The sequence below is a fragment of the Toxotes jaculatrix genome, chromosome 2, assembly GCF_017976425.1.
Source record: "Toxotes jaculatrix isolate fToxJac2 chromosome 2, fToxJac2.pri, whole genome shotgun sequence".
NCBI lineage: Eukaryota > Metazoa > Chordata > Actinopteri > Toxotidae > Toxotes > Toxotes jaculatrix.
The window spans coordinates 30,105,932-30,177,781 of record NC_054395.1 but is presented as its reverse complement, the minus strand read 5'-3'; the positions used below and the strand labels follow the sequence as shown (position 1 = coordinate 30,177,781).

General features: G+C 46.2%; 2 protein-coding genes across 2 annotated transcripts in view; both read left to right on the top strand.

Moving 5' to 3' along the window:
- Window positions 1–13,315: 13,315 nt before the first annotated feature.
- Window positions 13,316–51,110, top strand: kcnd1 (potassium voltage-gated channel, Shal-related subfamily, member 1). Its single transcript, XM_041065997.1, has 8 exons — window positions 13,316–14,023; window positions 15,617–15,862; window positions 17,679–18,391; window positions 42,430–42,592; window positions 43,588–43,671; window positions 46,913–47,008; window positions 47,727–47,977; window positions 49,581–51,110. The coding sequence occupies exons 1-8, from the start codon at window positions 13,868–13,870 to the stop codon at window positions 49,786–49,788; spliced, it is 1,917 nt and encodes a 638-aa protein (XP_040921931.1). The 5' UTR covers window positions 13,316–13,867; the 3' UTR covers window positions 49,789–51,110.
- Window positions 51,111–63,370: 12,260 nt separating this feature from the next.
- LOC121193782 (suppressor of tumorigenicity 14 protein-like) overlaps window positions 63,371–71,850 on the top strand; it is an 11,999-nt gene continuing 3,519 nt past the window's right edge. Inside the window, exons 1-13 of the mRNA XM_041056250.1 lie at window positions 63,371–63,753; window positions 64,783–64,945; window positions 65,425–65,555; window positions 65,730–65,800; window positions 66,161–66,351; window positions 66,666–66,701; window positions 66,843–67,071; window positions 69,201–69,337; window positions 69,605–69,702; window positions 70,322–70,422; window positions 71,030–71,163; window positions 71,342–71,446; window positions 71,702–71,809. Coding sequence (XP_040912184.1) covers window positions 63,712–63,753; window positions 64,783–64,945; window positions 65,425–65,555; window positions 65,730–65,800; window positions 66,161–66,351; window positions 66,666–66,701; window positions 66,843–67,071; window positions 69,201–69,337; window positions 69,605–69,702; window positions 70,322–70,422; window positions 71,030–71,163; window positions 71,342–71,446; window positions 71,702–71,809 — 1,546 coding nt within the window. The 5' untranslated portion in view covers window positions 63,371–63,711. The remainder of the gene's footprint in view (window positions 63,754–64,782; window positions 64,946–65,424; window positions 65,556–65,729; window positions 65,801–66,160; window positions 66,352–66,665; window positions 66,702–66,842; window positions 67,072–69,200; window positions 69,338–69,604; window positions 69,703–70,321; window positions 70,423–71,029; window positions 71,164–71,341; window positions 71,447–71,701; window positions 71,810–71,850) is intronic.

Here is a 71,850-nt window from a genome sequence, read left to right as displayed (position 1 = left end):
CCTGGTCTGTGTGTCTGCGTCCTGTGTCCTGTGTCCTGGTCTGTGTGTCTGAGTCCTGGTCTGTGTGTCTGCGTCCTGTGTCCTGTGTCCTGGTCTGTGTGTCTGTGTCCTGGTCTGTGTGTCTGAGTCCTGTGTCCTGTGTCCTGTGTCCTGTGTCCTGTGTCCTGGTCTGGCTCATCAGCTGGGTCTGACAGACCAGGATCTGGTCCTTAGCAGCAGCGTGCTATCTATGTTAGCATTTAGCTCAGAGTAGAGCTCTCGGGGCCGTTCTCAGGCCTGAGGACCTCGGATCCCGTCTCCTGACAGTCGTTGGATCATCCAGTCGGGTTCTCGGCTCTCAGCTCCGCACGGCGTGATATTTAGAGGAAGAGTCGGGGAACGAGAGAATTTTGTATAAACAGAGACGTTCAGTGACTCTGTGACCTGACGACCTCGCACTGCTCCTCAGCAGCATCTGTTTGTCAGTGTGTGGAGAAGAGGATGAAATCACTCCTCCTCCTCCTCCTCCTCACTCCTCCTCTGCACTCTCCTCCTTTTTACTCCTCCTCCACTCTGCACTGACGGGGTTTATGTTTCCTGCTCTCAGGGTGTGTTTGCTGTCTGCAGTCAGACTGTCCCAGAGGGGTGGAGACTTCCAGCAGTTGAATTTTAGCAGCTTCTGTTTTCACACAGTGTCAGCCTCGGAGGACTCCTCCTCCTTCTTCCTCCTCCTCCTCCTTCTTCCTCTTTCCTCTTCACTTCCTCTTGTTTATCCACTTCTCCTCTCTTCCTCCTCTCCTCCTCCTCTCCCTCACTCTCTCCTTCCTTCTATCGATCCAAACCTTTCATTCCTCTTCCTTTTCACTTCCTCTTGCCTTTCTCCATCTGTCTCCCTCTTTCCACTTCATTGTGTGCATCTCTCTTGGTTCCTCCATCCTACATCTTCCTCTTCCTTGCTCCCTCTTTCCTCCCCTCCTCCCTGCCTCCCCCTCTCCTTCACTCCCTCCTCCTTTTAAATGCATAAATATAGACCTACACATAGTAAAACTCCTCTTCCTCCTCCCCTGTTTCCACTTACTGTGTTTTTCTGCTTCTCTCAGTCAATATATTCTCTCTCTCTCTCTCTCTCTCTCTCTCTCTCTCTCTCTCTCTCTCTATCAATCCATATCTTCCGTCTCCACTCCCTCTTTCAGCTTTTAAATGCAGAACTTTGTGTCTGAGTTTGGCTCATTCTGTGTGAGTGTCTCATCCATCATGCATGAGTGTTAAATTATAAACTCTGGGTCACTGCGCCACCCTCAGCGAACATCCTCTGCTTCTGAGAGAGAGACACAGGCAGACAGAGAGAGAGAGGGAGAGAGAGTGAGCAGTAGATGGGTATCGGGTCTCGATGTTATCGGGGAACACTGAAGCTGTTCGTCCTCCGTCTCTCCGTCTCTCTGCAGCACAGTTCATTCTGTCGTCCTGCAGCTTCTCTCTGTCGTATCCTGAGCTCCACCTCACAGAGCTTCATCGTGGATGGAGTGCTGGGTTCAGTGTTGGATCTGATCCTACAGAGACCCTGAAGCTCAGAGAGTTCATATATTTTTTTATCTTGTTCTCACAAGTAGCAGATGAAAATGTAAATGTGTAGTTCAGGATCCAGCGTCTGATCAGAATCCTTTCAGATCCCTGAAATCATTTGTAAGAAACTAAAGTTTGTGGTCGGTTGAGGAAGCAGCGTGAGTTGATCTGTAAATATCACGTGATCGTCTCACTGTGTCCTGTGTCCTGTATGTGACGCATCAGTTCGACTTCAGAGAAGCAAATATTTGGTTTTTAGTTTTTCACTGGATGTTTTCCTTGTTTCTTTTCTCAGATCTTTGAGACTGAAACCGTCCTCAGACAGGACAGAGAGTTCGAACGCACAGAGACACAGAGACACATTAACCAGGTTCACTCTGACGTGTCTGCAGGATCAGAGGAAAAGCAGGACACTGAACCGACCTTTGGACACAGGTAGGTGTTGGTCCTCTGATCCGGTTCCTCTGAATGTGAAGCAGCACCTGGCACTCAGGTGTGGTCGGGCACCGCTAAGCTAATCCAGGCTAACCTCTGCAGAACTATTTACACCTCGGCATCAAACATTTATCAGGAGCGAACTTATAAATGAGACATGAAACAAACCCTTTACTGCTGGATACACGTTACGTTAAAACCAGTGTTCAGCGTTTATGGGTCCAGGTCCACAGCAGAGACCTCTGTCCAAAAGCTACGCTCTGATTGTCCTGTCTCCCGTCTGACCGGTCGGTGTTTGTCCTGTGGGCTGGACACAGGATGATGCTTTTCATACTCACTGCTGCTTTTTAATGTCCAGAGTAAAATAAGCTTCACTTCATACATCATCATTACTTTATATACTTCAGCACAGTCTGGGACGTTATTAGTTTTTCACTCTGGAGGCTCCAGACCAGACTATTGGACGGGGAGGACGAGGACGATATTAGAGATTGCGATTGAACAGGGATGACGGAGCGAAGCGGTGAAGTGTTTGTTGATGAGATGAGTTTTAAACTTGTGACTGATGACGGGTAGTGACTCGCAGGTGGTTTGATGAAAAAGCCAAATGTTCGTCTTCTATCTGACGGCGTTAAAACCTGCTGCTGTGAGGATCCAAACACCAGAGTCTCAGAGTCAGTGACGAGGTCACGGCTCTGGTTCTCTGGGGAATAAGAGTGGAGCTGCACAGGTTTGCTGTTCCACAGAGCCGGGACGTCCTGGACGTCTTGTTTAGGAACATTCAGGGACCGATTCACTGATTCAGGAGGGACAGTGATGGTGGGATGACGGCAGCAGCTGATAGGAAGGGACTGAGATGTCTGACTGGGGGGGGGGGGGGGGGGGGGGGGTTCAGAGCAGGGTGGAGGTGAAGGAGGTGAAGGATGCCAGAGAGGAGGGACAGAGGGCTGATGTCCCTGCAGGGATGGGACCAGCTCAGCCATCTATCCGTCAGAGCTCCCATCAGCTTCACGGCAGCTGTTCTGCTTCAGTTTTGTAAAAAGCGTCTGAGATGGAAACAAAAAATAAACAGCAGCTTCGTTCACTCGGAAAGTTTCCATCGAAATTTACAAACTGAATTTACAGAAAATGGACAAAAGAAAATGTGAATGAAGAAATCAAACTGTAAGTTTGTGAGAAACGTTTTGAAACGTGATGAGTAGTTGATGGTTAACCAGCAGTTAACCCACGGTCAGGTTAGTTTGACGGGTCAGTTACCAGGTCCTGAATCCTGCAGACTCGGTCTGACTCTGGTCTCCGCTCAGTGAACTCTGAGGACGTCTGGGAGTTCCCTGTTTGTCTGGGAAATGTCAGTCCACTCCACTGCTGTCTATATATAGACACTACACACTCACACACACACTCACACACTCACACACACACACACACACTCACACACTCACACACACACACACACACTCACACACACACTCACACACTCACACACACACACACACACACACACACACACTCGGGGGAATATCGTCGTTCATGTGTGTGTGTTCGTCTCTCCTCCCTTCTTCTTTCTCTGGATTCCTCCTGTTTTTCATTTTCTGTCCTTCCCTCCTTCCTCCCAGACTGCACTGGGCCGCTCTGAATTATTAATGAGGTCTCACACACCCTCACACACACACACACACACTCACACACACACACAGTCAGTGTGTCTCTTCTTACGATCAATACACCCACAAAAAGCCTTTCCTCTGACCCTCCCTCCACTTCTTCTTCTTCTTCTTTTACTTCTCTTCTTTCCTCCTGAAACATCATGGATGGAAAGACCTATTCTACTCTATTCTGTTCTATTCTATTCTATTCTATTCTATTCTGTTCTATTCTTCCTGTTCTGACTTGTATTTTGGTAAATGGTTGTTTCTACAGTACGTCTTTTATCCAAAGCACTTTGCCTCTGATTCCTCCCCTGTTCACACACACACACAGTCACACACAGACACACACACACACACAGTCACACACACACACACACACACAGTCACACACACACACACACAGTCACACACACACACACACACACACGGTCTGACCATCGGGGGTAATTTGGGGTGGGGGGGTGGGGGGGTTCCTCAGTGAGGGACTTTATTGCGTTTCACCTGTTTGGTCATGAGAAACACACGGAAACTCAAACTAATCTGATATTAATGGAAACCTCTAGTGTGTGTGTCTGTGTGTGTGTGTCTGTGTCTGTGTGTGTGTGTGTGTGTGTGACTGTGGTGTGTGTGTTACCTGGGGGAATGCAGGAGGAATGGGGAGACTTTTTTCCTTTGCTCTGTGTGTGTGTGTGTGTGTGTGTGTGTGTGTGTGTGTGTGTGTGTGTGTGTGTGTGTGTGTGTGTGTGTGTGTGTGTGTGTGTGTGTGTGTGTTGGTGTTTCCCGTATTCCCAATACCGTATAAATGAGTTAACACAATTACAGCTCAGTCTTCAGCACAAGACAAGAAAATACATTGAGAGACAGAGAGACAGAGACACAGAGACAGAGAGACAGAGACAGAGAGACAGAGACAGAGACAGAGAGACAGAGACACAGAGACAGAGAGACAGAGACAGAGAGACAGACAGAGAGACAGTTGACACATCTTTAAACAGGTTTTATTTCTAAATGTCTTCACTGAGGTGAAAACACAAACAGGTTCGTGTTCAAACTGTTTTCAAACTGATCTGATAAAGAGACTGGGATCAAAACATCATGTGATCATTTATTAATCATTTATTCATCATTTATTCATTATTTATTAATCATTTGGTTCAAAGTAAAACCACAAAGGTTTAAGATTTTGTTTTAGAAAAATCTTGTAGAGTCCGTGTCTCCTCTCTGTCTCCTCTCAGTGTCTCCTCTGTGTCTCCTCTCAGTGTCTCCTCTCAGTGTCTCCTCAGTGTCTCCTCAGTGTCTCCTCTCTGTCTCCTCTCAGTGTCTCCTCTCAGTGTCTCCTCAGTGTCTCCTCTCAGTGTCTCCTCAGTGTCTCCTCTCAGTGTCTCCTCTCAGTGTCTCCTCAGTGTCTCCTCTCTGTGTCTCCTCTCAGTGTCTCCTCTCTGTGTCTCCTCAGTGTCTTCTCCCTGTGTCTCCAACCAGAGCTGAAGCTTGACAGTAAAATATTTTCACCACTCACATTAAACATCAATTGTTCAGCTGTTGTTACACTGCTGTGTGTGTGTGTGTGTGTGTGTGTGTGTGTGTGTGTGTGTGTGTGTGTGTGTGTGTGTGTGTGTGTGTGTGTGTGTGTGTGTGTGTGTGTTTTGTCTGACTAAGTGGTTGAGCTGATTGTGTTTCTTTCACGTGTCTGAAGGAACAAATGAAACCTGACCTCTGACCTCTGACCTCTGACAGTGTGAGTTTCACACACAGAACTTTTGTGTTCAGACTCAAATTAAAACTTCCTCCATGTTGAAAATGACATGAATAAAATGCATCTGTCAGTTAAAACAGAACATTTTATGATAAAATCATCATCTTTCAGGGAAAAAAACTTTTAATGAGAAAATAGTTCAAATGAAAATAATCGGATAGTTTTATCAGGAAAAAATCGGTAGAATGCAAAATAAGGTTGTTTTAAAAATATATTTCTTTCTTTCTTCTTGATCTTTTGAGAAGAAATAAATCATTTCACATGGAAACAGTATTTTACAGTGTCTCTCAGTGGGGGGGGGGGGGGCTCCCTCACCCTCACCCTCACCCTCACCCTCACCCTCACCCTCGGGCAGAGAGAAACGTGTGTTGGTCGAACGTCTCACCGTGAGACGATTTGCTCAGCCAGGACAGTCTGACCCTCGTCTCTGTCACACACTCACAGGCGACGAGTCCGTCTTGATTCCTTGAAACTTTCCTGAACAGTGTCCCAGAAACAGGACACGTTATTCACCTGCTGCTTCACAGGAACGATCTCTGTCCATCAAAGATCGTTTTCTGAATCACGTTTATTAACGTTATCATGTGAAGATTCCTGCTCTCTCCACGTTTCCCTCTGTCTCTCTATCGCTCTCTCTCTTCTCCTAAAATGAAACTCCCATCAGTCTGTTTAATGTGGAGCAGTGTGTGTGTGTGTGTGTGTGTGTTGTGTGTGTGTGTGTGTGTGTGTGTACAGAGAGAAAAAGGAGGGACGAAGAAGAGAGCAAGAGGAGAGAGAGAAATGACAACGAACAGAGTGAGAGAGAGAGAGTCAGAAAAGGGAGAAGGAGGGGAGGGTTGAGCAAGCAAATGGGAAGAGGTGGAGCCGGAGAGAGAGAGAGAGCGAGTGAGCGAGCATGTGTGTGTGTGTGTGAGACAGAGTGAGAGAGGAGGGATGACAGGAGATGTGGTTGTTGCCGCGGCAGCAGTGCAGGACAGATCTGAGACAGTAAAACAACACTGTCCCTCCTCCTTCTTCTTCTTTTATTATTATTCCTGCATCACTCCTTCCTGTTTCCACCTGGCAAACCTGCCTCTGCTTCCTCACCTTCATCACCATCGCCATCCTCATCATCATCAGCTGTGGTAAGTAGGATGAAAACTGCTCCAGATACACGGCTACTGCTGAGAATAGAATGAGAAGGGGAGAGTGGTCCAGTGGAGAACGAGAGCAGGGGACGGGACGGAGGGGTGGAGAGAGGGGGAAGAGTTCGGAGAGAGGAGAAGAAAATAGAATCAGGGTAGAAAACTTGGAATAGAGACAAATCGAGAAAAGTCAGAAAGAAAGAAAGAAGAAAGAAGGATGACAATAGAAAAGGAAAGGGAAGAAAGGAAGAATTAGAACAGCAGCACAAGGAAAGCAGAAAGGAAGAGTAGAATAGAAAAGAGTAGAAGAGAAAAGAAGAATAAAAAAGAGTAGAACAGAAAAGAGTAAAATAGAAGAGAATAAAGAGCTGAGAGTGGACGCAGCAATTCAGGACAGAAAACCAGAAAAACAATAGAATAACAGGGAGAAGAGGAATAAACAAAAATAGATGATGAGTGTGCGTGTGAGTGTGTGTGTTTGTGTGTTTGTGTGTGTCTGTGTGCACGTGTGTGTGTGTGTGTGTGTGTGTGTGCATGAGTGTGTTGACGTTGACGTAATCCAGCTGTATGAATTAGTGATGAAGTTCTGTGTGTTTGCTATTAACGGTGGTTAGCATTCAGACACACACACACACACACACACACACACACACACACACACACACACACACACACACACACACACACACACAGTGTGCTCATTAATATTCACACACCTTCTGCTCTGTAGTTGTGTAAACGCAGCCAAACCTTATTCCATGTTCATGTCATTTACGTGTTAAAGTCGTGTTGAAGCATTCAGCTGATGCAGAGTCAGTAGTTTCCACGTCGTGTCGAGTCGTGTCGAGTCGTGACGGGTGTCGCATGATTGCATGACTTTTGTGTCCACCCTCTGCCGTCCGTCCATCCGTCCTCTGTCCTCTGGCTCTCAGCTCTGAGCCCTTTGGTTCCTCACACACATCAAACAGCTGCTCGCTGTGGTTTCTGTGACTTTGTTGGGGACTATTTTCAGCGGCGGATGAATCCATGTTTGGTTAGTGGCAGCAGGACGGTGTGTGTGTGTGTGTGTAGATGGTGATGAAGGATCATGTGACCCAGTGTAACAGTGTTTGGAAACAGTGGAGCTCTGTGGCTCAGAGGGATCAGAGACCTGTTAGCAGATGGTCTGTGATGGTTCGGGTCCGTACACAGGATCCAGGGACTGGAAGACAGGCTGCACTTTACATCACATGTCAAACAATACCAACCGAGCACAGCCAGCCACTGCCCAGGGGCCTTCGACCCTCAGGGGCCCCAAAAACCCCAGGTTCCCTCTGCTCTCACTCTGTCTGAGAAATCTGGAAAATCCAGGTTTATTTCAGCGTCTTCCGTCTGGTGTCATGACCTGATCGTCCATCATTGGTTTAAAGACCATTGTCAATGACGGATTGGTGACAGATACATTGCGTTTCCTGCGACTGCTTCACAATAAAAGTCCTCCTTTATTTGTCCAGTTGACATGTTTTAATGTAAAATTACTTTGATACATCACCACACTGTGTCCCCCGTCCCCACAGTCACAGAGTCACAGGCACACACAGCTCCAGGACCAGGACTTTCCCTGATCTGAACCAGATGACGTGAGAGTCTGAACAGAACCAGAATCAGTTTCAGTGAAGGTGGATGTTGAACTGAGAGATTTAGGAGGATGACTGAATGATTTCCTCATCGTGTTAAAATAATCCAGTCATTGTTAGTTTTATATAAATGATCAGATTTAACTTTATTTTCTGCTTCATTCTGTTTTTCTACTTTAATGTTTTCTATCATTTCCTGTTTGAATCGTGATCGTTTGTGTTTGTACTGAACTCTGGACTGTGTGTGTGTGTGTGTCTGTGTGTGTCTGTGTGTGTGTGTCTGTGTGTGTGTGTGTCTGCTTCAGTGAAGTGCTGCTCAGTGATGGTCGTCTAATGGTTTCACACAAACACTCAGACTGACCGCCCATGTGCTGCTCTTCATCACTGTGTGTGTGTGTGTGTGTGTGTGTCTGTGTGTGTGTGTGTGTCTGTGTGTCTGTCTGTGTGTGTGTGTCTGTGTGTCTGTGTGTGTGTCTGTGTGTGTGTGTGTGTGTCTGTCTGTGTGTGTGTGTGTGTGTCTGTGTGTCTGTGTGTGTGTGTGTGTGTGTGTGTCTACATCAGTTTCCACTCCAGCAGAAACTCCTGTTACTTACTTCAGCCTGAGCGACAGCGCTCATCCAGCACGTTTTTCAGTTTAAAGGAGCAGTCCAAGTTTTTGGAAGCCCTCTTGTCTCTGTCCTCAGAGGTTGGAGACAACTGTCTCCACACAGAGACCAGACCGGAGAGCAGAACACCAGTAGAATCCTGAGAAATAACAGATTTGATCCAGAATTTTTTAAACGTCAGAGTTCGTCAGCGTCTCTGAGGCCACACGCTGTTCTGCTGCCAGCAGGTGGCGCTTCGACTCAAATGACCTACGACCTCTGTATTAATACAGTGACAGACAGCGACATAGTAAAGGAAGAACCTGAATAAATGAGTGGAGAAACATAACGAACGCAGTCGGTGAACAGGGTCAGAGACCGAGATTCTCCCTGAGACACTGCAGGACGTGATCAGACTGTCAGCGGCAACAGTCCGTCCACAGAGGGACGTTACAGCCGGACAGCAGAGCAGAGGTCCTGCTCCACACAGATCAGTGAGTCGTCCCTCACCTTGTTGTCCCTGAGTGGACGAGTGCAGGCCTGAACCCTGGACCCTACATTGAGGGGATCCAAGGACTCTGTTAGACTGTGGGGGGACTTTGAGTCCACTCGTCCCCCAAGACTTAGTGATCACTGCAGATCAGTACAAAGCTGCTCTGAGTGGTCACCTTTGTCCCATCATGAACCATGTCTGTCCTGATGGGAGGGGACGAATGTGCCCCCCCACAGGGCAGGAGGAGGTCACTGACGCAGTGATTCGTGAAAAAAGTCTTAATCAATAAAATCAGCTGTGAGAAAAACCAGAGGAAAAGGAGAGAAACAATATAGAGAAACAGGACGAGCGTCTCTGTCCGACTTCCTGCGATCGAAGCGCCCCGCGTCCTCCTTATCGATCAGTAATCAGAAACATGTTTTCTGCTCCATTGATCAGTGATTGGAGACATGTTGTCCTGTTATTGACTGGATCACGTACAGTGGAGCGGAGACAGCGGGGCTTGATTTCATTTACAGAAACATCTGTCACATCAGCAGCAGATCAGGTTCAGTCCTTTATGAAGTGCAGTGTATCTGTCACGTTCAGAGCCACAGGATTCTGATGCTGATGATCATTGGATTTATCTGGACTATAATATATAATTACCAAAACCATGTCTGAGATAAATCCACTGACCAAAGAGGAACCTGACTAAATGTGGACGGACTGAGGGGAGATCTCAGCGTCCTCCATTTAAACATCTACGTCCAACACATTTCTCAGGATAAGCATCAACAGTGTGAGTGTAAAGTTACAGTTTGGATTAAAAAGTCAAAATTATGAGAATAAAATGATAAATGAGGAAAAGCCAGCATGAGCAGAACGCTGTAACGATTGCTGATTAACTGATCGGCAGAAGAATAATCTGTTGATTTTTCTGTTTTCTCAGTAAAGTGAATTTCTTTTGGACAGTGAACACAGATAAACAGCTTTTAATAAATAAATAACGTAGACGTGTTTGTTATGACAGTTAAGCCTTACACCCTGAAACGTTTCAGCACCGTTTCATTTCCTCCATAATATTTTAACAGAAACCACTTTAAAATATTTCTCAGTTGTCCACCTGAGGACAGCATGTTTGATTGGACAGCTGATCCTGATCCTCTAACAGAGACATGGGACACCCTGCCTATCACAGTATTCACTGAGGCTCCATCTGTTGACTCCAGCTCATTCATGTCATTGTCCCAGTCCAGGAATGAAGGCGGCTAACAGAACAGAGCTAACAGAGCTAACAGAGCTAACAGAACAGAGCTAACAGAGCTAACAGAGCTAACAGAACAGAGCTAACAGAGCTAACAGAGCTAACAGAACAGAGCTAACAGAGCTAACAGAACAGAACAGAACAGAACAGAGCTAACAGAACAGAACAGAACAGAAAAGAACAGAACAGAGCTAACAGAGCTAACAGAGCTAACAGAACAGAGCTAACAGAACAGAGCTAACAGAGCTAACAGAACAGAGCTAACAGAGCTAACAGAGCTAACAGAACAGAGCTAACAGAGCTAACAGAACAGAACAGAACAGAGCTAACAGAACAGAACAGAACAGAACAGAACAGTCCTTCAGATGGAGGAAAACTTCTGCCCGGTTAGTTTGAAGCTTTTCAGCAGAGCAGATGAAGCAGTGACTGATGGTGAAATGAAGACATGAGCAGAGTTTATTGTGCAGACTGGATGGAAAAGAAAGCTGCTGTGTGATGAGAGCAGGTTGTATGGAGACTGAACTGTGATGATTTTAATATTTAACCTTCAGCTTTGCTTCTGTCCGTTCAGCCGCTGAGGCTCTGGCTGCTGTTTGTTAAACACGTTGGTTCCTGAACAGGCTGAGGACAGGAAATCCACTGACTCAGGTTCAGCTCTCGTGCAGTAATAACCATAAAACCAGCAGCCGTCCCATTACCGGAAGCTTCCGGGGTCGAGGCCACAGAAGCCGCTGCTGAGCGAAATGCTGATCCCAGATCTGCGGCTGTGGATAAAAAGCATCGTGTGGACGCTGTAATCTACCTCATGTCTGTCAGCAGGGAATCCCACAGAGAGGACGGACAGACTGAGGACAGATCTGGGACTACAGGGACACTGTGGACTAAAACTGCTGCTCACACTACGACTTTAAAATATTTCACAGAAAGTCGAACAGTCTGAAGACACGATGTGAATGTGTGTGTGTGTGTGTTTGTTTTCATGTGTGCGTTCATACGTGTGTCTTTGTGGTGGACTGTATGTGCTTAGTGGTAACTGAGGCAGTGCAGCTGAACTAAACCAGTCAGGCTGAAAGTTTCATTCATAATTCATCCACACACACACACACACTTTAATGAGGCAGGACAGGTGTGTGTGTGTGTGTGTGTGTGCAGACGTTACACCTGTGTAACTGCAGGTTGTGGGCGGAGCTTTGGCTTCAGAGGTGAACATGTTGAGCTTGAACAGTCTGAACTGACACTCGTGTATTTTAACCAGTGAATCCAAACACAAGCAGAGGAATTTAGCTTAAATGTACTGAACCTCAGAATAATTCAGCTGGATCATGTGTGAGAGACGTCGTGTTGATGTGTAATTACACATCAGAGCAGATGAAAAGTCGGAGACGGGGACAGGGACGGGGACGGGGACGGTGACGGTGACAGGGACGGGGACGGAGCCTCGGGGATGAACAGGTTCATCTTCCTGAAGCAGACTCTGTGATTCAAACCAAACCTGAGGATGGAAAAGTTTTATTGCTCCCTTTGTGGACTTTATGCAATAAACCTGCAACAATAACTTTCCATGTGACGAAGAGCAGCTTCACAGGAAGCTTTAGTGCGGCTGCTTTATTGAATGAAGAACGCAAAGGGAGGAATAAAGAGACGGACGGCTGTGTGTTTCCTCCGCAGACTGAGGACGCTCTGCACGTCAGATCATAAAAAACTGCTTTAATAACCTGCAGCTTTATATCGAACACATGAACACGTGAACACATGAACACATGAACACGGATCCAGCTACATGTGTCTGTCTGAGGCAGGAAGCAGAGGATGGACGGAGGATGGATGGAGAACTAAAGAACTAAGAGAATGTTTTATATCCTGATCTGTTCCTCTCTGTGTCCTTTCTCCTGACTCCTCTTTTCCTTCCCTCCATGGTTTCCTCTTCTTCCTCTGCTCACTTCCTTCTCTCCTGTCATCATCACCCCCACAAACAACCATTCCTCTTTTTTCTTCTTTCCACTTTGCACCTTTCCTCCATCCTTCCTTTTTTCCTTTTCTTATCTACCATCTGTCCTTTCCCCCTGACATCTAGATTTCTCTTCCTTTCCCATCCCTCCATTTTCCTTCTCCCAGTTACTTTTTTCCCTACTATACCTCCTCTCTCCTCTCATTTTCTTCCACCCACTCTCCTCCTTTCCTCCTGTTCTTTTCTCTCATCTGTCCTGTTTTACTCGTCGTTTTACCCGTCTTTATTTTAGCCTTTCTCCTTTGCCCTCCTCTCTAATCCTCCTTTCCTTCCCTCACATCTTCTTCATTCTTCTCTTTATTCCTTCATTTAACAATTCTTCCTCCTCCTGTTTCCTCCCCTCTCCTCGTTTCCTCTCCTCCCCTCTCCTCCCCCCTCCTCTCCTGGTTTGTCTCTCACTCTCTGTCTCTCTTCTGTTTGTGTGTTTTCTGACAGGACAGCCATACATGGACATGAAGTAAGGCCCGCCTGACGCCGCCTGTCTCTCCACCACCACAGGCTTCAAGAGGAGAGAGAGAGAGAGAGAGAGAGAGAGAGAGAGAGAGAAACAGGGAGATAAAGGAAAAACAGGGAGGACACAAGCAAAACAAAGGCAGAGAGAGGGAGAGGGAGGCTGCAGATCCATAATCTCCACAGCAGAGAAACACTTAGAGGGAGGGAGGCAACACAGGCGATTCTGTCTATCTTGCAACTTCAGGGACCATCATCACAATTTAATAAGAATTTGAAAGGCTGCGGCGCTGCAACAAATCTGTCTTCAGAGGGAGAGAGGGCGGGCGAGAGAGCCAGAGTCAAACAGAGAGAGGCAGAGAGAGAGAGAGAGAGAGAGAGAGAGAGAGAGAGAGAGAGAGAGAGGAAGCAGAGAGGTGGAGGCCAGACACACAAGCTTTAACACTGTCCTGCCGGGAACGTAATAAAAGGCAGGTTCACAGATTCTGTCCTGGTCTGAGACGCCTCAGGTGTCAGGACGTCCTCCTGTTCTTCTGTGGAACCACCAGCTGCTCAAACACTGAAGCTGTCTCATCTAAAAATTTAAAAAAGGAACATTTCAGCTCGTTCCTGAGGCTGCTCTCACTTTCCTTTCTTTAAAGAATCGTTTGTATTTTGGAGAGCAACAGGAAGGCTGCAGGCCACTTCCTGTCAGATGCCAAGGCTTTCCCGCTCCTTCACGTCGCTCTTTTCATGGCTTGACACCTAACTGCCACCTGACCCCTCCCTCCGCCCCTCCTCCTCCCCCCTTCGTCGCCCCTCAACATGTCCGACCGCCTCCTGTCCCGCTGTCCCGCGCGCTCGAGGGAATCAGGGCAGGTAAAGAAGTGAGCGAAGCTTTAGTTAAGGAACTTACGTGGGATTCATAAGCTCCGCCCTCTCCGGGGAACGCACCAGACTCTTGACAGGTGGGACGCTCTGATGCAAGATGGCGGCCGGCGTGGCGACGTGGCTGCCGTTTGCACGGGCGGCGGCGGTGGGCTGGCTGCCGCTGGCCAAGAAGACGATGCCCAAACCTCCAGTGGACAACTCGTCCAGATCTGATGAGATCCTGTACGTGAACGTCAGCGGCGTCAGGTTTCAGGTGGGTGCTGCTGTCTACTGAGCATGCTCCAAAACGCTGACTGCGTTCCTGTGCAGCAGCAGAGTTTAGAGGAAGCTCTGACTTTTCTGTGATGGAGAAGCTGAGGGGAGGAGAGCAGGTGATGGACGAGTGTGTCTGTCTATCAGCTTATCTTTCCCCTCACAACACAAAGGTCCCTGAGCTTCTCTCCTGTTTCCTCTGGGTGTAAATTAAACAGATTGGTTCAGTATGAACAGAGATCAGAGACCTTGTTAATCAAACCCACAGTTTTCTACATGAACAGTGTGACTGCGTGTGCACACAAACCCTCAGTGCCTCTGCAAAATATTTCCAAAATCCAGACGTGGATGAATTCTCAGCCCTGAGACAGAACCTGAAGCTCTGTGATTGTAGTTCTCTCACAGCAGTGCATTCTGGGACTTGAAGTTGTAATTCACACAGTCTTGTGCAGTTGCCTTTTTAATAAAGCTGTGTTAGTTAGTTAGTGGTTATTAGGAGCTCAGTGCTTGTCCCAGTGTTTAGAACTATGATCACCTGACGTCGTCTCTGAGGAAAACTGTTCCTTCCACAGCTACGCTCACAGATTCATGTAAATCCAAACGTCTCAGCTCCGAGTTCCTCAGCTGAAAGCTGTAAATACTGTACATCTAATCAGTGCACTGACGTGCATCTGGGCAGAAATAATAACAAAATGTCCCCACAACTAAAATAGATTTTGGCGGTTTCTGCTGCAGAGGCAGAACCAGAAAGACTTTCTTGTCAGGTCTGTGACTTTGGTGACTTTGTCCTAATTTTTAAAAACAAAAAGCAGCAGCTCTCCAGTAACAAATGCAGTAAGAGAACAGGAACATACAGTAATGCTTGCTTTTAAAATGGAAGAGCAAACAATAACATCAAGGCATGAGACAGGCCTGACTTCGCTGTTAGAGCCAGCTGCTGATGGTTCACTGCTCCCATCTGACTCAGTAGCTCCTTCAGATGGAACTTGTTTGTGTTTCTTGAACGTTTCACGCTCTATATGATTACATGAACTCAGAACTCCAATCATGGAGTGACGCACAGAGAGCTGAGGGTACCGGACTCTGGGTCCTCAGGTCTGACCAGGACAGGACCATGAGCTTTGACAGTCTGGCTCTTTTCCATCTCCACATCTGAATGGAGAGACAGTTCACTCCAACCAGCCCTTCTCTTTTCTATAACGCAGCACAGCTTGGCTAACTAGCTCCCACTGATGGCTGCTTCCTAAATCTGAACGTTGTAACGGGACAGAAACATTGAGGAGAAACTGCAGCATCATGTAGATTATATTCCTCTCAGAAAACGTGAGGAGAATTAATAATCCAGTTCTACTGGTGTCAGAGCAGCTCCAAACCTGTGGGATCTCATCTATCAGGAAAACCTCAGTGGATGGTTTCTGTGAACACACAACAGAAACTCTGATCAGCTGTTATTCGCACTTTATTGACTTGTGGTGTCTCTGATTGTCTTTGAGGGCAGAGCTGAGAACGTGCTGGTAAATATCTTGTTGTCCAGTGGATGTCCATGATGGGGATACTGCTGTGAGTTTAAAACTGTTCTGTTCCACCTTTCCAGACATGGAAGAACACTCTGGATCGTTACCCTGACACGCTGCTGGGTTCTTCAGAGAAGGAGTTTTTCTACAACGAGGACACACAGGAATATTTCTTCGACAGAGACCCTGAAATGTTCCGGCACATCCTGAACTTTTACCGCACCGGGAAGCTCCACTACCCGAGACACGAGTGCATCCAGGCCTTCGATGAGGAGCTGGCCTTCTACGGCATCGTGCCAGAGATCATTGGAGACTGCTGCATGGAGGTAAAGCTGTGGTCGACAGTAAAGGCAGAGCTGCAGCATTTGTCTGAACGTCTGCAGGTTTGAAAAGTTGTAATGAAAGACCAGCAGTGAGTGTTACTGTCTGTCTGGCAGGACTGATGTGTGTGAGAAAATATTCATTCATGGTGCAAATATGAGCTCATTTTTCAAATTGTGTCTTTGGTCGATTCATTTTTACCACAAACTCTGAAACATCTTTAAAGCCAGACAAGAAAATGCACTGGCAGTAATTCAAGCTGATCAATTGATCCTGTATGTCAGTCCGGCCGAAGCTGCTCAGGTGCATGTGACTTCCTGATGTCCCACCCTGAGTCTGCTCATTGGTTTCTAAACCAGGAAACCAGACCTGCGGCTGCTTCACTGTAAAAGCCCTCTGTGCTTATTTCCTTGGTTCCATCAAATTTCTGATAGTTAAAAGGCTTTTACTGTGAAACAGCTGCTGCACATGTTGTACGTGGACTTCGCTCAGCTGGCCCAGGGTCAGCCAGTCAGCCCAGGGTTACTGCAGCCTTGTGTGTGTCTGCAACATTTACACTGTAAATGGGTGCTGTGACCTTTGAACTTTGATTTATTTTTATGTTGTTTGGTTATGCTGCTGCTGCTGCTGCTCACATTAAGTCTTATGACTGGAGAAGAGCATCATCAGCCCAGTGTTAAAAACATGGATGGATCTGAGGGGGATTACTAACCAGCGCTGCTCTCAAACCCCATTATCAGACTCCATCTCATTAAGACAGCAGTGATGAGCCTCCTGAAATGGCAGCAGCTCAGATGCAATCTGATTTGGCTCTTTATTGCTACTGATTTTGGCAAGCCTAACGTAAGTGATTTCTTTAAAGAGCCATAAACAAGTCATTTATTTCATCCTCACTCTCTGAACAACAAATCACCGTCAGAGCTCAGTATTATCTTTTCACACTGTCCTCGTCCTCAGAGGCTTTTATGTCTTTCTGTCCTTGTTCTCATAACCTGACCTGTCCAGTGACTCGTGAATGAGTAACTGTCCTTTATTTCGTCTGATTTGGCAGACCTGGTCATGTTCACTCATGTTGATTCAACCGTGAGAGATTCTGATTTCTGGATTTCTTTTTTTACTCTCTCAACACTTCCCCCACAGTTTCCCACCAGAAACAGTCCATGTGATTTTTATTTTTACTCCTCTAGTAATTTCACAGCTTGTATTATTTTTCTCCTCTCTGCTTTTTGACCAAGCTGTTTCTTGGCTTTTCATCTTGGACTTCAACAAAATATTTTTAGGAAGACATTTCATTTCCTGCCAAACGGGTTTATTAGTCGCTGTGGGTGCTGCTGGCTGTGGCCTAAAGTTTCATTTACTCCCAAACTCAGCTCAGAGCCTTGTTAACAGCTAACAGGAAAAGCAGCTACCGTTAGCGGACCGGAGCTAACAGTAAACCATTCATTCAACCGAGGCAGCACAAAGTCAGCTGATTTAAGTTTAAGAGCTGTGTCTGTTTTTGGGGGCAGCTACAGTGGTGCTGTCGACGTTACTCCCAGTTTTAGTTGGTTTTCTTGGTAACAGCTGACAGAAGAAGCAGCTAAACTTAGCGAACTGGACGACAAACCAACACCAGCAGGTGTAGACATACAGATGCCCTGCTCATGTGGTGTACTTCAGACCATGATTGTGATCAGTCACGAGAGAAAAAGTGTTGATGTAATTCAGAGGTGGAGGCGATTGTGAGAAAACCTCTGACAAAGTGGCAGCAGTTAACATGGCTAATGTCAGATCAGATGCTGATCGTGCCCTCCTCGTGTCTCCCTCCCTGTCTCTGTGAAGGAATACCGAGACAGGAAAAAAGAGAACCAGGAGCGTCTGGCGGAGGACACCGAAGCCAACGAGGCAATGGATGCCCCCCTCCCTCCGCACAGCACCTCCAGGGAGCGTCTGTGGCGAGCCTTCGAGAACCCCCACACCTCCACCATGGCGTTGGTCTTCTACTACGTCACCGGCTTTTTCATCGCCGTGTCCGTCATCGCCAACGTGGTGGAGACGGTCCCCTGTCGGCCTCCTAAGGGCAGCCTCAAAGACCTTCCCTGCGGGGAGAAATACCAGCTGGCCTTCTTCTGCATGGACACAGCCTGCGTGCTCATCTTCACCTTCGAGTACCTGATGCGTCTGTTCGCCGCACCCAGCCGCTGCAAATTCATGCGCTCTGTGATGTCGGTGATTGATGTGGTGGCCATCATGCCCTACTACATCGGCCTGGTGATGCCCGAGAACGAGGACGTGAGCGGCGCCTTCGTCACCCTCCGGGTTTTCCGTGTCTTCCGGATCTTCAAGTTCTCGCGTCACTCACAGGGTTTGAGGATTTTGGGCTACACGCTGAAGAGCTGCGCCTCTGAGCTCGGCTTCCTGCTCTTCTCCCTCACCATGGCCATCATCATCTTCGCCACTGTCATGTTCTACGCCGAGAAGGGCACCAAGGGCTCCACCTTCACCTCCATCCCCGCCTCCTTCTGGTACACCATCGTCACCATGACAACGCTCGGGTGAGTCAATATCGGTTTAATGTTGTGCGTTCGCTCAGTGCTGTGATATCCGACATGAAACAGATTTTATTTTTGCTGCTGCTGATTGTACCGCTGTTAATATCATCACCATGGCAACGCAAGTGTGTTCTTTCCTGTAATCGTCCTCTTTCGTGTCGGAACATGGATATGTCATTGTTATTGGTCTGTGTGTTTCCACCATGAAAAGAGGTGAAGTGTGAAAAACTGTGTGTGTGTGTGTGTGTGTGTGTGTGTGTGTGTGTGTGTGTGTGTTGTGTGTGTTTGTGTGTGTGTGTGTGTGTGTTTGCCTCCCACACGTTGCCTCTCGTGAGCGATGGTGTATCTTCACCCTGCTGCCGCCCACACACACTCAGTGCTGCCATGTGGATGGGAGTGTGTGTTTCTGTGAGTGTGTGTGTGTGTGTGTGTGTGTGTGTGTGTGTGTGTGTGTGTGTGTGTGTGCGGATGATGGTGTCTTCACCCCACAGCTCTGATCAGCACTGATCTATTATCTGCTGTTCAAAGAGCCTTTGGAAACATCAGAAATAGAGAGTGAGTCAGGAATCTGCCATAAGCTCCGACCGAACCACCATACTGCTTTTTCACACACACACACACACACACGCACACACACACACACACACACACACACACACACGCACACACACACACACAGCGTCTCCTCTCTATATGACTCTATACTCCTACCTGTCTGTGAATGAAGAGGAACTGAGAGAACGTGTGAGTTCAGAAGGTGTGAATGGGAAAGTGTGAATCAAAGTGAATGACTCCATCAGTTCAGCGCTGTAGTGAACCCGCAGTGGTGTTAAACTGTGCAGAGCAGTGGCTTCTTGTTTTCAATGAAAGGTTTTTGTGTTGCATTGTAAATGGAGCCTTTGGGACCAGTCTAAACCCTGGTGCTGTCATTACGTGGAGCCGTCAACATTGACTTCACAATGACGTGTGACGATGCTAAAATAATGAGCTGCAGATGTAGATCTGTTAGGACACTTTGTACGTCTCTGACTGGGGACAGAAGCTTTTATTCTGACAGTCCCCCTTCCTCTTCAGTAAATGAAATGCAAACCGTTCTGTTCCAGGAAAATACTGGTTTGATGGACTGGATTTGTCCAGATCACACAGACCCAGTTTGTCCTGCCTGGAGTTTTGGTTCAGGTCCATCTGACCTGCTGAGGTTGAGGTTTTGGTGAAAGCAGCTGTGAACAATCACTCTGTGTTTGGCTGTGAATTGTTCAGGAGCACCTGCTTCATGGAAGATGGGAGGTGTTGACTGCTGAGGCACTTTTATTTATTATTATTTATTTTATTTCATTTTTTGAGAAAAGCCAGACATGAAATCTTCCCCCCATCCTTCAGTGCTCAGCCTTATCTGGGACGTGGTGGCAGCGGGCAAAGCGAAGTAGCCGAGGTATGGTTCCCCCAGCTGTTTCCTCAGAGGTGTTTGCAGACCAGGTGTGACATCTGATCCCTCCAGTGTGTTTCCTACCTGTTGGACGTGGCTGGGAAAGACCCTCTCGCAGACCCTCTCCTCTGAGCTGCTTCCAGATGTCCCAGCTCCTCAGCCCGGGCCTTAGAGGAGACTGTGCATTTAGCAGATCCTATAATCGTTTTGGCTCCTCGTAGCCACAGTCCTTAGACCTTAGATCGACCAGGAGGCTGCTCCTGGCCTCAGCAGCACAGTCCTGATCTCTTACCCTCGCTGCTGGAAAACAGCCTGAGAGGTTTGAACTCTCTGACTTGGGCTCGTAGCTTCTCCAGGGTTCCCGGCAGCATTTTACGGTGGAGGTTTCCCGCCTCGCCTGAAATAAACAGTGCCTCCGTTATCTGCTGCTCTCAACAAAGACGGGTTTAATGAGTGAGGAGGTTGTTTAAGCTGTTATCTAGAAACCATTTACATCAGTCACTTCATGCATCTTGGGCAGATCTGATCTGAAATAGGCTGAGTGTTAATGCATCCGAGAAGACAGACATAAAAATCAAGTGTCCACTCACTGTCTCATTTTCTTAATGCATCCATGGTCTGTCTCCTCTGTCCTACTGATAAATACAATCCACTCCTGTGTTTGTGTTAGCTGATGGGCAGCGGTTAGATAACACCAACCAAACGTATTATTCCACCGAAAGTTCTTCTTCTTCTTCTTCTTGCTCTGGGGTTTGTGCCAGTTACCAAGCAGATCAGGTGTATCACCTTCTCCGTCTGGACCGGAGGAGGAGCACTGACTGATGAGTGTGATCAGATCTGTGATGAATCTGGATGATCTGGGAAATGATCAGTCGGAACGTAGATATGATTTGTGATTTAATTTGCTAAAACATGAAGAAACAGCTGTTAAAGATTATGATAAAAGATCGAACTGAATCATAATCGACCCCCCCCCCCCCCCCCCCCCCCCCTTCTCTTGCTCTCTCTGCTCTCTGTAGTTTCTCCTCCCACCTCCTCCTCCTCCTCCTCCTCCTCCTCATTCCTCTCCCCACGTCCCTCGTCTGCGGTCTGATCAGCTCATTTGTTTCTCTTTGTTCAGTTTGTTATCGTTGTTTTTCATCATGCTGCTTTTATTGCTTTGCTCCTGTGTTTTATCACTGTGCAAATATAGTGGAAGTGAAATCATAAACCTATCGCAGCAGCTCCAGAAGCAATATATGTGACGGGAAACATAATCTGCTGGAGCTCATTCGACGGTTTGTGCCTGGGCTTCAGATAATCCTCCGCTTCCTTCAGGTTATCTGATAACAGAAACTTTCAATTGGACAGTTAACAGCTGATTTGAAAGGAGAAATCTTTCATTCATACGCTGATGAGCTGAAATGATCTCACATAGATTTTTACTTAATGGACACCAGGAAACAGAGAGTGGATACGACAGATAACCTACAACAGGATGTATAATGTTTAAGGACATAAAACACTCATTAAAACAAGTCATAAAAAATACAGGGATTATGATACAGATCTAAACATGGCTGCTGCCCAAACCTGAGGCCAGCAGCATAAAACACCAACACACTGAGCTTAAAGTTATTGCTCTAACAGGACATTGGAGAGTCTGGAGGAGAAGCTGCTTTGACCCTGAAGACAATGAAGCTACCAGCAGCTCTTAGTGGAAGCAGTAAAGGTGGATTTACTGTCACCTCCTCCACAGAGATACTGTGGAGCTCAGTGGTTTCCTTCTACACAGCCGACAGGAGGACGGGGGGGGAGGGGGACTATTTTCACTGGCGGATTAATCCTCGTTTTACATTAAGTTCAATGGAACTTTATCACAGAGAATCATTCTGCTGTGGCTGAACCTGGCAGCACTGATCAGAAGCTGTGCACTGAAGTGAAGGTGGAGGGTGGAGGGTGGAAGGTGGAGGGTGGAAGGTGGAAGGCGGAGGGTGGAAGGTGGAGGGTGGAGGGTGGAAGGTGGAAGGTGGAAGGTGGAAAGTGGAGGGTGGAGGGTGGAAGGTGGAGGGTGGAAGGTGGAAGGCGGAGGGTGGAAGGTGGAAAGTGGAGGGTGGAGGGTGGAAGGTGGAGGGTGGAAGGTGGAAGGCGGAGGGTGGAAGGTGGAGGGTGGAGGGTGGAAGGTGGAGGGTGGAAGGTGGAAGGTGGAAGGCAGAGGGTGGAGGGTGGAAGGTGGAAGGCAGAGGGTGGAAGGTGGAAGGCAGAGGGTGGAAGGTGGAGGGTGCAGGGTGGAAGGCAGAGGGTGGAAGGTGCAGGGTGGAGGGTGTTTTCAGGTGCAGATCTGGGCACATGATTATCTCTCAGACCTTTATTTAAACAATCAGACGACAAAAATGCTTTTTCCTCTTTTCAGCGTTACAGAAAACACACGAGCTGCTTTAGTGTCCTGACTCTATACTTTGGCCATAAAGAGTTTGTGCTGCTGCAGAGCACTTTAGCATCAACATTATTTATAAGAACAAGAGGGGAAGCGGCCATTTCCTCTGAGGAACAGGATATATATGAGTCTGAGAGCGAGAGCAGCAGGGGCCTTATAAAACAGCCTGGATGGAATTACAGACCATCTCAACGCATGGCGCACACCGTTAATGTTTTAATAGAGAGAGGGAGGGATGGAGGGATGGAGAGGGAGGAATAAGAGTGAGAGGAAGAAGCGAGACACAGAGAGAGTGAGGAAGAGAAGAGGTGCAGGTAGAAAGACGAATCAAAAAATCTGATTAAGTACAGATTGTTCCAGAGAGGGTGAGATGGTTTATCTCCTCCATTTCCTGTCTGAAGGCTCCTACTGTTAACAGACCGGGACACAAAATGGCCGACGGTGTCCTCCTCAGGCCCTCACGTGCCTGCTGAGAACTGAGAACATGGTGAGAGTTGGATTGTATTGGAACTATTTCTTGACAAACAACAGTGTATCCATCCGCCTGTAAATCTGAGCAGCGTCTCCGGCTGTAGCACGTTGTCAGACACAGTCGAGGGCGACGGCTTTTGGTCTCTGTCTCTGACCTGATGGTCCCAAAACCACCTCAGGTGTTGGCAGGTATTTGAACTGTGGGCAGAGCCAGGCCAGCTGTTCGGCGTGCGTCCAGAAAAAAAGCTGCGTGTGGAAACGTCAGGATGCTGGTGTGTGTGTCTGTGTTTGATTGACTGCAGCTGGAGGGATGTGTCTGTGTTTGATCGACAGCAGCTGGAGGGGCGTGTCTGTGTTTGATTGACAGCAGCTGGAGGGGCGTGTCTGTGTTTGATTGACAGCTTGCTGTCAGGGTCGTTGACCACCTGCAGATGCTGAAGGATCAGGAGCGCAGCAGCGTCCGGCCGGAGCCGAGTGTTAGCAGCTTCGTTTACATGCTGTTTAACGAGCTGCAGCTGAGCAGCTCATTAACTATCTCACCTGTAAACTGACGTTATCAGTGCACTGTCCTCCTGTTGAATGTGTGGTTGGTGTCCCGTTCAGCGAGCTGAAGGTGCAGGACCAGATGTGTGTTGGTGTCTGCACGTCGGATAAGGAGGAGCGATTAGCAGGGAAGCTAACGTGGGTCCTTCACAGTCTGTGGCTCTCGGGCTCAGAGACCGTCTGCTCTGCCTGTGACGGCTGTAACCGTCCACTGACGGACGCCTCAGTGTTTTCTGTCAAATGAATGAAAAACCAGGGGGCGCCATCAGAAAACAGGACAGGTGATACATGAGCTGAGCACGGGACATTTCATTTCAGCTGGACATTAATTGATTCGTCTTTCTCCTCCTCTTTTCAAGCAGAAGCAGAACCTTACACAACACAGGGGTTAACAACAGTCTCACACACTTTACAACGTGACACAATGAGTTGAGCATAAGAAATGTTTAGAGCTGGCAGCAGATGATCAGTTAGCAGGAGCGAGAGAAGAGAATTGAATAACTGCTCCGAACTCTGGAGCCTTTAAAGAGAGAATCTACATGGAGAATCATTATGGTTCTGATAATTACTGTAAGTGTCAGTGTGTAATGAAGAAGACGGGACAGTGATTCCTCTTTAAAAAGCACGGTTCACACAAACACAGCGATCTGTGGATCATTAACTTGACAGATGTTGAGCTGTGGATGAAAAGTGCTGCAGAGATAAAAGTGAACTGAGACAAACGAGGCTGCGTCAGTGAACTGAAGAAGAAGAATCCTAACTTTCTCTCGTAATGGCTTCAGTCCATTAGCACCGAGCTAAGCTCACTCATTACACTGTGTTTGTACAGGAGCCGGATCCATCGCACAACATGAACACGAGCAGCCGCATCCTCAGAGTCAGCTGTTTGTTCTGCTGCAGCGAGCGGCTGTGAAACCTGCGCTCAGCGCTGTGTTCCTCATTCCAACACGACACGCAGCCGTCGTGTGAACTCACCTGTGTGATCATGTGACCCACACACAACACTCGTTCAGTGTGAAGGTTTGTTCTTTGACTAATCTTTACTCAACATTTTCGACCACATGTCATGGTCTTCCTCAGCACGTGGAGCTGGCTTGAGTTTGTTGCCATGGCGATAGTTGTCAGCGTGTCAGGTCCAGAGTTTTCAGAGACTGTTGATTCCTCTGAGGCTGCAGTTTGTGCTGTTGTGGAGCTGAGCTGCAGCAGAGACCTGGGCTGGACAGAATAACAGAAACACACCTGTCAGTATGATGCATCACCAGCACAGACTGCGGCTGCTGAGGTAGTGAAAGAGCCTGAACGTGTGTGTGGACAGTGTGTGAGGGACATTGTGAGACTGTCCATGGTTCAGGCAGGTTGTTATGGTCCACACTTTGTTGGGAAATGACAGTCGTGTGACACAGCATCAGCCTTTTCAGCAAACTGTGACTGCTGCTTGTTTCCTGTTCCACACAGGAAGTCAGCTTTGTTTATTTTTATTTTTCGTCTGCATCTGTTACCGTAACCATGACGACAAACGTCCTCTAACCTGAGCAAAGTATTTATTTTAATGCAGGCGCACTGTGAAAGAGTTGGTTGTTTTGTCATGTGATTTGTCATGTGACTGGCAGGTTGTGTGACCGTACATCGGTCCTCCCTTCCTCAGCTGTAATGGAGTGAGAACTCCACCACGGATCCATAATGGGAGGAATCAGCTGCTGTCTCCCTGGGCAGAGAGCTTCTCTGGGCCACAGTGTGAAACCGATCAATACTTAGTGATCGATCGGGCCTTGGCAGTGATACTGTACGGACTCTCTGATCTGTTCTGCTGTGGATCTGTGCAGGACGTTTGGACAGTCAACCAAAGTTTCAGAGCAGATCTAGAACAGCAGATCTGTGCTGGGCCCGATAGCACTGGGTTCATGGTGTGTGTGTGTGTGTGTGTGTGTGTGTGTGTGTGTGTGTGTGTGTGTGTGTGTGTGTGTGTGTCTGCTGAGGGTCCTGGACTCGTCAGCATGGGGGACAGATAACTCGATGGCGTCGTCCTTTGCCGTAGCTCAGTAGAGTGAATTCACGTGTCGAAGGTCTTGTCGTCATCAGGTTGGAATCACGTCGAGCGGGTCCACAGGTCACAGTCATGTGATCTGAGTCGCCATATGAGGTGTCAGATCCTTTGCTGACCTTTGACCTCCTTACTGTTTATACCTTGTGAATCAGAGCTGAGTGCAGCTGAAGCTCTTCTCTTGTACCGACCTTGTTGAATAACAAGAACTTGAAAGGCCAGTGTGTTTCTCCCCGGGCATGATGGGAATGTGAGTCCCATCGTGTGTTATGTAACAGGTCACACTTGTATAATGTCGGACTCTGACATTTAGCACAGCTCAGGTCTTTATGTAACATGGTAATTAAAAAGGTGTAGTGATTATCAGGCTATGCTAGCTGAGACATGATGGTAATATGTCGCTGCACACATATTACACATAATGTGGAGAAATGGTTTATTCAGTCAGAATCGAATGACTCTGCAGGTCTGGTGTCAGGTGTTCAGGTGTGTCGTGGCTAACTGACCAATCAGATGAGCTCCGATGCTGACCGTTGTCCTGACGGTGATGAGGCGGAGGCGAGCGCTGCTCCAGCAGCTGATTGACAACATGCTGGACACGCCCACCTCAGGCACCGTGTTTTCCGGGTTGTTCTGCCGCTGCAGGTGTGGGGATGTTGAGGTCGGTTCCTCAGCTCAGAGACTGAAGGCAGCAGCAAAGGATGGAGCCGTGCCAACACCTGACCATAATGCACTGCTGGTGACCTCTGCCCTGAGCCCTGTTCCTTTAAAATGTGATTTCACAGCGGTGCTTTATTACTGAGCTCAGACTCTGCTGGACGTTTCCTGCTGCACCTGATCCTCTGAGGCTTTTCACTACAAGCCAGTGACCTTTGTAGCAGCAGTCAGTGTGTGTGTGTCTGTGATGATGTTAATCTTTATTCACACACAGACAATAAACAAAATGTTTTTTCCACCTGCTTCACACTGATACCACACACTGACCCTGAGGGCCGAGCGTTACATCTGCTGCTGCTCTCGCTCTCTGATCCTGTTCTTACAGATTTTTTATCTAAATCCAGTGAATAAATTATATGTTTGATCACTTTACCTATAAAACTATAGGACAGAGGTGTCCAAACTGTCCAATGAAGAGCACACAGTTTGACCAATCAGCTGTCTGAAGACTGAGATCAGTTGATTTAATGAGTCCAGTCTGGTGTGCTGCTGCTTGGTCGGAACAAACACCTGCAGCCACACGGGCCTTTGTGGGACAGTTTGGACACCTCTGTATAAAACGTCTTTGCCTTTTTCCATAGAGAAATCATGTAATTCTGTCCCCAAGTCAAACCCACGACAAACCTTTAACATTCGACACAAAACAAACAACGATACAGTCGGAGCTTCATACGACGACTCTCAGTTCATTTCCTGCTAAATAACACGTCGCCCTGAACCTGCTTCCTGCTGCCCACGAGCAAGGCAGCAAACCCAAAAACAACTCAACACGACAATGACATCTGAAGGCAGCCAGAGCCAGAGGACACACACACACACACACACACACACACACACACACACACTGCCCTTCAGCAAGCACTACCAGGAATTTATTGCAAAATGTAATTAAGGATTTGATTCTTTACTTTTACCCCTGAGACACACACAGGACCACACACACACACACAGTAACACACACACACACACACCATTCACAGTAACACACACACACACAGGACCACACACACACACACAGTAACACACACACACACACAGTAACACACACACACACAGTAACACACACACACCATTCACAGTAACACACACACACCATTCACAGTGTCCTTCAACATGCCAAGAAAGTAATTTATCTTGTTGCTGTGTGATTAGGAAATCCTTGTTTCACCACAAATCCCCCTGACACACACACACACACACACACACACACACACACCAGAAGACCTAATGCGTGGGGCTGTTACCGTGGTTACATATGTGTTTTTTTTAGGCAATTTTAGTGGTTGGTGGATGTTATAATAAGATTAAAGTACGATCTCATGTGTCAGATATTGGGACAGATGGTCCGTTACACACTCTGCAAATATACAGTATGTATATCTGTGTGTGTGTGTGTGTGTGTGTGTGTGTGTGTGTGTGTGTGTGTGTGTGTGTGTGTGTGTGTGTTTGTTTGTGTGTGTGTGTGTGTGTGTGTGTGTGTGTGTGTGTGTGTGTGTGTGTGTGTGTGTGTGTGTGGGTGGGTGTGGGTGTGTGTGTGTTTGTGTGTGTGTGTGTGTGTGTGTGTTTGTGTGTGTGTGTGTGTGTGTGTGTGTGTGTGTGTGTGTGTGTGTGTGTGTGTGTGTGTTTGTGTGTGTGTGTGTGTGTGTGTGTTTGTGTGTGTGTGTGTGTGTGTGTGTGTGTGTGTGTGTGTGTGTGTGTGTGTGTGTGCTGCTGATTGTGAACCTCGGTCTGTGCTCCGCAGTGAACAGAACCATCAGGATGGTTTTTTTCCGATGCGATCTCAGGAACAGTTTCCTAATTTTAGCTCCACATCCCACCAGGATTAAAGGGCAGCTCTGCCGTGGGTCTGCTGGGCTTCAGCATTCAGATTAAAAATGACTCCCCACCTGAAATATCAGACTCTGGCCTCCTGGGATTTAAACTGTGGCTGTGAAATATGTGTGCTTTCTAAGAAAATTAATTTGTTTCAGCTGTGCATTGGACTTTATTCCATCTGCTCTCACCCGTTGGATCAGGGCTTGGTTTGGTTTCTCAGCGCGGTAAATAAAAACAGGATGGTGAAGCTGGTCAATGTGCAGCTGTTCAGCCTCAAGGCTTTTATTGTGAAAGGGTGAGGTGTTTTTATGAACACACAACAGAAGAGCTGAACAGATTCGACGTAAATAAACACGTTTTTACATTTTTCTGTTTGTGATTGTCCAGATCTGAACACACGGACGTATTTTTAGATTCAGTGTGTGACTCACACACTCTGAGGAAATCAGCGTCTCCGTCACGAGTCAACGTCCATAAATCCTCTCAGAAAGAAGAGAGGCTCCTCATACGTACAGAACTTCATTCAGAATCCTCCTGTTTTAAGGCTCCTTCAGGATCACAGTGACCCAGCGGCCAGTGTCCGTACATCCATGGATACACAAATTCATAACAGCAAATACATGTTTTTAATTTGGCTGAATGTAAGTAAATCCTGTCTCAGACTGAGGCAGGTAGCAGGAGTGCCGGGGGGAAGTGAAAACTTCAGATCACAGCTCTGAATCCACCTGTCGACCTCCGCTGGCCTCCCATCATCCCTCTGTCTCCTCCACAGCTCCGAGCACCGCCGGGTCGTACGGTGTCAGGAGGTCAGAGCGGTTTACACAAGTTAGAGGAGGACACATCAGAGCAGAGACACAGAGGAGGACTCTGTGTGTGTGTGTGTGTGTGTCCTAGTTTTCCAGATGACTGGATGCTCTGCAGGGACCATCTATCTGTCCACACCTCACCCTCCTTCCTTACCGTTTCTCCTCCCTTCTTCTAATTTTCCCTCCATCCCTCCTTCCTCCCTCTCCCCTCAGCTCTCCTGTCGTCCTCTTCTCGTCCATTCATCCCTCTCTCACACACCTCCACCCTGCTTCTCTCTGCCCTCTTTCTGTCCATCGTTTCCTCCTCGCTCCTTAAAGAATAACTTAACTAGATCCACTTCTTGCTGGCAGTAAATTTCACGTACTGTCCCTTTATGACGCAGTGGTCTCCGTCTGTGTCGCAGCAGTTTGCTGCCATGTTCATGTTTGTTCCAGTGAAACTCGGGTCACAGGTGTGTCCAGGTGCGTCCAGGTGTGTCCAGGTGCGTCCAGGTGTGTCCAGGTGCGTCCAGGTGTGTCCTGGTGTGTCCTGGTTCCTGCTCTTCCACCATCACAGACGGTTGTCCTGATTTTATGGAACATGTGTCGCTGAGTTAGAGAGAAACGAAGTGTGAGTGAAAACAACGAGTCCGTCATCAGGTCGCCTGTTCCTACGCTTCGATATGACCCAGAGGAGCGTACCTGCAGCAGGTGTGCTGACCTTTGTCGCCACGGTTACAGTATTAAACACAGTTAAGGTAGTGGAACAGTCACGTTTAGCTTTTTATTTATCGTGCGTGTGCGTGTGTGTGTGTGCGTACATGCGTGTGTGTGTGTGTGTGTGTGTGTGTGTGTGTGTGTGTGTGTGTGTGTGCGTGTGCACCCCCTCCCCTTTGTTTATTTCCTTAACATTTTTACCCCCCCCTTCCTTCATCCCTTCATTCGTTCCTTCTCTTCTGTTCATCCTCACTTACATTCTTTCCTTACTTCCTTCTTTCCTCTCCCTCTCTCTCTCTCTCTCTCTCTCGACCTTAATTGCTGCAGCTGCTCTGTCTGGCCGAGCGAGCCTCAGATAAGCAGATAAAAAAAGAGCGAGAGGCAGAGTGAAGGAGGAGAGAACTTTCCCTCTCATCAATTATTTCCTCTCAGTGTCTGAGTGCATCTTCCTCCTCCCCCCATCCTCCTCCTCCCATACTCATCCTCCCAGGATCCTTTTCCTCCTCTTCTTCACTCCTTTTTCTTGATGTCCCTCCTCCCCCACATTTCTCTTCTTCTTTCCTTTCTTTCCCTTTCTCCTATCCTTTTGTCTCCTGTCTCCTTCCTTCCTTTCATCCTTCTCTCCTTCTTAAGTTCCTATTTTAGTTTCTTTCCTCCTCTTTTATCTCCTCCCTCTGTACTCACCCCTCACTCTCCCTCCTTTCCTTTACTCCTCGTGCCTCCTCCCCCTCCCCCTCTTCTTTTCTCTCCTCTTCCTCTTCACGTGAGACTTTCTGAAACATTTAATACTCATCATGTGATATTTAAACACACAGATGAACTGTTTCTGTCACGTGTGTGTGTGTTTGTGTGTGTTTGTGTGTGTGTGTGTGTGTGTGTGTGTGTGTGTGTGTGTGTGTGTGTGTGTGTGTGAAGTAAAAATAAACACAGAAATGTGGATTATGCAAAATGAACAAATAAAACACATTAGAGACGCTCGGAAACAACGTGAGCTTCCTCCCAGCGACAAACAGAGACGAGTTAATAACAGAGAGAGATGGGGGGGAGGGGGAGGCCATACAAAGGAGGGGGGAGGCCATACAAAGGAGGGGGAGGCCATACAAAGGAGGGGGAGGCCATACAACGGAGGGGGAGGCCATACAACGGAGGGGGAGGCCATACAAAGGAGGGGGAGGCCATACAAAGGAGGGGGAGGCCATACAACGGAGGGGGAGGCCATACAAAGGAGGGGGGAGGCCATACAACGGAGAGAGCGTGGGAGATGTAAATACGTGAGAAAACGAGAGGGCGGAAAATAGGAAGAACGAGGCGCAGAAACAGAGAAAACAGAGAGAGAAAGAAAACAAGCTGATTTTATTCTGAACTGGACGAGTGTAACGCTGCCTGAGGCCAGAATAAACAGAGTGTGTGTGTGTGTGTGTGTGTGTGTGTTACAAAGTTTTGCAGTTACAGTCTCAGTTTCCTCTGCAGTGTCTCAGTTTGCACAGCTTATATTAATGTAAAATGCTTTAGACTTAGGTTTCTGTTTAATATGGTAAAATAATCATTTATTATATTTAATGAAATAAACACGATTCAAAAATCATAACAATCAGAATTCAGTTCAATTCAGTGTTATTCATACAGCTCCTTCCACAGATCAGCAGAAACAGCTCCCTGAACAGGAAGGAACCTGGAGCAGAACCTGCAGCATATAGAACATGATACAAACAGGAAGTGGACGATGTTAGAGGGCCGGCATTCAGACGGGGGGGGGGGGGGGGGGGGTTGATCTGTGTGTCTGTCTGTGTTGTCATCATGATCGAGTTTGATGAGCCACAGACAGGACATGAAAAATCATTAACGTTGGTCTGCAGAGTGACTGTAAGCTTCAGATTTATCATCATTTATAGACTGGGCTGTAATAAACTGGAAACCAGTAAACACAGCGTATACAGAAACTCTTCGTCTGAGGAGGAGGAGTGTGGTGGAAGCCTCGATGAGCTGTTCTACTCCAACAATGTTCACCTGCTTAAAACATTTGAACATTGCGTTGATTTCCTGAGCTGAGAGAGGAGGTGGAGGTGTGACGGCTGGGCGCGGCTGGGCGCGGCTGGGCGCGGCTGGGCGCGGCCGGGCGCGGCTGGGCGCGGCTGAGCACTGTAGCTCACTGTTTTATGTTTCAGGGTAAGTTTAAGTTTCTTCGTAACACAACTGCACTGTGAGGAGATCCGTTTTAGACTGAATGATCCTGTGAAGGTGACTAAACGTTGCCTGATGGATCAGATATCTCTGCAGCGGAAACACGCTTCGTACACATGATGAACAGAGACAGTAATGGCATATCAGGCGGGGGGGAGGGGGCTGGGGGCGGGAGTTAAGTCCTTGGGGCCAGAAATAGAAAAGAGGAAAAGACAGAAAGAGAAAAAAAGAATTTTCAAATAGAAAACAAGGAAAATGAGACGCAGCAGAAAATCTAACTGAAAGTGTGTGAAGAAAAAACTCAACACGACAGTGTGTGAGTGTGTAGGTCTGTTTGTGTGTGATGCTGCTGTGCAGTGTGCATTCAGTGTGTATACTGTCACACTTTGTTATTGGATCATTACAGCGGGTGGTCAGTGTGGAGCAGCTGCTTCATACACTGACGGGACGTTTAACAATGTGAGTTTTCTTGTTGATCGGCCGAGTGTCAGACAGGAAGTAACATGTTTTCCTTCCCTCTGAACTGTGGAGGAGTGAAAGAACGAAGTGGCACAAAAAGTAAAGTACGACACCTTCTGATCTGCACTGCAGTGTGGACTCACTTCCTGCTGATCTGAGTTCAGCCTGCTGCTGCTCGACGGGTCGATCACTGGGTTTAGGTTTAGATTTCCCTCCGTGGCCTGAGGTTCCCAGCAGAGGAGCGACTGGGGCTCCACCCAAACACAGCAGAGTCCACACAGCTGCCGTCCGGCTCTGTGGAGGTTTTACTGAGGGTGGAGCTGTTGTCATCGCTCCATATTCCCAGTGTGTAGCTGTTCCCAGACACCTATGGAAACTGTGTTAATTGTATTTATACATGAACATAATAAACATCATTATAATGATTGTAAATTATATAAATCAGTTGGATGTGAGTGTGAGCAGGGCCTGCAGTACAGACTGCATGGTGTGTGTGTGTGTGTGTGTGTGTGTGTGTGTGTGTGTGTGTGTGTGTGTGTGTGTGCGTGTGCGTGCGTGTGTGTGTGTGTGTTATTTTGGGAATGATCTGTTGGTTTCTGAATAGTTTTATTTTCAGAGCGTCTGCAGGCTAATATTAGCCCTGCACAGCTTCCTGCTCACACGTCGGATTGATCCTCAGTTTATATTTATATTCCAGGTTTGATTCTCGGTGAATCAGAGGAATCAGTTCAGTCATTCCATCGTCCTGCTGCGTCACAGGGATGAGTTTGGGTCGGGACTAAGTTTTGTCTTTCCTATCTGGGGAGGTTTTCTTTTCTACCCTGTAATTCCCTGAGTCACGTGCATGCTGAGAGTCTTGGCAGCAGGACTGCTGACATACACCGGGGTTGTGGTCGGGGCCTCCTCCAGTCCATTATCGTCTCATCATCCATTATATTTTATTCACATCCAGTTGTTGTGTTTGCACCACTCCTGCCTCCTGTCTGTTTGCTGACTCGTCATCACTGCTGGTACAAACAGAGCGGTGTCATCAGCGTACCTGAGGACGTGTGTGAGTTACCTGTGATCAGTTTGTACGCTACGGCCTGATCGAAGTCACACGCTTTGCTGATCCACCCTGAGTTTCCCCGTAAGAAAAGTTGAGCCTCTGTTGTTTCAGGGTGAACGTCAGGCTCCTTCCTCCTGCCACTGAGAGGCAGTGATCACATGACCACAGAGGTGAAAACGGTCTGGACGGAGGACTCCGAGTAAAGCGCTCTGAGATCTGCCTGCTCCTGGTGTGTGTGGCAGTATGGCACTGCGGAGCGTGGTGTTTGCAGACAGGTCAGTTTATTAGGCCACTTCTGACACGTTGTGGTATCGTTTGCCGCCCGTCAGCAACAGAGTTGGAAGAAATACAGACTTAGGTGAAAAGGTGTGTGTTTTCGAATGTGATGTCTTCTTCAGTTGTTGTGTATTTCACAGTTGCTTGACGTATTCATCGCTGTGGCACACGTCACACAGCTGCTCGGATTTAACGTGTCAGTGCATGTGAGCACATCCTATGTAAACAGCTGACCCACAATCTTCAGCCGGGATGAGAGACTGTGTGGCTGCAGTTATAGCTTGTATATGTTGTATAGTTATATAGTTGTAGGGTCTGCGAACAGGAAGCGACTGCAGGAGACAAACGGTGATCAAACGTTTCCAGTGAATTCTCTGTAATTAGATCAAACTCTGAAGCCAAAGATCCGCTGGTGAGCAGACGACTTTGTTCCCGATCTGGCCGAGCGTGGAGTATTTTTAACATGACGTCACGGCCCTCGTCCCTCCGTCCTGAGAGTTTGACGAGCTGTCGTCTGAGCGTTTGAACCTGAAAAACTCTGTTTGTTTCTGCAGCTTTAAATAACAACCAAACCGCTCTGATGCTGAAAATAGGCTCAGTGCGACTCGGACTTTCATTCTCTCTCTCTTTGATTTTCTTCTCTTCTCGGTGTAACTCATTCACTTTTTGTGTCTTTGTCATGTCTTCACTACATCCAGCTCATGTCTGAGCCTCAGTTTAAATCAGCTCTACCTGAAAACTCTGACTGGACGTCCTGTAAAAAGGCTTAAACAGGCTGGACACTCGCTGTCTGAACGCTGACACCTGCAGTCAGGTAACGGTGACTCGGTCTCGGTCTCAGAGGGACGAAGTCAAACTTGAACAGATTCCAGCTGGTGTGTATTTCACTGTGATCAGATACGATGTGGCTGGAGGCTTTGGACAGTGTTGATTTGAAAATATGAGCCTGTCCTGCTGCTGTGGACGTAAACATCTGTACTGATTCCATATTATTAACTCAGGGTTCGTCTCTGTGTCCAGTGCCGTCAGTAGACAGTGTGGAATACAAACATGGTGTCTCCCTTTTGTCTTTTGGCTGTCTGACAGTGTTATAGAACAGAACTCTTTTAATCAGTGGTTAGAAACAGTGATGCTGTGAAGCAGGATTCAGTGTTTTCCTGCTGTCGTATCCCGTTCATCATCTCACACCCCCTCACATTTGTCAGGAGAGCTCTGAGCTCGTGTCCGTCCCCGTATTTAAAGGTCTGTCAGTCTGGGAGCGACAGCAGCTTCCAGCTTTGTGGTGTCATTTTGGACATGGACGGTGCTTCTCTGTGGTCATGTGGTCTGTGGATCTTTGACGATGGAAGAAAAAAGGAGGAAGGATGAGATTTAAGGGGAAAAACAGGAAATAAAAACCGGGGGATAAAGGAAAGACGAATGTGGAGGAGAAAGAGGCAGGATTTGAGTTTGCTTGAAGAGTCAGATCTCCTTCACCAGAGGAGGAGAAAACATGGAACAACCATCCCTCCTCCTGCAACTTTCATCATCCCTCCATCAATTAAACATGGCTGTGGATTACACTGGAGGAGGAGAGGAGAGAGGAAGAGAAAGAAAAGGGGAAAGCCGAGGACAGAAGGAGAGCAGAGGAAAAGAGGTGATGGACGAGAGAGGATTTAGGAAGAGGAGGAGAGGCAGAAAAGGGAAGGGGAGGAGGAGGAAAGATGAGGAGGGGGAGGAGAAAGAGGAGGAGAGCAGGGAGGCTTTTAGCAGCAGCTGTAACCCAGAATAGAAGTTTTCAAAGAGGAAAAACAAACTGAGCTGATGATCAAACTCGTCCGGTCGATAGCGGTGTCCTTGTGAAGAACAATCCCAGTCCAAACAGAGTGGAGGCAGAGAGGAGGCTCTCCGTCCACAGACACACCTTTACAAAGGCCCCTGTTCTGTACACCTGTGGGAGCGAGACAGTGGTTAGCTTAGCGGAGCTTAGCTTTCTATAGCATAGCATAAAGACTGGAAGCAGAAGGAAACAGCTAGCCTGGTTCTGTCCACAGTTCAAACACCTTCACAGCTCAGAGCCAACGTGTTGTATCTCATTTGTTTGGTCTTCATGCAGGAAAGTTGAAGCTCATGAGAGAAAGCTCTGGTTCTTCAGCTGCTAAATGCTGCACCACGTTCACCAGCTGCTCTCTGACAGAGTCTGTCTGCTGCTGAGCAGGTAAAGAACAGCGGCTTTATCAGAAAACAGCTGCTGGAAACTGACACTACATGTGCCACAAAACCAAAATAAGGAGCTAAAAGAGGCTAAAGAGCTCCATGAAGATGCACAGCTGGTTCTTCCTCTGGGTTCCTCAGACACCTGATCTGTGTCAGGTGTCAGATTTAAGGGTCAGGTTGAGGCTCTGTGAAAAGCTGACAAGATAAAATACAAACTCACCTGCATGTGACAGGTAGCACCAACAGGTGGGAGCTGCACCTTTAGACGGGTCACTGACATCTGTGGTTGTGTGAGTGTGTGTCTGTGTGATGGTGATGTTGTGATCTTGAGCTCAGCAGAATAAATAAAGTTCAGCTCTGCAGCTTCTCTTCTTCTCTGATCCGAGGGATCACCTGCACTTTAATTGTCCTTCCTGCTCTCCTCTCTAAACTAATTACCATTGGCTGTCTGTCCTTCTATTAGATTGTGATTGGCTTGCTCCCCTATTACAGGTGGGAGATAAGGATCGGTCCGTGCGTTCGATTGGCTGACTCAGCACTAATGGATTCCTATCTGAAAGCAGCCGATGAGCGTCTCTCCGTCTGTGTGTGTGTGTTGTGTTTTTCTGCTCTGAGACAGAGTGTGTACAGAGTTGTGTCTCTGCCTCGTTGTGTCCATCGCTCTGTCTCTCGTCTTTATTTTCCTTTGCCAGTGTTTTCCTCTCCGCTCGTCTCTGTCTCTCTCTGATATCGTAGCTCGGTGCAGGATGACATAATCCTGACCATGAAATATTGAACAAACTGAGAGAGCGGCTCAGAATAACCGGGCTGACCCGAGGCTCCTGAGACTTTCCCCTTTTGTAAAACCTTCATTTATTACGATGGTTGACTCCACGTGTTGGGATGGGGGGGGTGTGTTTGGATCAGTCTGTCTCCTACTGAGATGAGACACCTGCCATTTTTTGTACTTGTTGGAGTTTGACAAAGCTTTGGGGGGGAAACATTAAGGACACCCCCACCATCTTTGTCCAAGTGGGTCCACTTGCGGGGCTGGTCTGAGACAAAGAGCAGCGTCCCCGTACATGAGCTGTGTCGTTTCCATTTCTGACCCAAAGGTATAAAATCAGACAGACTCAGGATGAGAGGGTGACAGAGACTCGGCTTTAAATGAAGGACAAACAAGCAAATGTCCAGGTGTTCAGTCGGTGGCAGGACTGATGATACTACTCACTGTAGCATAACAAAAAGAAAAGTTATGATGTATAGTCACTGATGATGTCTGGGTGTGTATGTGTCGGGTGGTTCTTGTCCTCAGCTGGTCTGAAATCCAGACTGGACACGTCCCGTGGCTCTGAACACAGTCACACATATGAGCTTTAACACACCTCCTCCTCCTTTCCTCCTCTCCACTCTTACACCTTGTCCCTCCTGACCTCTCTTCTTCTCTCCTTCTCCTCTTTCCTCTCTCTGTCCCCACTCAACCTCCTCCCTCCCTTCTTCCTCCCTCCTCCTCCTCCCTCCTCCTCCCTCCTCCTCTTCCTTCATCTCTCTCCTCTGGCTTCGTGTCAAGCCTCCACTCGATGTGTTGTCCTCCTCTCTCCTCTCCTGCTGCAGGACGGAGACTTGGCTCCAGCAGCTGCAGATAATGACCCCAGAGAAAGAGGGAGGAGAGGGGGAGAAACGGGAGATGGTAAGAGAGATAGGAGAGAACAGAAAGGGCATGAGAGAGGGATGAAGTAAAGGAAATGTATGGAGAGAGAAGAGAGGGAGAGAAAGAATATAAACTTTCCCCTCCCTCCATCTCTCTCTACTAACCATCTATAAGCCCTCTAATGCTGCCATCCATTATTTACCATTAGCAGCTTCAGGCTCACACACACGCACACGCACATGCACACACACACACACACACACACACACACACACACACACACACACACACACACACACACACACACAGACACACACAGTCTCAGCTGGTTTAATCACCTCTCTTCAGTCACAACCTCCAACATTTAGACAGTCACGGAGCTGAAAAGCTTGGTTCCACTGACCTCTGCAGACGTCAGAGTGTCACTGAGGAAGAAGGAAGCACGGTCTGCAGCCGGGCTAGCAGCTCTGTGAGGCTAAATGCTAATATCAGCATGTTAACGTGCTCACATGCTAACGTTTAGCAGGTTTAATGTTTAATGTGTTCGCTGTTAGCTTAGTGTGTTAGCATGCCAGCGTTTACTGGCTCCCTGTGGTGAGTCAGAGGCAGCGACAACACTAACACAATAACCACAACTATTTACACAAATTACAGTTATTACAGTTCATCCTGAGGGGAACACGAACGTCGGAACCTGGTTTAATCGTAATCCATCCAATGACTGATGAGATATTTCACTCTAAACCACAAATGTGCACCTGCTGGTGTCACTACAGGAAATACCAGAGGATCCCCAGAGTCAGTGGGATTCTTCCTCTGGGGAACACGAATATCTGTTAAACATTTCATTGCAATCAATCCAGTAGTTGTCTTAGTCAAAGCAGTGGATCAGCTGACAGATAGACCAAAACCACAGTCCCCAAAAATATCCCTAAAATATCATAAGCAACTGTCCTTGATATAAACCATGAAAAACAGAACAGCAGGGACTGTGTATAACATATGTAAACAGAAAGTACAGAATGTCACCAGACAGGAAGACCACATCACAATGATGATGTTTACTTTAATGTTTAATGCATAATTTATTTCACAAAAACACAAAGAAATGGAAGAAAACCCACACAGAGATGTAGATCACTTTAAAGTTTAACACTCATCCATCCACAAAAAGGTCTGAACGATCAGTCACCTATGATCTTCACGTGTTGGCAGACGTGTTGGGCAGTGCAGTGTAAAGTTGACTGATGTATCTCAGGTGTTCTTTCTTTCACCTGCAGTTTGTTCGAACAGGGAAACAAGGAGCTGAAGTTAGGGACCGTCTCAGAAGTGTGTGAGTTTTCTGATGCTTGTGAATCTGAATCAGAGTTAAACTGCAGCTGAATCGTATTCAGTCAGCTTTGAATCACAACATATCACATCACTATGGATATGGATTCATAAACCACAACATATCTATGTGCTGCACATCACACTGCTTTATCTGTGTGTGTGTGTGTGTGTGTGTGTGTCTTCAGGTCAGTGAATAAAATAAATCAATAAAGTCAGATTTATATGTGAATGAGTTAAATATAAACCTGGCTTCAATGTAACTCTATGTCCAAACACATACGTGTGTGTAGGAGGGTATTATGTATGTATGAATGCGTATATACATACTGTATATACTGTATACAGTCCGTGTGTGTGTGTGTGGTGGGGGTTGTTGAACATGCATCATGCATCATGCTTCGTGTGTGAATGCCTGCAGGGGATTCTGGGTAGAGAGGCTGGTTGAACTCTTGACCTTCTTTTCTTCTTCTGCCTTTATTTGTACGCAGCCTGACACAGCTGCACAGGGAGAATATAACGAACTAGCTTCATTATTGAGGAAAGGCTCAGTAATTTCGCTGTAGTTTTTAACTAACTGGAGGAAATAGATCATGTTTGGGACTATTTTCAACGGCGGATTGATCCACATTTGGTGCATGATACAAGTTTTTACAGATGTGAGTGGATTTACTTCAGTCAGACTTTGACACACACACACACACACACACACGCACACACACACAAAGCAGCAGCAGAAGCAGCATCAAAGCTAATTTATGGTCCATTAAAGGTGCATTGCGTGTAATGCTCGTCTGTAGACTGAAGGCTGCTCTCAGATTTACTGCTGCTCTCTGATAATAAAAACACACAAACTGCAGGAGGCTTTATGGCTGCGTGTGTGTGTGTGTGTGTGTGTGTGTGTGTGTGTGTGTGTGTGTGTGTCCAGGGTTAATGGAGGTCCAGGTTTATAAATGGATACACGTTGTAATATTTGATCACACAGTGTTTTGCAGCTGTTTCTGTTTTTGTGTGTGTTCATTCCTATAAATTCACATCATCATTAAACATAACACATTCAACACATTCAAAAAAGACGAGCTGAGTCGAAGGTTCATGGATTTTTTCTCAGTCTGTCTCAGTACAATACTCACACTGTCCACATGAACCTTGGAAGGTGACTGGTTTTATCAGATCCCGTCAAAGGTGAGGTTTACCTACCGCATGTGTGGATGAGTCAGTAAATAAACAAGTGGATCTAAACCAACTGTGTGAGCCTCTGAGCTGCTGTTAGCTGTTAGCTGTTAGCTAAGCTGGACTCTGAAACATCAGGAACTGTTTCGACCTGTTTGTTTCCTCAGTGAAAAATGACCTGAGGCAGCTGTGGTACTTTCCCCACCGGCTGATGATGATGATTGTCATCAGGTGATGTTACCTGATGAAGGCAGCAGCACCATGTGGGCTGTTTCCTCTTTCTCCTAAAGTCACAGTGGAACTTTACAACCCATGAAGCACCATGTCCATCACCTGCAGGCTAATGAGGCTGATGTTCCAGCTGTGCTGAGTTCAGCAGCTGGCAGCAGCTGCAGTGGGCTCACTGCCCACCACAGCTTCATTCATTCACACTGTGAGCAGTTCTCACATGGCTGTCAGCGGCTCTGTGGCTGCCTCCGTCTTCTTCTACAGCTCCACGATGTAGGAAGTTCATCATTTCGTCCTTCGTCCGATTTTTGTGTTTTTCCCCTGAACCGTCAGACGCCCCACAGACCAACAACCAAACACAAACTGTGAAGATGTCATTGATAATGATGAAAATGTAAAGTCTGTCACGTTGATCTGTGAACTCAACACTAAATGTGCAGTAAAAGTTCGGAGGCTCAGCTGTGCAAAGAGTTTAGACACAAAATGTGAGGGAACGCGTGTCAGGATCCAGATTTAGGTCCAGTTGATTTTCAGGGTGGATTCAGTTAGTGATCCAGCGCAGATTCATCCTGGCTATTTGGCCTCAGTCTGACGTCTCCGTCGATTCTTCTGAGCGCTTTTTGCCAACAGTTATAGACGACTTCTGTTCCTCTCTGCCCTCTCTGTTAGCTCCATTGATCTGCTCCCAGCTGCCAATACCGCTCCCTGCTGAGGTCCAGTAAAACTGACCTGAGCACTGTCATCACACGCAGACTGGATCTGAGTTCCTGCAGGTTCCCACACATCGACGTTCAGCTAATTACTGTCAGAGAGACACTGTGAGCCGTTACAGTCCGTTCCAGCTAAATCTCAGGCGACAGCTGAATTTCACAGCGCCTGATTGGTGGTTTTGATCATACATCTGTCCATCACCGTCGTATTGTTGAGCATCAGCTCGCAGAGATCAACCTTGCTGCACAGAGATCATGAATCACAGTCGGTGTAATGTAATTATCATCACATGTTACAGCAGCATCTCACAGGACAGTGATTTTCCAAATGGTTTGACTGCTCCTTCACATATTTACGGCCACGTGCAGAGTGTTTCCAGTTAGTTAACGGTTGTGAGTGAGCAGTCGGTTAGTGCTGTGCTGCAGTTTCTGAGAATCTGAATCTGTACTCAGAGGACAGGGATCACATGTGGAAAGCAAATCCCTCAGTGCAGAATAATCCCTACCACTTTAATGAATACATTTAAATGCACTGCCTCATGTTTGTGAATGCATTTAACTTTGAAATGAGAATTTTCACTTTCAGAAGATAAAAACTGGACAATCAGCTTTTCACACCAGGCTTCGAATGACAGAGGAGACTCAGTATAAAACACGTGTATGAAGGCGACGCTGCACTGCTTTGAAATTAGCTTTTAGTTTTAAAAAAAAGTAAATTACCTCACAGATAGGAGCATTAACACGGCAGACGGGGTCATGGCCTTATTTTCTGAAGGACTGAGACATAATCCACAGCCGCAGTTCATTACCTGGATATCTGATGCTCTGAGGTGATTTGCATATTTGAATATAAAGAGTTTAATTCCACAGTGAGACAGGTTCATTTGAGAAAAGGACAGGAAGTTGTGTAATCACCTAAAAACAATTCATACAGTTAGCATCCCTTTCAAAATAAAAGAACTAACTGATGTAATGAGTGGCTCTCAGCCAGCTGCCTCCATGACGGAGGACCACGGTCCGACTGCCCTCCGGTGTGGATGTTCTGTATGTTCACATCAGAGCGTTCCCGTGTTCATGCATTGTTTTTATTGGCTTGTTATTTTTAATTTCTGCACTCTGCAGTGATAGCGCCCCCTGTACTCATGTTCTCCCTATATGGGACCATCAGAGACAGGAAGTGCTGTGTGCCAGGTGTGACCCTCATCCGATCAGGAATCCTTAATCACAGCAGTCTCAGGCTTTCCTGTCAGGAAATGAAGCCGAGCTCAGGGACGCTGTCTGCCGCTGAGACGAGCGCTGTCTCGGCCGTGGGACAGTCCAGGAGAGAAAAACTGTGCTGAAATTTAAAACACATTTCATCATCGTGACGTCGCTGTTGAGTGGCTTTACAGTAAAACGTGGATCAGTGCAGCTGTAAAGTCTTTTCTCCTCAGTGTGTCTGAGTCACACAAACCTTCCTGGCCTCCTGCCCAAAGTCTAATCTCCTCCTCTTCCTCTTCCTGTGATTTATGGCTCCTTACAATGAAAGGTGAAGGCCGCATGAGGTCTGTGTCTGTGTGTGTGTGTGTGTGTGTGTGTGTGTGTGTGTGTGCGTGCAGCCTTACATGCAGATAAGCTGCAGTGATGGAAGACGTGCTGAGCAGAGACTGGACTGGTGGTCGGGAAACTCTCTGCTTCACTGTCCATAACAACTTTCAGAAAGAATCAACTCCAACTCCCAACATGCACTCTGGTCGAGCCGGACTCTGTTAGCATGCAGCTAATCGTGGGGTGAAGTGAGAGGTCGAGTTGTGCAGAACTTGCTGGATCAGCTGTGGTCCTGAACACGTGCCAGCTGTTTGTGATGTGGACGACCCGCGTGACGTGTTTTCTTTGTGCAGGTACGGCGACATGGTTCCCAACACCATCGCAGGGAAGATCTTCGGCTCCATCTGCTCTCTCAGCGGCGTGCTGGTGATCGCCCTGCCGGTCCCCGTCATCGTCTCCAACTTCAGCCGAATCTACCACCAGAACCAGAGAGCGGACAAGATGAGAGCGCAGCAGGTCTGACAGCTTTATGACACCACATGACCACAAGGTGCAGTCAGTGACATGCAGCTGCAGCCATGTTACCGTGGAACCAGGAAATATCACGGTACAAAGGTAGAAAATAACCTGACAAACACGTCTGTCAGCACGTCAGTAAATCAGCCGGTGAATCAGGTCATGTGAGTCTGTCAGTGTCACATGTTATGATGTGCAGCTCCATCCTTCAAGTTCAATAAACACCCTGTAATTCTCATCTGATCTTTAATGAAGGATGATCAGTTTGTTTTCTGTCTTCTGCAGGAGAAAGAACTTTAACTGAAACAAAGAGCCACAAATACACAACACTACAAACGTGCTGCCGTCTGTATTTAATAAGGCCAACAGTTCATATCAGCCTGACGTGGATTTTAGTTTTTCTTTTTCTGTTCTAGCTGTGAGGTTATATCTCATATTATTTACCGTGCCTAATAATATATTCTGCTGCCACAGTAATGTAATTTCCCCTGTGGTAAAAACAGTCTCATATTAAATACTCTGTTCTTGATCTTTATGTTTTTATTTTTGGTATTTTTACTGAGGTGAACACGACTGTGCATGAAATTATCAGCAAAAGTTTTTGGAACAGTTCCATCAGGTGCGAGCGTCTGCAGTTAGGTTTCTGTTAGCACCTGATGGCGGCGACGGCTCCCAGTCGCTCAGGAAGCTGAGTCTGAACAACCTGCTGCTGATTTTCTCCTGTCGAGCAGTAAAATATTACGGAATGCACCTTTAAAGATGCAGAGTGTTACAGCATCTGAGCCTGAGCTGGCAGTTCATCTGAGAGGCGTCGAGTCTGAAGAGAGTGAACGGATGAATCTGACGGGCTTCACTTTCACGTTAATGCTCCCATACACAGCCAGGATGTGTGTGTGTGCGTGTGTGTGTGTGTCTCTGTGTGTCTGTGTGTGTCTGTGTGTGTGTGTGTTTGATGTGCTGACAGTGCTGTTTTCTTGTGTATTTCTGTCCGGCAGAAAGTGCGCTTGGCTCGGATCCGTATGGCAAAGAAAGGAACAGCCAACGCCTTCCTCCAGTACAAAGAAGACAGAGCGATAGGGGTGAGACACACACACACACACACACACACACACACACACACACACACACACACACACACACACACAGAAACAGTCAATAGTTTCTCACTATCAGGCAGGAAGGGTGGACTGCAGTCCACTTAACTCAGAGAGTGATGGAGAGATCAGGTGGAGGTGGGGCCTGTGACCAGGTCGCAGCAAGTGTAAAGAAAAGGTCACCTGACCTAAACCTGACCCAGCAGCACGGCGTCTGGATGTCGGTGCTGTGGCGTCTCCCTCCATCAGCCGTCTGCACCTCTGGGATCTACCTCATCACAGCTGAACAGGACTTTATCTGCCCAGTCTCAGTCCATCACTGATCCATCACTGATCCGTCACTGATCAATCACTGATCCATCACTGATCCATCACTGATCCGTCACTGATCAATCACTGATCCATCACTGATCAATCACTGATCCGTCACTGATCAATCACTGATCAATCACTGATCCATCACTGATCAATCACTGATCCGTCACTGATCAATCACTGATCAATCACTGATCCGTCACTGATCCGTCACTGATCCGTCGCTGATCAATCACTGATCCGTCACTGATCCGTTGCTGATCAATCACTGATCCGTCACTGACCCGTCGCTGATCCGTCGCTGATCCGTCACTGATCAATCACTGATCAGTCACTGATCAATCACTGATCAATCACTGATCCGTCACTGATCCGTCACTGATCCGTCGCTGATCCGTCGCTGATCCGTCACTGACCCGTCACTGATCCGTCACTGATCCGTCACTGATCAATCACTGATCCATCACTGATCAATCACTGATCCGTCACTGATCAATCACTGATCAATCACTGATCCGTCACTGATCCGTCACTGATCCGTCACTGATCAATCACTGATCAATCACTGATCCATCACTGATCCATCACTGATCCGTCACTGATCAATCACTGATCAATCACTGATCAATCACTGATCCGTCACTGATCCGTCACTGATCCGTCGCTGATCAATCACTGATCCGTCGCTGATCCGTCGCTGATCCGTCACTGATCCGTCACTGATCCGTCACTGATCAATCACTGATCCGTCACTGATCCGTCACTGATCAATCACTGATCCGTCACTGATCCGTCACTGATCAATCACTGATCCGTCACTGATCCGTCACTGATCCGTCACTGATCCGTCACTGATCAATCACTGATCCGTCACTGATCCGTCACTGATCAATCACTGATCCGTCACTGGTCACGGATCCGTCACGGATCCATCACTGATCAATCACTGATCCGTCACTGATCCGTCACTGATCCGTCGCTGATCAATCACTGATCCGTCACTGATCCGTCGCTGATCAATCACTGATCCGTCACTGATCAATCACTGATCCGTCACTGATCAATCACTGATCAATCACTGATCCGTCACTGATCCGTCACTGATCCGTCGCTGATCAATCACTGATCCGTCACTGATCCGTCACTGACCCGTCACTGATCCGTCACTGATCCGTCACTGATCCGTCACTGATCAATCACTGATCCGTCACTGATCCGTCACTGATCAATCACGGATCCGTCACAGATCCGTCACGGATCCATCACTGATCAATCGTATCGCACCGTGTCCAGTGTCCAGTGTCCAGAGTCCCAGAGGAGACACTGGACACAGTTTCCAGGTCTTCAACGTTCGGATTTTCATTTTTTTTAAATTCCTTTTGAATTCTTCAGTACAGCCCTGGTTCTGAAGTGAGCAGGAAATCCACCACCCTCAGGGGCGTCTTCAGTAGACACACTGTCCCCACTCACTGTGGACACAGTGTCAGGACGCTCTGAAAAGAAACTGATGTTAATGTGCAGGTGAAAGTCTCAGTGTCTTTCTGTTGGATTTTTTTTTTCAGGGGATGAAACATCCACCGAGTTTAAATGTTTTATCGGTGAAATGGGTTTAAGCTTCAGGTAGAAGAACACACACACACACACACACACACACACAGTTTTAATCTCTCTTCAGCACTGAGCAAGAAAGAGGGATGACTGTTGGATTTATAGAGTGCATAATGAGGACAAAGTGGAAGAGGAGGAGGATGAAGATGAAGAGTGGAGGGAAATGGAGAGGCTGCAGCAGGAGAACAGAAAGGAGGAGGTGTAAAATAATAGGATGAATAAACGGAGCAACAGTACAGAATGAGGAGAGGAAGAGAAGATCAGTGTGTTTGTGTAATCTGAGAAAGAGACAGAAAACCAGCGTTTTTATACTGAGAGCCTCTTTGTTCTGAAACATCACACCAGAGGGAAAGATGGAGAGGAGGAATAAATAGAAAGAGAGAGGGAGAGAGAGAGAGGAAGCAGGGTGGAGGGAAAAGAAGGGAGATTAGTTTGGTGGCGAAGAAACAGAGATGGAGGGGATCAGATTAAACTGAGAGAAGAGAGACTTTAATATTATTAGATGTCATCTGCTTTTCAGTTAAGCTCTTTGAAAAAATTCATGGAAAGAAAAAGTTTTAATCGTGAGCAGATGAAACCTTCACTGTGAACAGTTGGTGCTCACGTCTGTGTCTCACTGACAGAAAAAGCAACTCAGTCAATCAATCAATCAGCTAATCCATTGATCGGTCACCTGTCTCTCATTTATGACAAAGCATCACGTTCTCTGAGCCCGTTGTATGCTCCGTGTCAAAGCTTTTAATTTGAAAACTCTTTGACGAAGAAGCTGCAGTGAAACTTCTGAACGTGGACGAGGACAGTGGACGTTCCTGAGACAAATAAGAATTTCCACTTCATCAGGAACCTTCTCTGTGTCCAGAGACACGATGTTTTGTTTCACTGAGTGATGGATCGCACTGAACTGTGAGCGTCACTCGGTGGACGCCTTCGTTGTGTGTGGATGAATTATGAATCACATTATGCAAATTTCCCTCCAGCTTAATTTGTTTATTCCCTTTGGAGATTTTAAAGCTTCAAAGTCTGATTTTTTTTTATGTTCTTTGTCGATCGTGGTGTCGGGCCTCACACGCACACGCACACACACACACACACACACACACACACACACATAAATAAATAATTTCACTGAAAGTGAAAACTCCTTTTACTGAAATAATAAAATTTTTATTCAAGTGTATAACTAATGCTTGTGTTTCTGTTTTGCGTGCGTGCGTGTGTGTGCGTGTGTGTGTCTGTGTGTGTGTCTGTGTGTGTGCTTGTGTGTGTGTGTGTGTGTGTGTGTGTGTGTCTGTGTGTGTGTTAGGACCGTGACAGTGACAGCACAGCTCTGTGTGTGAAGAACAGATCAGCGTTCGAGCATCAACACCACCACCTGCTGCACTGTCTGGAGAAAACAACGGTGAGGATTCAAACACATCAGCAGCAGCACAGTTTAGCCTGCACACACACGCGCACACACACACACGCACACACACACACACACACACACACACACACACACACACACACACACACACATACAGACACATTTTTAGATTCTAATGGACAAACACAGGTTTAAAAATACCTTTGATGTTTCTTTCCTTTGCATGTTTAGGGAATAGATATTTGTTTATATCAATATGTAAGTCATTAATCATTAATCATTATTCGTTACCAGATCATTGGTTTGAGTGAGGGAGGGAATTCACAGGTGGCTGATTCATTTCTTGAATATTGATCTGTCAGATTAAAGCTGCAGGAGATTTAATGGGAGCTTTATAAACTGGAGCTGTGCTGTGTGTCACTGACCTCTGACCTCTGACCTCTGTATCATCTGTAGCTGCTGATTTCATGTCAGTTTTGTTTAGATGTTTGCAAACAGACTTGTTTGAAAATGGAGGTGAACGTGATTAATCCTGTGATGATGGGAAAGAGTGAGGCTCAGCTAAAAGGGTAAAAAGTTCAGATGCTGGTTTTATTCTTTATTCAAATGTACTGTAACGTACGGTGAACTCTGACAGTGAATCCACCACAACGAGCGAATTCTGCTGTAGCAGCAGTAACTGAGGCAGAGAGCAAAGTTCGATAACTGAACATCCATCCTCTGCATGTCCAACCCCCCCGTCTCCTCACAGAACCACGAGTTCACGGACGAGATGACCTACAGCGAGCTGTGTATGACGGAGTCCGTCGGCTTCAGGACGAGTCGTAGCACCTCCCTGTCCAGCCAGCAGGGGGCGCAGAACAACTCCACCGGCTGCTGCCCCCGCCGGGCCAGGAGGAGAGCCGCCATGCGACTGGCCAACTCCACAGTGTCCGTCAGCCGAGGGAGCGTCCAGGAGCTGGACACCCTGCACATCAAAACCACGTCCATACCACCACAAACGTAAAGCCACACTTCCACCACGACAGATAAGCAATACACAACAATATTTCTGTTTCTCAACAGTACACACAGCACTGACAGCACACACAGCACTGACAGCACACACAGCACACACAGCACTGACAGCACACACAGCACTGACAGCACACACAGCACACACAGCACTGACAGCACACACAGCACTGACAGCACTGACAGCACACACAGCAGACACAGCACTGACAGCACACACAGCACTGACAGCACACACAGCACTGACAGCACTGACAGCACACACAGCACTGACAGCACACACAGCACTGACAGCACAGACAGCACACACAGCAGACACAGCACTGACAGCACAGACAGCACTGACAGCACTGACAGCACTGACAGCACAGACAGCACACACAGCACACAAAGCACTGACAGCACAGACAGCACACACAGCACTGACAGCACACACAGCACTGACAGCACTGACAGCACAGACAGCACACACAGCACTGACAGCACTGACAGCACAGACAGCACACACAGCACACACAGCACTGACAGCACTGACAGCACACACAGCAGACACAGCACTGACAGCACAGACAGCACACACAGCACTGACAGCACAGACAGCACACACAGCACACAAAGCACTGACAGCACAGACAGCACACACAGCACTGACAGCACACACAGCACACACAGCACTGACAGCACTGACAGCACAGACAGCACACACAGCACACAAAGCACTGACAGCACAGACAGCACTGACAGCACAGACAGCACTGACAGCACACAAAGCACTGACAGCACAGACAGCACACACAGCACTGACAGCACAGACAGCACAGACAGCACTGACAGCACAGACAGCACACACAGCACACAAAGCACTGACAGCACTGACAGCACAGACAGCACTGACAGCACACAAAGCACTGACAGCACAGACAGCACACACAGCACACACAGCACTGACAGCACACACAGCACACAAAGCACTGACAGCACTGACAGCACAGACAGCACTGACAGCACTGACAGCAGACACAGCACTGACAGCACTGACAGCACAGACAGCACTGACAGCACTGACAGCACTGATAGCACAGACAGCACACAAAGCACTGACAGCACAGACAGCACACACAGCACTGACAGCACTGACAGCACAGACAGCACTGACAGCACACACAGCACTGACAGCACTGACAGCACAGACAGCACTGACAGCACACACAGCACTGACAGCACACACAGCACTGACAGCACAGACAGCACTGACAGCACACACAGCACTGACAGCACTGACAGCAGACACAGCACTGACAGCACTGATAGCACAGACAGCACACAAAGCACTGACAGCACAGACAGCACACACAGCACTGACAGCACTGACAGCACACACAGCACTGACAGCACTGACAGCAGACACAGCACTGACAGCACTGATAGCACACACAGCACACACAGCACACAAAGCACTGACAGCACAGACAGCACTGACAGCACACAAAGCACTGACAGCACAGACAGCACACACAGCCTTCAGCGATTCACTCTCTGCTTATCCACTGTGTGTTTTTCTGTGTGTGTCTATTTGTCTCCGTCCTCTCAGTCGTTCCAGTCTCAACGCCCAGGCGGACGACCTGAAGCTGAACTGCGAGGAGCAGGATTTCACCGCGGCCATCATCAGCATCCCCACGCCCCCCGCCAACACGCCTGACGAGAGCCTCCCCCCGTCACCCGCCCCCATCCCCGGCATCCTGCGCAACACCCGCGCCACCACCTACACCCACGAAACTGTCAAAATCTCATCCTTATAACCTCCAACCTCACCCGCAACCTCCCCCCGTCTCCCTCTCTGCAGCCCCCCCAGTCACCCTCCCTGTGAAGTCTGAACTTTAAAGATCCCTTTGAACCTCTGATCCTGAACCAGGGGCGCTGCTAGCTGACATTTCGGGGACAAAGACTGCTCAGATGGATACTTTGAGCACCGCCGGGTGCTTTCACATCCTCGCACCATTTTGTGATTTAGGTGGAATGAACACAGAACAGCATCTGATGAGAGCTGAGAACCCAAGGTAAATTCAGAGACAGGGACTTCTCCCACGGACTTTTCCTTTTTCTTAAGAATTGGCCCCTTGTGCGTTTCAGGCCCCGACAAGCACTTGACCTCTGCACAGTTTTGACTTTTGGACCTCATTGCACAAACCCTTTGAAGGGTTCATTCTTGACTGACAATTGAAAAACAGAAAGACTGACACTCAGCACCTCAAAGCCAACTGATGGACTTGGTTCACTGGGTCCATGTGGTGTCCCCACCGAACATACAGGAGGGGTTCAAACCTGACATGGACTGTTGACGTGTCATTGAACTGAGGGACTGCCGACCATTGGACGATCATGTAGACTCAGCTGGTTTGGCGTCGAACTCGTGTGATTGGAGAAAGACGGAACAGAGACGGATCGAACACAACCAAAAAACCCTCGCGGCCATGGCTACAGTTTTTTTGATTACTTTAGATGTTGGTTGTTGCTGGAACATGATGCATCTCAGGCCAATGAAAGAAGGACGCGCTGATTGGTAGTTTGGCTTAATTCAAACCTGGATGGTTTCATTTCCTGCGGCTCCGGTCTGGAGCTTAGAAGCCTGATTACAGGGAAAATGCTCAGTCGAGTGTAATGTTGTAGGTTTAAGCCCCAACAGTCGGTCAAGATGTCCGATGGATGGATGGATGAAGGATGACTCTGGAGTCAAATGGAGCTCCGAAGTGTGTAGGACTGATCTCTGGTTCTAAATCAGCAGCTGGAGACGCTTCAGGTCATTTCAGGTCAAACTTTTATCAGCATCAGTTCTGTGAAGTGAAAGGACATGAAGATGTTGGACTGATGATCCTGACACTGCTGAAACTGAACTGGGTTTAACTGATCTGTGCTGAGCCTGAATACTGTTCACACAGCTACACTGAGCTAACTGCAGCTTAAAGGAGCTGAACTGGGCCAAACCAAACTGGTCTGAGAAGAACTGGATTTACCTGGTTTTCTAAATGGGACTGTGGAGAGAGGTGGTCTGAATGAGGGATTCTGGACTGGATTGATCTAGTCTGATGTGAACTGATGTGGTCTGACTGTAGCTCAGAAGTGTTTCTCAGTGTGACACTGACGTCCAGACTGGGAACGAAAGCCTTTTACTTTTCAAAATATGCAACATTACAACAAGCAGGAAAATAGCATCAACAAATGAACATAATAATAATAAGAATAATAATAACAATAATAATGTGTGTGTTTAAAAACTACAGCAATTATTGCAGGGAAAAAATGTAAAGCAACTAAGAACTTCATTTGTTATGTGACCTTTTCAGTGAGAGAGAACAAAAGTATTCTGCAATAGATTTAAACAGGAAAGGGAAATGCACCAACAAAAGCTCTGCGGAACTGAAATCATGTTTTTCCTGATGACGTGCATTCTGGGAAAAAAAGGTTGTTTTTAGCACAGTAAAGATGCTGCCGTGTTTCCGTATCAGTCTGATTGTCCCTGATCACGGAGATCACCCGAACATGAAGCCGCAACATACGCAGAAAGATCGTGTTTAATGTTAGCTGTTACGTTAGCATTCACGCAATCAGGCTGTCGCTTCGTAAAACAAAGATACGTCCAACAAAACAGCTGGTCACTAAGGTGACACTGATGCATGAAAAATGAAAACTGTGTTAACCAGAACCCTGAAGCTGAAGTCCTCCCACCTTCCTGTCTGGTCTCTGCTCCACCAGCCTCTGTTCTCAGTCATTCCGCGGGTTTTACTTCCCATATTATAAGATTCAGTTCAGAGTAGATCCTGCTGGTCACAAAGCTAAAAACATTCAAAGGCTAAAATACTTTATTATAGTTCTATAAACTACATTGAATTATAAATGAACGTGAGCAGTAACATGAATGGAAACAGAAACTGTTGTGTTGTGCATCAGTGTGAGCATCCACTGTTAGCAGCCGCCGTGAGCAGCCGCCGTTAGCAGCCTCCGTTAGCCGCCGCCGTTAGCAGCCGCCGTTAGCAGCCGCTGTTAGCCGCTGGAACAAACTAAAAGATGAATTAAACGTTAACATGTGAAAAACTACAGCTCCCATGAAAATCTACCAGCACACGAATGCAAGTCATCATAACGTTTTTCAGATCCATGAAATCCCGTCACGTTTTTCCAACTTTCCAGCTTTAGTTTGTGCTGTGGAAAACTCCCTGTCCTGTCAGAGGCAGTCTGAAGGTTCAGCTCTCTATACGTCTCCCAACAAACCGTGTTCACTTACTGTTACTTGGTGAGACCTGGAGCTAAACAATGAGAACAGTAAACTGTTTGTTAAGATGAGGTTTTTAGAAGTTACTGTCATTTATTAGAGAACATGGACAGAAAACGTCCAAAAAAAGTCAAACTGATGAAAGAAGTCTTAGAAAATCAGTGAGTCTGGATGAAGTTAGTGGAACAGAGTCTGGCTGAAAAACAGGATGAGACTTTATTCTTTTAAAATGCATCTTTTAGTCCACACGTGTGCTGTTTCTAACGTTTAGCATCAGAATCATGAATGTTGGGCTGCGAAGATGTGCTGGAAACGATGAGGCGAGTGTTCGCCATCAGCTGTGTGTGACTTCAGCTGTGAGTATTTTGGCGAAGCATTTCCCCGACCATTCAGAGGCGAGTGCGACTCAGACGCGAGACGAGACGTACATACTGTAACATACTTTGTATCATAAACTTTCACCTGCATCGTCCAATCAAATCCCCAACCCCAAAAAAGAAAAAAAAAGATAGAGATGAAAGTCGTCAGGTATCTGAGCGGCGTTCCTCCGTGCATGACCCTCGTACAGTAGAAGTAGCACTACTGCTCATAGGAGTTTATCAACATATCAAAGAAAAAAATGAGGAAAAAAAACACAAACACAAGGGGAAAAAAATCATCCGTTCTTTTGCATGACAACTTTTTTGTTCTCTCCTATCAGTCGTTTGTTTTCCTCATCGTCCCCAAACTTTTCAAATGGAGTGTTTGCACCACTGAGAAGTGAACGTTGCAGAGGAGAAATGAAACCATCATATAAAAGAATATTTGAGTTCAAAAATAAAAATCATTCAGGCATGTTCCTCGCCAGAATGCAAAGTATGTGTGTGTGTGTGTGTGTGTGTGTGTGTTTGTTTGTATGAATGTTTGTGTGTTTGTATGATGAGCAGTCACACATATGCATGGATACCGTTATAGGTATTTTACCTGTTTTCTCTGGCGGTTTAAAGAGAGATGAGGGAGGGAGGAGCCTGAACCTGTCGTCCGTTCACCTCACGGACCCTTTTCTCTTTTTCAAACTCCAACTCTGTCGTCTTCATGTTTTCACTCTGCAGCTGCGTCTCTCAGCTGGACTCCACCCACACAGCTTCATTATTTAACTACTGATCAGTATTATTAGCCCGGAAACTAATTAGCACCATACAGTGGTTTATTTGTACCATGACGATTCACACTGGATTGTTTGGTCAAATCGTCCCAACTCAAAGTTCGTCCTCTGTTTTTTTTTCCACAGCTTTCAGTCACTTCTCACATCCTTCATCAGTGGGTGGAGTCAGCTTGGCTGCAGGTGAAAACTCCAGGAGCAACATCCGACTTTAAACAATGGATTTATGACTGAAACTTTCTAAACATTTCCTCTAATCACTAATTCGAATTTCAAACTTTTCCAAGTGTTTTGTGTTAAATGATCCTGCCAGTGATTTCTTTGTCCCCTTTTCCTTCCGTGCAAACATCAGACTGCAGTTTTATCTGAGGTTCTTCGACAGTTTCCGTCATCATGACGAACCAAATGTGGTTAAATTGTGTTTGTGAGATTCTGCTTGTACGGGTTTGTAGTGGCTGGGAATCGTGGCTCTGCTGTAATTTACTGGGTTCTTCTGAGTCCGGTTTTGCTGCAGAGACTGCAACAAACAGCACATCAGTCTGATTCTGAGGTGGAAAAGGGGATAAACAGATCAGAAACTGAGGAGCGATTGATGTTAACCAGCATTTTTTTTTCCGTCCGGTGAACTGATGGACGTTCAGTCTCAGAGAGAGTGACGAGTGGTGAATGAATGAAGGAGAAAACAGCATTAAAGCACAGAGGTGTATATTCCATTCCACTAATAAAGAAACTGAAACCAGAGCACGGGCTGCTTTGTCTTCTTCTGGTCTCTCCGTCACTGCCGTGTATCTGCTGACCTGAGGTCAGGGTGGTGGAAGAACTTTACCAGTCCACAGCCCGACGTGCGCGTGCTATCTGAAGCACTGACTGGACACATACCAGCCACTTCCTGTTTGTCCGGGTGTAGGCTGGATGTAGGCGATGAGTCAGCTGATCATGAGATGGAGCACAAACCTGACGATGCAGGTGCTTTTATCAATTTTATTGTTAATATTAATCAGTGCACCGATTGTGTGATGACACTGATGAGAAAAGAGCTCTTGGTGACAGGAAATGTTGATGTAGATTTTTCTGGAAAGGCTGCAGACCCAGCTGAGGGCCAGTTGAAGCTGAGTCCAAGTCCGGCTGAGTCCCCACACTTTACTCTTTTACTCTTCATTCTCTGAGTCTTTTTCTTCCAAAAACTTCCAAGTGTTCAACTCTTCTTTTTAAAAGAAAACACAGAGAGACACGTCTTAAACACTGGAGACCAGGGAAGTTGAATCCGTAGAGCTTTATTCTTCAATACAGAATTCCAAAGCTGAGTTTTACCATCTGTGCATCACTTTTTATATTGTAAATTGTATTGGTATGTCTGACTACATCCCTTTTTCCTTTCATTGGTCATTTTTGGGATAATTCTACTCATATCAAAAATTAAGCTCTTCCCATCTTATATCAAAAAAGTAAAGCACGTGGCCTTTACACATGACCAGTGGCAGACTGTTGACCAGGTTCAGGGGCAGGTCTGGGTGTAACTGGGCATGTCCCTTTCTAATTCCCTCCATTTGATTGGTGTACATCTATCTTTTTTTTTCGTGGTATTTTGCAGGCCTGATCTCTAATGGAGTTTTTTCTCGTCTCACGTGCACCACAACACCCTGCTAACAACCACACTCTAACCACACTTTGTTTTTTAATGCGATCTGGGCTTCTTTCGATTTGGCTTTTTAAAAAAAAAAAAAAACTTTCCAGTGCCTCTGAAGCACCGAACACATGCATGCAAAGCATGAGTGATTATCCCTTGTGACGCCGCAATCGCAGGCAGAGTGGCACACAAGGCAGCAATAAGTGCTGAAAGGGCAACCACCAATGGAATTTCCCTCATTGAAGTCCACAGATGGGTGAAGCACAGATAGGACACAACACATTGCACAAAATCTGACACCACAAAATACAGGAAGGCTTTTTTTTGCAGACACAGTAAAGGCTTGGCTTCCTGTTTGTACAGTGTATTGTAATGTATATATTCAGATGTTACAGGATGCAGGTCTCAAAGCTTCACATCGTCCAGCAGACATGGAAAGCCTCAGAAAAGCAGTGAATCATATTGTTGGCCAGTTCCTTAGAACAGGCAGCGTCTACGTCGCGGTCATAGTGATTTTTTCGTACCATGTCATTCTTGACAAGGACATGCAGTGCACCTGCAAGGGTCAGCCCGCTGACTGCTCGTTATACATGACTCTGCCTGTGTTTTTAATCCTTACCTTGATGCTCTGGATGGACGGAATCTTTCAGCGAGTCTGGAAATTCACAGTGTCAAAACGTAACCGCTATTTTTGGTACATTATAGTTCAACGCGTTCTCAAAGCAGTTCTTGTAAGTCTGCTGTGGGTCGCATCTGTGCTGATTGATGGAGACTGGTATGTTTGCTGTATGAATGTTCACCCTGAACAGCTACCAATAGCCTGCAAGGAGAAGAGTGAACGGACAGCAGAGGAACGAGTGATCATCGCAGAGCTGAAAAATGAGGCAAGGGTGAGTGTTAATCTAGTTTCAGAGACGACATCATGGCGACATGACGGCTGTTCGTACGTGCACGTATGCAGCCTGGGTGTTGCTGGTTTTCTCCAGTTTTCAGATGAACACCAGGTTCATCCTCCATCAGTTTTAGAGACAGAGAACATTTCTGCACCGGCTAAATGTTCAGAATTTAGTTTGATTTGCTTTTATCCTCAGAATCCTGTGATTGTTTAATTGTGTAAAGCACTTTGTGTTATATTGTGTTTTTATGAACAGTGATATAAAAAGTTACAGCCCATGGTCCAACATTCATGTTTCCATAAAGAGTAATGGTCCTGGATTAGAAGTGTGTGTCCTCTAACAACCTGTTATCATCAGGATTCTAGAAAACAACTAAAGCCGATGAAGATGCTGTGATAAAAGCAGCTTTGTGATGCTGTGTTTCAGGTTATTGGCCTGCCACTTCTCTTCTCCATCACTTTTACGGCTGCCTTCTTGTCTAAATGTTGCTAGAAACAAGTTCTTTTTGATGAGCTTATTTTGGAAGAAGGGGAAATTCTTGTGACAGAGAAACTGAGAGAAGCTGCGAAACTTAAACTAGAAGACAAACTCCAAACCTGTGTGAATGACGAAGACTGGGCAAAGTGTTGTGATGTTCCTGCGAAGCTAATTACAGAAAAATCTTCTGGACAAGCTGGTTCCCAATCTTCCCGACCACCAGCTGTAGCTTCAGAGCAGTGCACTGACTCCCCACCTGAAGAGAAGGCAAGCTTGATTAATAATGAATTAATAATGGGAGAAACTGGTTAAACTGGTTTGAAACTGACTTTTGCTCTTCTCCTTTCTTTACCTATACTCTGAAACTCATTAACATTCATGTTTGATAAAAACTGTTTGCTATGATTTTACCATCATTTGATGATGATCTGTGATATTTTACCTTTTCTTCTTATTACAGATTGAATTGATTCCAATGGTGGAGCAGCAGGTACAGAGCACAGCTGTGGACTCTGGATCGGCCTGAGCTCAGAGAGTCGCCGGATCAATAAACTTTAAAAACTTAACTGTAACTTGATTTTTAAAAAAAAACAGTGTGATTTTGACTTTTATTAAACTTTTAAAGTTTAAACCTTCATTACATTTGAAGCATTTTGCTGTTCTTCTAGTTGATTTGGGTTTTTTATATATTGAGTCTGCCTGTGATTGACTGTTCAGTTCTGAATGATGAATGATGAGCGACATTCAGTCAGTGAGAAAAAAATCCTGTTTGGTGTCTTGGACGATTCTAGGCTTTTCCTGTGTTTCATTATAATCAGTTAATAAAAAAAAGAAAAAACCATGATGTGCTTCATTAAGTTGCAGGTGATTCATTCTACAGATCAAACTTTCATTTTCCGTTTCGTCGGGACAGAAGTTCAGTCCGAGACAGGTGAGTCCAGTACCTGTGGTATGTAGCAACCTTACTGTAACGTCACAGCTCCTACAGGTTTTTCGGTATCACCTGAGATTGAAAAGAGAAAGCAAACAGATCCTGGTGGTTTCTATTCAGAACAAACGTGATGGGAGCATCAGTGAAGCGGACCGAAGTGGTTTAAGCTGGTTTCTAGAGATCAAACTTTCATTTTCCGTTTCCACAAAAATGAAAGTTTGGTGTAAAAACTTTTAATTCATCGTTCAGACAGAAAGAGCAAACACACGATTCCATCATTGGTTGTGGTTGTGGTTTGTAGGATGAGGTCTTATAAAGACCAGTTTCTCTGATGGTTTCCAGTGAAACGCATCAGGCCTCAGACACAAAGGAAACAAAGGAAAACGACGCCAACACAGATTTGACTTTTTGATTTTTACTTCCTCAGTTCGACGCAGCTGAAACTGTTTTAATAATGAGAGCAGATCCATTATTACTCCAGCTTCTTAAACACAGACTCCACCACTGAACCGCTTCACCTGCTGAGCCACAGCCGCTGATGTGATAATGCGCAAATACCACATTTACACTGATGAGAAAAGAGCTCTTGGTGACAGGAAATGTTGATGTGGATTTTTCTGGAATGGCTGCAGACCCAGCTGAGAGCCAGTTGAAGCTGAGTCCAAGTCCGGGTGAGTCCCCACACCTTACTCTTTTACTTTTCATTCTCTGAGTCTTATCTCTTAGGTTATGTTTTGTCTTCGTCTGTTGTCTTGTGATTTCTGCTTTTATTTTGGTAACCTGTTCTCCCTTGTGTTTCAGGTAGCTTTCCCTTCCTCTTGTGTTCCTGCTCGTCTGATTGTCTTTCCCCGCCCTGATTGTTTCCACCTGTTCCCCATTACTTAGTGTCTATATATTGTCTGCGTCTCCCTTTGTCCTGTGCCAGTTCGTCTTGTCGTATCGTCAATGAACCAGCGTTTGGTCCATGTTTACCCTTTCTCACGTCAAGCCAGGTCTTTGTTTTTGTTGTTACCTTTTCCTAGTCTTTGCTACTGTTTTCGTTGTTAGATTTTCTTTGTCACTTTGTGTAGTTATTTTGCCTTTGCCCTCGTATGAGTGATTTTTCGTTTCCTGTTCCTACTTTGACCCATTACCTCATGGAGTGATTTTTAGTTGTTAATGTTTATTTTGTACTTTGTCTTTGAGTCGTGCATTTGGGTTCTAGTCCTAGCTCAGTCATAACACTGACTGTAGCTCCGAAGTGTTTCTCAGTGTGACACTGACGTCCAGACTGGGAACGAAAGCCTTTTACTTTTCAAAATATGCAACATTACAACAAGCAGGAAAATAGCATCAACAAATGAACATAATAATAATAACAATAATAATGTGTGTGTTTAAAAACTACAGCAATTATTGCAGGGAAAAAATGTAAAGCAACTAAGAACTTCATTTGTTATGTGACCTTTTCAGTGAGAGAGAACAAAAGTATTCTGCAATAGATTTAAACAGGAAAGGGAAATGCACCAACAAAAGCTCTGCGGAACTGAAATCATGTTTTTCCTGATGACGTGCATTCTGGGAAAAAAAGGTTGTTTTTAGCACAGTAAAGATGCTGCCGTGTTTCCGTATCAGTCTGATTGTCCCTGATCACGGAGATCACCCGAACATGAAGCCGCAACATACGCAGAAAGATCGTGTTTAATGTTAGCTGTTACGTTAGCATTCACGCAATCAGGCTGTCGCTTCGTAAAACAAAGATACGTCCAACAAAACAGCTGGTCACTAAGGTGACACTGATGCATGAAAAATGAAAACTGTGTTTTAGCAGCCGCCGCCAACAGCAGCATATGAAAAACTACAGCTCCCATGAAAATCTACCAGCACACGTGTGCAAGTCATCATAGCGTTTTTCAGATCCATGAAATCCCGTCACGTTTTCCAACTTTCCAGCTTTAGTTTGTGCTGTGGAAAACTCCCTGTCCTGTCAGAGGCAGTCTGAAGGTTCAGCTCTCTATACGTCTCCCAACAAACCGTGTTCACTTACTGTTACTTGGTGAGACCTGGAGCTAAACAATGAGAACAGTAAACTGTTTGTTAAGATGAGGTTTTTAGAAGTTACTGTCATTTATTAGAGAACATGGACAGAAAACGTCCAAAAAAAGTCAAACTGATGAAAGAAGTCTTAGAAAATCAGTGAGTCTGGATGAAGTTAGTGGAACAGAGTCTGGCTGAAAAACAGGACGAGACTTTATTCTTTTAAAATGCATCTTCACACTGGATTGTTTGGTCAAATCGTCCCAACTCAAAGTTCATCCTCTGTTTTTTTTTCCACAGCTTTCAGTCACTTCTCACATCCTTCATCAGTGGGTGGAGTCAGCTTGGCTGCAGGTGAAAACTCCAGAAGCAACATCCGACTTTAAACAATGGATTTATGACTGAAACTTTCTAAACATTTCCTCTAATCATTAATTCGAATTTCTTTCTTTTCCAAGTGTTTTGTGTTAAATGATCCTGCCAGTGATTTCTTTGTCCCCTTTTCCTTCCGTACAAACATCAGACTGCAGTTTCACCTGAAGTTCTTCGACAGTTTCCATCACTGTGACGAACCAAATGTTGTTAAATCGTGTTTGTGAGATTCTGCTTGTACGGGTTTGTAGTGGCTGGGAATCGTGGCTCTGCTGTAATTTACTGGGTTCTACTGAGTCCGGTTCTGCTACAGAGACTGTTTCATCTGTTGTTTCTCAAGGCTCCGTCACTTCCAACCAACAAATATCTGAAGTGGTTACACGGCAGCAGAGCAGCCGTCCTGACATGTGAAGGTCTCGGGTTCACTTCCTATCTTTTAAATTAAGACAAAAAACCAACAAGCTCCATTTACCTGACATGACTAAGCACATCAGTGTGATTCTGAGGTGGAAAAGGGGATAAACAGATTAGAAACTGGGGAGCGATTGATGTTAACCAGCATTTTTTTTTCCTTCCAGTGAACTGATGGACAGAGACGTTCAGTCTCAGAGAGAGTGACGAGTGACAGGATTAAAGCACAGAGGTGTATATTCCATTCCACTAATAAAGAAATATCTGCTGACCTGAGGTCAGGGTGGTGGAAGAACTTCACCAGTCCACAGCCCGACGTGCGCGTGCTATCTGAAGCACTGACTGGACACATACTAGCCACTTCCTGTTTGTCTGACCTGCTTCCCTCCTGTATGTAGCACAGAGCAGCCCAACCTCCACACCCATAATGCATTGGACACTGGGTTGTACACTGTTACCAGCTTATAGAGCAGCTGTGTTCACTGCTGGAATGTGACTTCACCACATTACAGGAAAATCTTGAACTTTTTACTTCACTACATTTATTTGACAGCTTTTGTTACTTTTAGATTTTTGTGTCCAAAACATATGAAGAGCTTATACAATAAGACGCTCTGTACATGTGAATAAATCTTAACAGATGAACTTATAAGTTGATTGACAGAAAACTGATTGGCAGCTTTTCCTTTTAATAACTTTGAGCTTTGGACAAAACAAACAGTGTGAAGGTTTCACTTTGGGCTTAGAGTTTCTGAATTTTTACAAAGCAAACGATCACTAAAAAAGGATGTAGGCGATGAGTCAGCTGCTCATGAGACGGAGCACAAACCTGACGATGCAGATGCTTTTATCATTTTTATTGTTAATATAAAACAATGCACTGATTCAATCTGTGATGATACTGATGAGATAAGAGCTCTTGGTGACAGGAAAAACAAGATTTTTTTTTGGCAGACACAATAAAGGCTTGGCTTCCTGTTTGTACAGTGTATTGTAATGTATATATTCAGATGTTACAGGATGCAGGTCTCAAAGCTTCACATCGTCCAGCAGACATGGAAAGCCTCAGAAAAGCAGTGAATCATATTGTTGGCCATTTCCTTAAAACAGGCAGCCTCTACGTCGCGTTCATAGGGATTTTTTCGTACCATGTCATTCTTGAGAAGGACATGCAGTGCACCTGCAAGGATCAGCCCCGTGACTGCTGGTTATACATGACTCTGCCTGTGTTTTTAATCCTTACCTTGATGCTCTGGATGGACGAAACCTTTCAGCGAGTCTGGAAATTCACAGTGTCAAAATGCAACCGCTGTTTTTGGCACATTATAGTTCAACGTGTTCTCAGAGCAGCTGTCATAAGTCTGCTGTGGGTCACAGCTGTGCTGATTGATGGAAACTGGTATGTTTGCTGTATGAATGATCACACTGAACAGCCACTGATAGCCTGCAAGGAGAAGATGGAACTGAAAGTAGAGGAACGAGTGATCATCGCAGAGCTGAAAAATAAGTCAAGGGTGAGTGTTAATCTAGTTTCAGAGACGACATCATGGCGACATGACGGCTGTTCGTACGTGCTTTTATCCTCAGAATCCTGTGATTGTTTAATTGTGTAAAGCACTTTGTGTTATATTGTGTTTTTATGAACAGTGATATAAAAAGTTACAGCCCATGGTCCAACATTCATGTTTCCATAAAGAGTAATGGTCCTGGATTAGAAGTGTGTGTCCTCTAACAACCTGTTATCATCAGGATTCTAGAAAACAACTAAAGCCGATGAAGATGCTGTGATAAAAGCAGCTTTGTGATGCTGTGTTTCAGGTTATTGGCCTGCCACTTCTCTTCGGCATCACTGTTTTTGCTGCCCTCTTGTCATCAGTACCATGGATGAAAATCTTCAGTTGTTCTAAATGTTGCAAGAAACAAGTTCGTTTTGATGAGCTTATTTTGGAAGAAGGGGAAAATCTTGTGACAGAGAAACTGAGAGAAGCTGCGAAACTTAAACTAGAAGAAGAACTCCAAACCTGTGTGAATGACGAAGACTGGGAAAAGTGTTGTGATGTTCCTGCGAAGCTAATTACAGAAAAATCTTCTGGACAAGCTGGTTCCCAATCTTCCCGACCACCAGCTGTAGCTTCAGAGCAGTGCACTGACTCCCCACCTGAAGAGAAGGCAAGCTTGATTAATAATGAATTAATAATGGGAGAAACTGGTTAAACTGGTTTGAAACTGACTTTTGCTCTTCTCCTTTCTTTACCTATACTCTGAAACTCATTAACATTCATGTTTGATAAAAACTCTTTGCTATGATTTTACCATCATTTGATGATGAACTGTGATATTTTACCTTTTCTTCTTATTACAGATTGAATTGATTCCAATGGTGGAGCAGCAGGTACAGAGCACAGCTGTGGACTCTGGATCGGCCTGAGCTCAGAGAGTCGCCGGATCAATAAACTTTAAAAACTTAACTGTAACTTGATTTTAAAAAAAAACAGTGTGATTTTGACTTTTATTAAACTTTAAAATTTATTTTATTAAACATTAAATGTATTTAAATTTTAAACCTTCATTAGATTTGAAACATTTGCTGTTCTTCTAGTTGATTTTGTTTTTTGATATATTGAGTCTGCCTGTGATTGACTGTTCAGTTCTGAATGATGAATGATGACGACATTCAGTCAGTGAGTCTCTGACGTTTCCTATTGGAAGTTAAGGTGCAGACCATGGACTGGCATGTCTGTCCCTGATCCCCTGTCCTCGTCCCTCCCCTGTCCTCGTCCCTCTGCTGCTGCCTCCTGATAAAGGTGCAGAATATAATGCTACTGAAAGAAGAGAGGGAAAAATCCTGTTTGGTGTCTTGGACGATTCTAGGCTTTTTCTGTGTTTCATTATAATCAGTTAATAAAAAAAAAGAAAAAACCATGATGTGCTTCATTAAGTTGCAGGGGATTCATTCTACAGATCAAACTTTCATTTTTCCGTTTCCACGTGATGAATTAAAGACAAAGGTTTGGTGTAAAAACTTTTAATTCATTGTTCAGACAGAAAGAGCAAACACACGATTCCATCATTTCTTATTGATTATTGATTAACCTGCAGAACACGGTGCAGGTGCAGCCTGTTCACCTGCGGACCGACCGACTGGGACGAGCTGCAGGGATTCCTGTCGCGCAGTGAATCACGGGAAACCGGCGGGCTCAGGTGTGTGTCTGTGATCTACCTGCAGCGACCAATCTCCGTCCCTCAGTCTCTCTCTGTCCCTTTGATCTGATCGTGTCGCCAGTTTCCTCGTTCTCCGTCAGAACCGAGCTCCCGTCCGGTTCCTCCGGTTAATGAGCCCGTTTGCCCGCGCGCTGACAGCGACCCGGTGACGAAACAACACATTTAACCTAAAGTGTGTTTCTAAAACCGTCTTCTTCGCTGGATTTCGGCTTCCACCTGCTAACTGGGAGACAACCTGTCGCCGCTCACCTGTTGTCGCCATGTCCGCAGACAGCGGAGCTCAGCGGTAGAACACAGGCCACAAACTGCGGTGAAGACGGAATAACGAGGACCGGGACCGAGCAGCGGGGACTCTCTGCATCATGGATTCATTGGATTCGGGACAGAAGTTCAGTCCGAGACAGGTGAGTCCAGTACCTGTGGTATTTAGCAACCTTACTGTAACGTCACAGCTCCTACAGGTTTTTCGGTATCACCTGAGATTGAAAAGAGAAAGCAAACAGATCCTGGTGGTTTCTATTCAGAACAAACGTGATGGGAGCATCAGTGAAGCGGACTGAAGTGGTTTAAGCTGGTTTCTGTGGTTGTGGTTTGTTGGATGAGGTCTTATAAAGACCAGTTTCTCTGATGGTTTCCAGTGAAACGCATCAGGCCTCAGACACAAAGGAAAACGACGCCAACACAGATTTGACTTTTTGATTTTTACTTCCTCAGTTCGACGCAGCTGAAACTGTTTTAATAATGAGAGCAGATCCATTATTACTCCAGCTTCTTAAACACAGACTCCACCACTGAACCGCTTCACCTGCTGAGCCACAGCCGCTGATGTGATAACGCGCAAATACCACATTTACACTGAGTCACTGTATACGTCCTGATGCATCAGACGGCTTTCTGATAGGAAACAGGCTCAGTGAGCTGACCCACAGGTGTGTGGTGAGCTGACCCACAGGTGTGTGGTGAGCTGACCCACAGGTGTGTGGTGAGCTGAGCTGTGGAGCTGCTGGAGGCTTCATGCAGCTTCACCTCTGAGAAAAACATGTTCACATCATACAGAGAAACCGGGCGTGGACTCACTCAGCCTGAGGGTGAGGCTGCACGACACAGCACGCTGACATATCATGTATCAGTGGCACTAACATTCCTGTCCAACAACACCCTGCTTCACTGTGACACAGCTGAACCGGTTCACACACACACATACACACACACACACAGCAGCATGAGCACTGTGTGTGTGTGTGTTTGCTCCCTCACTTTTCCAGGCTGCAGTTATCGTCTGAGATGTGCAGTGAATTATTCCTGTTTTTGTTCTGATACCAGTGTGAAGCACAGAGCAGCCGTACACCAACGGTCCAGATAACTGACTGAGCAGTTTGATCAGAGAATGATGAACCTGCTGACGGTGTTGTCCCCCCCCCCCCTGTCTGCAGGACCCTGACTGGGACACGACGCTTCAGTTCCTGCCGGCGTCAGACACCAGGCAGCTGGAGAAGAAACCCGGCCGCAGGAAGAAGCTGTGGATCGGACTCGGGCTGCTGCTGTCAGCCGCCGCTCTGGCTCTGCTGACCGGACTGCTGGTCTGGCACTTCCACTGTGAGCTCATTTATATCAGCCTTCGTTCCCTCTGCTGCCCCCTCACACTTTAAACAAACATTAAACTGATGCAGACAGAACCAAATAAAAGCCCTCCCCTCAGTCAGAAGCTGTCGGAGCCCTGATGAAATGATCACAGTGAGGTAGAGAAGGCTGGACCAGCTTTCACAGGCGGCTCTCTGATGTGATGCCATCTCAGATAGAGGGTCACATATTTTCTTTTTCCTGAACTCTGAAGTTTCTCAGTCACGTCTGGATCCTAGATATTTACCATAGTTCACACACTGCTCAGTCTGTTCTTCCACAATTCACCAGACCTTCAGAGTAAAACTGCTTATTGACATCATTGATAATTTATTGGTCATTTTCTGAGTTAATGAGTCGTTTTGTTAGTGAAATGTAAGAAGCTTTGAGAAGCTGTTTTGTGTGTTTGCTTGAACAATGACTGGACCTGGATTCAGATTGTGTCTGTCCTTCAGTACGCAGTGATGTCAGAGTGAGGAGGGTTTACATCGGGTCCATGGGGATCACGAACCAGCGCTTCCTGTCAGAGTACGAAGATCCCGACAGCCCTCAGTTCACTGACCTGGCTACTCTGGTCAGCCAGCAGGTGAGACTTCACATGGTCCCCAGAGCATCATGGGAGTTGTCCTTACCTGCTGTGTTACACACTCCACCCCAGTAGATGTCTGAGCTGTGATTTTGATGTTAACAATGATCACTTCTGCTTTGTGGCTTCCTCTGTTCGAGGGAGATATGATCACATGACCGTTGTCTCTTTCAGCTGAAGCTGATTTACTCCAAAAACTCTGTGCTGAGCAAATACTTTAAAGGCTCCACAGTCCAGGCCTTCAGGTACGAGTCATGTCACATGACAAACTGTTCATCTAAAACTTTGTTACACAAGAACTGAACACTAAATCCACTCTGTTCAGTTTGTAACCTGCATGTTCTTCCACTTCAGCTGCATTTCTGTTAGTGTGAGTAAAGATGTGATATACAGCTTGCTGCTCAGTGAGCTGTAGAGGTGCTGGTATATTTCTGAACTCTGGATAGAGCCAGGCTAGCTGTTTCCCCCTGCTTCCAGTCTTTATACTAAGCTACGCTAAGCACGTCCTGACTGCAGCTCTGTACTGAACACGCATGAGGCTGAAATCCATCTGAGCATCTCACCCTCTAAAAAGTCTTATCTGGCTGCGTCTCCTCGTGCTGTAGTGAGGGGGACGGCAGCGACAGCGTCATGGCGTATTACCAGTCGGAGTTCGACGTCCCCGTCCCCCAGCAGACTTCGCTGGACGAAGCCATCGAGTCTCTGGAGCCGCCGGCAGGAAGTCAGCAGGGCCGACAGGGACGGGTGCTGCTGAGACCCACCGACGCTCTGAACGTCAACAGTGTCATCTCACGAGGTCTGAGAGCTCAGAGGCACTGGTTAAAGGATAATTCCACTTAATTAGCTTTTTTATGTGTATCATTTCTATCAGTACTAACTTTATTTACACAATGAAACTCACAACAGGTTCACCTTTCCAAATATTGTATCAAGGTCAGACTCTGTGTGTTTTCCTTTTGTGTAGTCAGAACACACAACATTATGCTGATTGTAAAATGTAGTGTAAACCCACAGTTTGCAAAGCATCTGAGCTGCTAATGTCTGTGAATGCTGTGAATAATGTTTGAATATAGATCGATGTTGATTTTCCATTGACCTTTCTCTTCACAGCCATTGATCCTCGTCTGACCAGGAAGTCTTTATTTGGTGAGAACTGTTCATTCTTCTCTGTGGAAGTTACGTGTTGTTCTTTTTTAGGTTTTTATTTTCGAACTGACTGAAGGTATTGAACGAGGTGTCAGGTTTGCAGCCAGACTTCATTCTCCTTTTTCCTCGTTATGTTTTCAGTGAGGAAATCCTTCAACATCCACGTCAGGGAAGCGGGAATCATCCAGTCTCCGGGGTTTCCAGACTCTTCGTACCCACCGAACATCTACCTGCAGTGGAGGCTTCGGGCCGACCCCGGCCACCGAGTCCGGCTGGACTTCCACACCCTGATCTTGGAGGACGACTGTCAGCAAGACTTCATCAAAATCTACAACTCCCTGGCTCCGATAGAGCACAGCGCTCTGACAGAGTGAGACCAACTCAGACTTTTATCAAACTTATTTCTGTTCCACTTAGTGCTGAAACTATGAGCTGATTAATCTCACAAGTGAATCTGCAGAATTCAAATTCAGTGAACTTTACCACACAAATATGCAAACGTGGAATATAGAGTCCAAGCTGAGGGAAGTCATCAAGGTGGGAGTTGTAGGTTTCAGCAGTGAGGATCACTTCTGCGTTCAAAAAGCTGCAGTTCCTCGGCTGCCGCAGGGGGCTGGCTCCAGAAGTGAGCAATTCTCCATTGACCCCCATGTTAAAATAGCCAACTTTACAGCCTAAAAAAAACATATTTACAGCCTGGTACATTTTTTGTTTTTGGTCTCTATTGATAGTTTCCACCTCCGTGAACACTGGGGGGGGGGGTGTTTTAGTGTTATTTAGGCTTAAAATTCTTACATAAATTAGGGCGTGGTTACGTTGAGTGACAGCGCCATAGACAGGCACTGGCAGTTAGCTCTTTGCTAAAGCATCGGCTGGGCTAGGCGGCTACATCCAGAGACCTCCAGCGGTTGACGGGGGCTGCAGTGTCCGTGTTTGTTTGCCAATGTTCGGATAGGTTTCCGTGACAGTATGGCTTGTTGTAGTGTAGACTGTACTAACCGACCGTCGAAGGAGTCTGTGTTGCAGTTTTTTCGGTAAGTAAATTTCTCACTATTTTACCTGGATGTTTGTGCTAATTAGCATGTATTAGCATATTTTGCCGCTAGCCGCTGCTGATACAGATAGAGGACCGGAGCAGCTAATGTTAGGAACGCTGCTGCGGTGTGTTCCGTGCTCTCAGAGTCCGTTTATTGTGTGAATACTAGGATACAATTTTATTTCGTCTCATGTTTCTGTTTAAAAAGTCCGACATTGCATGGACAGAGCAGCTCCGTCAGTCAGCGGCTGCTGTTGTTTGTGTGCTGCTGGAACTGTAAGTGGATAGTGGATGGAGGCAGCGGTGAAAGCCGGTAAATATTAAATATTAAACATTTTAATATATTATTATTATTATTATCATCATTATTTTTATTGTTATTAATAATAATGACACTAATAATAATGTTTTTAACTTTTAATATATTTTATTAATATTAAATAACGATTGTTTCACAGTTAAATAATAGGCTAGAAATACATTTCCCCCCACGAGTTGTAATGTTAACGTTAACTTTTAAGATGAGTTTTATTTCAAGTGCTGTGGCGTTGTAATTTGTTACATTCAGGTACGAGCGCTCGCTCTGTGTCGCGGTCGCACGGGGTCGAGCTAGTCGGGTCGGACTCGGGGACTGTCGTGTGGTGGGTGTAGCTGCCACTTAGCTTGTTGGCCTAGCTGATTAGCCTTAGGCTAGCTCGGTTGCTCCGAGCTAAGTGGCCGGGTTCTCGGCCGGCTGACCGCGGCTGACTCGTAGAGTAACCTCCTCTCCGCCAAATATGGAGAGTACACTCCCACTAAAATCCAAGATGGCGCAGCTCCAATGCCCATGGTTTGGTCACAAAACCGAGTCCCCGAAACCAATGGGTGACGTCACGGGTGCTACGTACATGTCTTATACAGTCTATGGAAGCCGTCCTGTTAACCGTCCCGTTAGCCGTCCTGTTAGCCGTCCTGTTAGCTGAGGGCAGCCTCCCCTGCTGCTCAGCAGACAGTCTCCTCAGTAAACTGCATTAACTCACAGGCTCAGACCAAACCTGCATTCTCACTTTCAATTAGCAAACCAAATAGCTTGGAGATGTTAGCATGTTATTGGTTAGCTTGCTAGCCTACAGTAGCTCACCAACCAGCCCTGCATACTCACTAACTCAGCTCACAGTTTTTAAAGAACTGGGTCCCTCATAATGAGCTTGAGACATTTTTCAGTGTAAAAATGAATCTGTCAGCGCTCTGTGGTGCGCTGATATATCTGCAATAAGCTCAGCTCAGGTTTTGGTTTGGCTGATTGAGTGCTCGGGCTCTGAAACAGCATCTTTTTCATGAGGATACGAGGATGAATTTCACTGTGCCGGTCAGGGCTTTAGGAAACATCAGATCTGAGTCAGATGAGAAGGAAAGTTTTGGTAAAAGCAAAATCCCAGTGGACACAGGTACTAACAGTGTCTTTGTGTTCCTGCGGTCTTTAGACAGTGTGGATACCCTCATGACTCCCTGTCCTTCCTGTCCTCTGGAAACGTCTTGTTGCTGACTCTGGTCACCAGTGAGGAGAAGAACTTCCCCGGCTTCAGAGCCAACTACTCCCAGATCCCTCTGACTGAGCAAAGTACGACAGCAGTCTGAACAGTGATCAGTTCAAATTATAATATAATCTTACAAAACCATTTTTTTTTTTTTAAGAAAAATTGGAAGAAAAACTTGAGATTTTTGCAGCATAAAAGTCGTTCTTAAAGTTAAAGTTCTTAAGCTTCTTAGTCCATCTTTGGTCTGAAGTTGTCCACGATCACTGTAGGATCACAGTGTCTCAGTGTGTCTCTGAGCCCTGACCGCTCTGCTGAATGTGTTAAGTGTGACTGTCTGTCTTGCTGTACAGACTGTGGAGGGACACTGGCTGGAAACAAAGGCTCCTTTTCTTCACCTTTCTTTCCCTCCAACTATCCTCCACAAACCACATGTGTGTGGAACATCGAGGTAAGTTCACATTTTATTCCCATATTTTATTTATTGCTAAAATATGTTGTTTTACCGTGTTGTTTATACCAGTGTTTCCATGGTGATGTGAAGGGAGTCGCCCATCATGATGAAATCAAAATGATCACCTGAATGTATGAAGACTTTTAGCTCCCAGTTTTTTTTTTCCAGCACATTTCCTGTCTGGTTCATTTCCAGTGTTCCCAGCAGCAGCAGGTAGCTGTATGCAGGGGTCAGTGGAGACCAAACACAGAGCTAAAAGAGAGGGAATTCAAACACAAATACCACTGCAGTGGGATGACTGTGTAGCTCTGTGTCTGCTAACAAGTTCACCATCAACTATTTTATACGCTGTTAACTTATTATTGTCGTGTTTACAGATTATTTTGCTGCTGTCAAGTGGATAAAATATCAAATATAGCTGCTTCAAGAAATGCATTTTATCTCCAGTAAAATCTGCAGACAGAAGACAGAAAAGTTAGTCACATCCAACATGTTCAGATTCTAGCTGGTGTCCACTCACTGTCTTTAGTGATGTCAATCTCAGTTTATAATTCATTTCATTTTTGTGATTTTTTTTCTAAATTCTGCTTCATAATTCTCTCTCAATATTTTTTAGGTCCCAAAGGAAAAGTTTGTGAAGGTTCAGTTCAACAAGTTCTTCATGGGAAATCAAAGTAACCAGTGTCCTAATGATTATGTTGACGTCAACGGTCAAAGGTCAGCAGTCTCACAGCCTCAGATTTGTTTTTCAGCTGTTAGGGCTCCAGACTCAGATTTGAGTATGATTTCTGTGACTTGCAGACGATTGACTTGGACTGGGATGCTGAGATTTTGAGACTCTGACAAACCTCTGACCTGTAGAGGATGCAACTTAGACACGGCTGCTGATTTATATATGACCACGGTAATTCGCACAGGACTGCAGTGACTGTGAGGGTGTCAAATGTTGTCTAAGTCCAAGGCCAAGACCAACAAGGCCCAAGTCAAGTGTCAGGACCAGTCAACACAAGAGTCAGAGGCCACAAATCAAGACCTGTAACCAAGTGTCTTTATTAGGAACAGCAGCAAGGTTGGGCTAAGTTTACTTCCTGAATCCAGGGCCTGAAATGTGATGGTCCAGAAAGTGAAAATCTCACTTGACCATGACTGTGATTTTAATTTGAACTTTAGTGACTTGAGACTTAAGGTTTCAGAGTTTTACGACTTGTCTACTGGTTCTTAATGAAGCTGATATAAAGATAAATGTTAATGATCCTGTATTGATCAGCAGAACCTCTCTGCCTAAGAGCATTGGCTGAATCACCTTCCTGTCTCTGTGCTGTAGACTGTGTGGCAGGACGTTAAAAAGCACAGTGATCACCAGCCAAAGCAACAAGATGACCATCAAATTCCACTCAGACTCCTTTTACGTTGATCAAGGTTTCACCGCTGAGTATGAAGCATTTGTCCCAACAAACCGTAAGACTGATTTTTATATATATTTATATATTTTTATTTAATCATAATACCATAACTGTGATTGGTGTTGTTTTGACCCAGTAGCTGCACATTCTGGCTCCTTACTCAAGCGTCCCTCCAGTTTTCAGACTGATTCCCTCCTTCACCACCTGTCTGACCGTGTGTTGTTGTTGATCAGCTTGTCCAGGAAGGTTCCAGTGCACCAACAACCTGTGCATCAACAAGACTCTGCACTGTGATGGCTGGAACGACTGTGGAGACAGCAGCGACGAGGACAACTGCAGTGAGTCCAAACCCTGAGGGACCAAACCAACAACACATCTGTGGATTTGTGTTGTTTTTATTACAAAACGGGTTCATTCTTGACAAAATAATCTTAGTTTATCAGAGCTTTCAATACCATTTCACATCCTGCTGCTGTACTCAATTGAGCACCAAATGTGGATTACTCAGCTCAGAGCCACAGACAGTGGAGGGAAGTCAGGAAGGATGAAGACATACACTGACACAGCTGTTGTGCTTCTGTGTTTCTTCTCAGCGTGTGACGTGTCTCAGATGAAGTGTCAAAATGGACACTGTAAACCAAAGTTCTGGGAGTGTGATGGGTCTGACGACTGTGGAGACAACACGGATGAAGAAAACTGTGGTGGGTTTAACTCTCGACTCTTAATGAATACAAGTGAGAGG

Coding starts and splice junctions, on each gene's coding strand:
- kcnd1 (XM_041065997.1), top strand. CDS start 13,868: ATGGCGGCCGGCGTGGCGACGTGGCTGCCGTTTGCACGGGCGGCGGCG. Junction 15,863..17,678: donor TTGGAGACTGCTGCATGGAG/GTAAAGCTGTGG, acceptor GTCTCTGTGAAG/GAATACCGAGACAGGAAAAA. Junction 47,009..47,726: donor ACTGTCTGGAGAAAACAACG/GTGAGGATTCAA, acceptor GTCTCCTCACAG/AACCACGAGTTCACGGACGA.